The sequence below is a fragment of the Muntiacus reevesi genome, chromosome X (assembly GCF_963930625.1).
Source record: "Muntiacus reevesi chromosome X, mMunRee1.1, whole genome shotgun sequence".
NCBI lineage: Eukaryota > Metazoa > Chordata > Mammalia > Artiodactyla > Cervidae > Muntiacus > Muntiacus reevesi.
In genome coordinates this window covers 98881561-98950986 of record NC_089271.1, presented here as the reverse complement: position 1 = coordinate 98950986, position 69426 = coordinate 98881561, and the positions used below count along the sequence as shown (strand labels likewise).

Below are 69426 nucleotides of genomic sequence, written 5' to 3'. Positions count from 1 at the left end.
CTGAAATTGCCCAATGGGAGCATATTATTTTCATAATCAGAACTGAGAAAAATATGTACAATTCCTGGGCTTGATGGTAGGAAACGAGATGAGAAAGGCAGGAAGGAGCTGAGGCTACAGAGAGGATCTGGTTGGGGAGGCAGACAGACCACCAGGAAACATGAATGAATCAGCAAAATGGCACATCGGTCAATGCTCTGAAGGCAAGAAACCAGGGATTGGGAAGGAACTCAGAGTGGGGAGAGGTGGCCTCATCCAAACTCACTTTCTCCCACACCTCCACACTGAGGTCCTGTCACTCCCTCGTGGCCCTAGTTCCGTGAGGATCAGGCAGCCAGCACAGAAATGGAATGCTCTGTTTGGAGGAGTCAGTTCCATACCACAGCCAAGCAGTTGTATAGCTTGAAGCTCGGCCCTAAGGTGGAGAGGGGAGGTAGGTGGGGAGTGGGACAGTGGAAGATTCTAATCCTTCACCAGAACCAGGAAAGTAGATGACAGACTCCTTTAACTTCTAGGAACCAATGGCGATGGGGACCAGGTGGGGAGATGGTGCCCAGGCAGTAAATCAAATATGATCAGTGGCATGAACTACATTCCCTGAGCAGCAGTCCAAACTGGCCAACCTCTGGGAGTTGCAAAGCCTGCTTTAGGGTCTGCAGGCTTTAGAAAAAATTTTATTGGAGTTTAGTTGCTTTACACTTTTGTGTCAGTTTCTGCCATACAGAAACGTAAGTCAGCGATAAGTACACATGTGCGTGTGTGCTAAGTCACTTTAGTTGTGTCCAACTCTTTGTGGTCCCATGGACTGGAGCCTGCCAGGCTCCTCTGTCTATGGGATTTCCCCCCAACAATACTGGAGTGGGTTGCCTTGCCCTCCTCCAGGGGATCTTCCCTACCCAAGGATCGAATCCATGTCTCTTGCATCTCCTGCATTGGCAGGCAGATTCTTTACCACTAGTGCCACCTGGGAAGCCCTATATGCATACATCTCTCCCCCCTTTTTTGAATTTCCTTCCCATTCAGGTCACTACTACACTGAGTAGAGTTCCTTGTGCTACAGAGTTGGTTCTTATAGTCACCTATTTTATACATAGTAGTGTATTTGTGTCTATCCCAAATTCCCAATGCATCCCACTTTCCCCCCTCTGGAACCAGTACATTTGTTCTCTACATCTGTGTCTCTATTTCTGCTTTGCAAATAAGATCACCTAAACTTTTTTTTTTTTCTAAATTCCACATGTATAAGTCAATATACGATATTTCTTTTTTTCTTTCCAACTTCACTCTCCATGACAGTCTCTAGGTCTATCCACATCTCTGCAAATGACACAATTTTGTTCATTTTTATGGCTGAGGAATATTCTATTGTAAGTATGCGTTACATGTTTGGACTTCCCTGGTAGCTCATTTGGTTAAGAATCTGCCTGCAATGCAAGAGACCAAAGGTTGATCCCGGGGTGGGGGAAGATCCCCTGCAGAAGCAAATGGCAGCCCACTCCAGTATTCTTGCCTGGAGAATCCCATGGACCGAGGAGCCTGGCAGGCTACAGTCCATGGGGTCACCAAGTGTCGGCCACGACTTAGTGACTAAACCACCACCACCACATCTTTATCCATTTCTGTGTTGATGAACACTTAGGTTATGTCCATGTCCTGGCTATTGCAAATAGTGCTTCAATGAGCATTGAGATGCATATATCTTTTTGAATTATGATTTTCTCTGAGAGTATTCCTAGGAGTGGGATTGCTGGGTCATATATTAGTTCTATTTTTATATTTTTAAGGAACATCTATACTGTTTTCTGTAGAGGTTGTATCAATTTACATTCCCACCAACAGTGTAAGAGGGTTCCCTTTTCTCCACATCCTCTCCAGCATTTAGTGCTTGTACATTTTTGTTTTTTTGATGATGGCCATTCCAACCAGTGTGAGGTGATACCTCATTGTAGTTTCAATTTGCATTTCTCTAATAATTAGTGATGTTGACCATCGTTTCATGTTGTTGGCCATCTGTATGTCTTCTTTGGACAAATGTCTATTAGGTCTTCTGCCTATTTTTTAGGTGAGTTTTTTTAAAAAATATTGAGCTGCATGAGCTGTTTGTATATTTTGATTAATCTTTTGTCAGTTGCTTCATTTGCAAATATTTTCTCCCCTTCTGAGGGTTATCTTTTTGTCTTGTTTATGGTTCCCTTTGTTGTGTAAAAGCTTTTGAGTTTCATTAGGTCCTATCTGTTTATTTTTGTTATTATTTTCATTACTCTAAGCAGTGGATCAAAGAGGATCTTGCTGTGATTTATGTCTTAAGATAAATGTCTTCTGCCTATGTTTTCCTCTAAGAATTTAGAGTGTCTAGCCTTACATTGAGGTCTCTAATCCATTTTGAGTTAATTTTTGTGTATGGTGTTAGGAAGAGTTCTAATTTCATTCTTTTACATGTAGCTGCCCAGTTTCACTGGAGAAGGCAATGGCAACACACTCCAGTACTCTTGCCTGGAAAATCCCATGGATGGAGGAGTCTGGTAGGCTGCAGTCCATGGGGTCGCTAAGAGTCAGACACGACTGAAGCGACTTAGCAGTAGCAGCAGCCCAGTTTCACCAGCACCACTTATTGAAGAGGTTTTCCCTTTTTTTCTTGCTGAGTCTGGCTAAAGGTTTATCAATTTAGTTTATCTTCTCAAAGAATCAGCTTTTAGTTTCATTGATCTTTGCTATTCTTTTCTTCATTTCTGTTTAATTTTTTCTGCTCTGATTTTTATGATTTCTCTCAATCTACTAACTTTGGGTTTTTTTGTTCTTCTATCTCTAGTTACTGTAGGTGTAAGGTTATGTTCTTTATTTGAGATTTTTCTTGTTTCTTGAGGCATGATTGTATTGCTATAGACTTCCCTCTTAGAACTATTCCCTGGTGGCTCAGATGGTAAAGAGTCTGCCTGCAATGCAAGAGACCCAGGTTCGATCCCTGGGTTGGGAAGATCTCCTGGAGAAGGAAATGGCAACCACTGCAGTATTCTTGCCTGGAAAATCCCATAGGTGGAGGAGCGTGAATAGTCAGACATGACTGAAGCAACTTCATTTCATTTCATTTCCCTCTTAGAACTGCTTTTGCTGCATCCCATAGGTTTTGCGTTGTCAAGGTTTTGTTGCCATATTTTCATAGTATTTTGATTTCCTCAGTGATCTATTATTTCGTAGCATACTGTTTAGCCACCATGTGTTTGTGCTTTTTACAGTTATTTTCCTGTAGTTTATTTCTAATCTCATGGTGCTGTGGTTGGAAGAGATACTTGAAATGATTTCACTTTTCTTAAATTTACTGAGGCTTGATTTGTGACCCAAGATGTGATCTATCCTGTAGACTATTCCATGTGCACTTGAGAAGAAAGTGCATTCTTCTGCTTTCAGATGGAATGTCCTACAAATATAAACTAAGTCTATTTGGTCTAATATGTCATTTAAGGCTTGGGTTTCCTTATTAATTTTCTGTCTGGATGATCTGTCCACTGGTGTAAGCAGGGTGTTAAGGTCTCCCACTATTATTTTGTTACTGTAAATTTCCCCTTTTTATAACTATTAGCATTTGCCTTCTGTATTGAGGTGCTCCTATGTTTGGTGCAGAAATATTTACAATTGTTATATCGTCTTCTTGAATTGATCCCTTGATCATTATGTAGTGTCTTTTCTTGTCTCTTGCAGTAGTCTTTAAAGTCTGTTTTGTCTAATAGGAGTATTGCTAGTCTAGCTTTCTTTTGATTTCATTTTGCATGGAATACACTTTTCTATTCCCTCACTTTCAGTCTGTATGTGTCGCTAGAGCTGAAGTGAGTGTCTTGTAGACAGCATATACATAGGTCTTATTTTTATATCCATTCCGCCAGTTTGTGTTTTCTGGTGGAAGCATTTAATCCATTTACATTTAAGGTAATTGTTAGTATGTATGTCCCTATTACCATTTTCTTAATTGTTTTGAGTTTGTGTTTGTAGATCTTCTCCTTCTCGTATGTTTTCCGCCTAAAGAAGTGCCTTTAGTATTTATTGTAAAGCTGGCTTGGTGGTGCTGAATTCTCTTACCTACTTGGTTGCAGGGGGATTGATCTTATCCTCTCAGGTGTCCAAAGTCTTCTGCTAATGTTGAGCAGGTGCTCTGTGAAGACTATTTCATTTGTAGATGTATTCTTAATGTACTTGCGAGGACAGACGAATTCCACATCATCCTATTCCACCATCTTGACTCCTCCCTCCTTGCAGGTTTTTTAAAAAAATCATTATTTAAAGAAAGGCCCCATCCCCAACATGCCTGAAGCCTCAGATGCTGTGTGGGAAAACAGTGCCATCCACAAGTATCAGTCAAAAAGTCATTCAGGAGAGTTGACCTTGGAATCAAATTTACTTTAATTTTACTTATATTTTTCTTTTTCTATAAATGCCTGAAAGACCTGTGAGAAAAATCATCATCTGATGAAGTCTAATAGAGCTTTTTCAATAAGTACAAAATAAAAATTGCATGTGCTAAGAAAGTATTATATATCATATATTAATTGGAGGTATGGCTTAATTTCTAGGTAATGCAATCAATGTCATCTTAGATTTAATATGTCTACTGAAGACCAGAGGCTGGTGGCAAGTGACACCTCTGATGCTTGGTGAGCATTCCTGTAAAGGTAGTGGCTCCAGGAGGCTCAATCCTTTCTGAAAGCATGATTCTAGTGCCTCACCTCCAATCATCAGAATCAGAGGCAAGGAATGTATTTGGACTTGAATTTGGAGCCCTCAAGCATGGTTGTCACAACTTGAATGATCATGGTATCCAGAAAGGAAAGAAGTGTGCTTTCCAAGGTTCACAGTGGCAGGTACCCTGACCACAATGTCCAGGAGAGGGAAGCAGGGAAAATGAAGGGCAATAGGGCTAAGGTCTCTGGGAGCTTACTGCTTTAGCACCTTCCTGGCTTAGGCTGTATGTATGTTGTTATTGTTGTTGTTCAGTGTCTGACTCTTTGTGACTCCATGAACTGCAGCACGCCAGGCTTCCCTGTTCTTCACTATCTCCTGGAGTTTGCTCAAACTCATGTCCATTGAGTCGATAATGCCATCCAACCATTTCATCCTCTGTCACCCTCTTCTCCAAAGTATTGGAGCTTCAGCTTCAGCATCAGTCCTTCCAATGAATATTCAGGGTTGATTTCCTTTAAGATTGACTGATCTGATCTCCTTCCTGTCCAAGGTTGGGACAAAAAGGATGTGTGGATATGATGAGTCATATAATGGCCATCCAACCTTGGCTTTGGTTCCTCAGCCCTGAACAACCTGGTCAACCCAGGTTAGCCTGTTCAGACCTCTCAGGACCCCTGGCCCAGGTCTTGAGATGCTTTTTCTGGCTCCTAGGGTTTCTGAAGGCTCCTAGGGTTTCTGAAGGCTCCTAGGGTTTCACATGTGCTTGCTTATTTCACATGCCAAATCTGAGGTTAGGCTGCTTCCTCTTACAGTCCATCCTCTGGGAGTCATCTGCTGGGGGTGGGGGTGTGAAAGGGAGAGGCAGGGGACACTTCTCAAATATATAGGCAAGATCAGAGCTGTGTTTCTGAAAGTGTGGCTCACCCAGGGGCCCACATCCACATCATAGAGCAACGAATACACTGGATACTGGGTAAGCATGCAGACTTTGGGCTCACCATCAGGCCTACTGCTTCTGTATGGGATACAAAGCAAGACATGAGAACTTCCATGATCAAAAAGCATACTAGAGGATTCTTGTGCATCATAGTCTTTGAGAAATCCTGGTCTGGGGTTCTTCTACCCTTAGCTGGGAAAGAAGACCAAAGGGAAAATGACTGCTCAACGAAAGGGAGGAAATTCCACTTCCAGGGTAGGGGTGCTGGGGACCTTTCAGTCACTGAGGGATCTTGTTCTTCCTCTCACAAAAGGACCAACGTCTAATTCCAGGTAGTTCCTCAGCTGCCCTCAACCTCTCAGTACTCTGGACCATCAGACCCTGGATTCCCCAAGGACCACTCTGGGTCACATGGAGGAAGATTCTCAGAGGTAGCCAGAGAGGCACAAGCTGCTCTGACAGCCCGAGACCTGCAAGTTCAGGATCAGTAGGCTCTCTTCTCTTCACTTCCCCTTCCAGAGTTTGACAAAAGGACATCAGAGCTTGCCGGGAATGTTCCAAAGTCCAGGGTGAGGGCGGTGCTGGTAAGGGTAGAACTTTCCTTGTGATGGTTTGCATATTTCCAGGCTGGATGAAAGAAATCAACCCAGAAGCACCCCCTGTGCCACACCATTTGCCCCAGACTAGTGTAATTTTTTAGTTGGTGTTGATTGAGACCCTGTTGAACCTGGCTCTGTGCTAAGCTCTTGGCTTGCATTGTCTCAGTCAGTTTTGACAAGGATTTTTAAAACTGAGATTATCATTCCCATTATTTATATGAGAGACCTGAGGCCTGGAAAGGTAAAGTCACTTGCCTAAGGCACCCAGTTAGCAAGTAGAAAGGCTGACTTTGAACCTAGATGGTCTGACTCCAAAGCAGGATGAAGTGAGGAGCAGGCAGAGATGCTGAGGAGGATGTAAGTGGTCAGGAATAGGAGCTAGAGGAGAAGCTTGGTGAGGAGGAGGGAGGAGACAGGAGATGGAGTGCAGTCTGAGCGAGGTGATGGGTGGTATTGGGGTGGGACTCAGGAATAGATCATGGACCAGCTGAGGGTTGAAGAATATGATGGATGTCATCAGAGGCTGTTCTGAGGTCAAGGCAAGGAAGAAGGTGAAGGCCAGAGCTGGGGTTGGAATGGGGAGAATCTCGGGGAGTGATTGGAGCTCTCTAGTGTCACCATGAGCTGGCCTGGAGTGAGAACCCCACCAGGCCAGGGTTAGAATCAGGATGAGGTAACAGTCAGCATTGCAGTCCCCCTTCCCAGCTTTGCACCTCTACCAACTGCCTTGTTAGGTCTTTTCCATGTTTGCTAGTTTATTGTCTCTCTTCTCCAACTAGAAGGGAATCAGGGCACAGACTTAGTCTGTTTGATTCACCTTTATGTCATCAGTATGAAGCAGAATTCATGGAACATAATAAGTGCTCAATAAATGCTCAAGGGCAAGGCTCAGGGGAGTGATGATGGATCAGAACATGGGGTGGGGCTTTCACTAGAGTGTAGGCTCAGGTGGGGTGATCTCCAGAACAAATGAGCTTGAAGGAGGGGTGAGGCCCTGGGAAGAGCTGAAGGGCACAGTGGGGTGTCCCTCAGGTTCACAAAGAGTCCAAGGAATAGAGTGAGGTATTGGGGAGGAGGTAAGGCTTCAAAGGCTATGGTACAAAAGCTCCTTAAATATGTGCCTTCTTGCTGATTTCAGTGTCCATGTAGATGATTCAGCTCCTTGGCTTCTCAGTCCATTGACTCTTTCTCTTCTCTCTACTTATCACAGCCACTTACTTCTCTGGTTATATCCTAATGCCCTGCCTTATTTGTCACCATCACCCTTCCATAATTGCCATTATATCCTGCTGTCCCAAAGCCAGCTCATTCCTTTTAGTTCTACAAGAACTGCAATGATCCTCCAACTCCAGCCACCACCGGAGACCCTTCAGACAGCCATACTTTTTTTCCTACTGCCTTTTACCAGACCCTGACTCTATCCTTCCCTTCCCTTCTTACCCAGTCTACAATCTAAGATCAGTCATCAAAATCTCTCTTGAATCCACTCAAAACTCCTATGTCCCACTGCCATTTCTTTGTAATCAACTAGCTAAACTCAGCCCTGATAAAATCCAACTTTCCACCTACTCTGTGAAGTTCAACATGACTGGATAAAACCATGCAGACATGCTGAGTAATTTCACTTTAAATGAATGGTCATTAAATCTCAAGTGAGCCCTTAACGCCGCCCAGCAATCATGTTATATTTCCATAGAACATCCAGCTCTCCATCAACTGCTGACACCCGTCTCCCACCCTTACTCCCAGCTGGTGGCCTGGTTTCCTGTTTCAATGAGAAAATAGGATGCATCATAAGAGAGCTGCTCTGAGCTCCAGCATCCCCTCTCCCACCTACGTGCATCTTGGCATGTCTCTCTGGCATCATCAATTGTTCCCTCTTTACTGGCTCATTAGCACACATATGTTGCTATGCTATAATTTCTCCCATATTAAAAAAAAAACAAACAAACACTTTCTTGTGGTCCCCATGTACCCCTACAATTACCAGTTTACCACTTCTCTGCTCTCCTTTACAACACAACTCCTCAAAAGAGCTGCCAGTTGCTACTCGCTGACATTTCTCTTTTTCCACTGTTGATTGAAAGCATTCTCAGCTGCCTTGTTTCCCCATGTCTCTCTGGAAATTGCTCTTAAAGGTCACTACTGATCTCCATGTTGCTGCAATTCTTTGTCCTTCTCTTATTTGTACGGTCAACAGGACTTGAGGAATGTATGGGTCCCTCCTTCCTGATACACCTTCTGCAGTTGTCTCCACCTTCTCCTGGTTTCCCCCACTACCTCATTGATCATTCATTTATTTGCTGGTTTCTTCTCAGCTATTGCCCCTCTAGATATTTGCCTGCCCAGGGCTTGGTTCTTGGGTTGCTTTTCTTTTTCTACACTCACTCTTTTGTTGATCTCATCCAGTCTCATGACTTTTAATATAGATTAGATGATGATTATTCTCCTATTATATCTCCAGCCTTGATGTCACCCTTGAACTCCGGGCTTCTCTATCTTAACACCATTGCCGTCTTCCCTAATTCAGTTCATGTACTTCCATCCTTGTTATTTCTCTGAATAAAATCCTGAGAGCTGTCCTTGATTTCTGTCTTTTTGTCATAGTCCAATACCAATCTGTCATCAAATTCTAGTATTCTATCATCAAAATGGACCCAGAATCTGCTTACCTCCCAACACCTCCACTGCATCACCTAAAGTGGGAGCCACCATGACCTCACCTGGATTATTTCACTTAATCTAGTATGCCCCTAAATAGTCTGCTTCTGCCCTTGTCTCTTTATATCACTCTAGCAGTCAAAGTCCTTACAGTGGCTTTCAAGGCCCTGCATGATTGCTTGCCACCCCCATCATGTCATGTTTGATGGCATCCCCTACCATCTTCCTCTCTCACTTGCTCTACTTCAGCACACCGACCTCTTGGTTGACCCTAGGACATGTGAACACTGTGGCTTCAGGACAGAGGGTGTTTACATACAGTGGTTGGAGAAGATCTCACTGAGAAGATGGCACTTGAACCAAGACTCTTCTCTGCTTCATTTTTCTCAACCCCCAATATCCTGTATATTTGACATGTTTGGAGTTTTTTGTTTTTTTTTTTTTTTTCTCTCAGTTCCATGAGGGTAGGAGTTAATGTTTATTTTGCTGGCTCCTGTAATCCTGCATTCTAGAACAGTCCTCAGTACATATCAGCACCGGGTGAATACCTGACATCTTAGTGTGCAGAGTGCCACAGACTGGGTGGTGTAAACAAGAGATATTTGCTTTCTCACGGATTTGAAGGCCAGAGGTCTGAGATCAAGATGTCATCAGAGTTGATTTATTCAGTGGTCCCTCTTCTTGGTTTGTTAGCAGCTGCCTTCTTCCTGTGTTCTCATATGGTCTCTCTCTGTGTGTGGCTGTGTCCTGATCATCTTTTTTATTAAAAAAAAAAACTTTTGATTGATTTATTTATTTACTTATTTTTGACTGCACTGGATCTTCATTGCTTTGTTCAGGCTTTCTTTAGTTGTGCAGAGTGGGGGACTACTCTTCACTGCAGTGCTCTGGTTTCTTATTGGGGTGGCTTCTCTTGTTGCAGAGCACAGGCTCTAGGCGCATGGGCCCAGTAGTTGTGGTGCACAGGTTTAGTTGCTTCACAGCATGTGGGATCTTCCCAGACCAGGGATCAAACCCATGTCCCCTACATTGGCAGGCAGATTCTTACTCACTGAGCCATCTGGGAAGTCTGACTATTTCTTCTTATAAGGACAACAGTCAGATAGGAGTTGACTCCACACTAAAGACCTCACTTTACCTTAACTGCCTCTGCAAAGACCTTGTCTCCAAATATGGTCATATTCTGAGGGGATTCCCTTGTGGCTTAGTTGGTAAAGAATCCACTTGCAATGCGGGAGACTTGGGTTCAATCCCTTGGTTGGAAAGTTCCCCTGGAGAAGGGAAAGGCTACCCACTCCAGTATTCTGGCCTAGAGAATCCCATGGACTGTATAGTCCATGGGTTCTCAAAGAGTCAGATACGACTGAGTGACTTTCACTTCACTTCACTTCTGAGGGGATTAGAACTTCAACATATGAATTTGAGAGGGGGAGTAATTCAGTGCATAATACTAGATTAATTTATTGATCAGTGTACAGAGATGGATTGAAACACTGATGGAGTAAGGATAAGTGTTAGGCTCAGGAACACAGCAAGGCGTGGTGAGGACATAAGAGATTGGCAGGCAACAGAGCTCATAGGAGGGCTCAATTCTGGGCTGGATGACAATGGGGTAGAGAGTCATGTGCCAGGGTTGAATGAGACTGGAAGCGAGTACTTTTCTCAGCCAAAGGGAGAGGCCACAGCGAGGAAGATGATGGAGTTGATGAAGTTGAGGGGTGAGGAAAGGAGAGACCGGCCAATGCGGGCAGAAGGGAGGAGGGAAAGAGTCAAAGACTGGTTGGGTGGTTGAGACCCTGGGATGGGACCCTCAGGGATGTTGGGAATGTCCTTGATGAGCAGGGTCATCCATATTCTTTGATGGGCCCAGTGAAAAACTTAGATGTCTTACTCAAAAAGTATTAATAATTTTAAATGGTGACAGCAGAGTCTTGAACCAAACACAGGGAACCCTTCTAGACATTGAAACCTGTCCAACTCCATTGGTTCAACATCCATGGACCTAGTCCTGCCACATGGGCTCTGGATCAGAAATGGAGACAGTTTAGAGGTTTGGATCAGGTTGGGGTGGAATATCTAGCCTCTTGCATTGTACTGGGCATTTTTATATGATCTACCTTTTGCCATCTCTGTGTCTTGTTAGCAACTGTACTGTACACTTTTTTTGAAGCTGGGTCATCCCACAATGTACCCTACACATGTGATTTCCATGTGTACCAAGGTGTGTTTGTTGAGATCACCAACCTACTAAGGGAGGTTGCTCATTGAATTCGATGGAGATGGAGGAGAAGTGAACGTGCACAAGAAGACCAGAGCAGGTCTAGAATTCAGACAATGAAGATCTGAACTGTACAAGTAGTCTGGGGGAGGTTATAAAGGAATTGTGATTTGATTGGATAAAGAAAACCCCTCGAAGTGCATCTAGCTGCCCAGTGCCTGGCCAAGGCAGAGAAACCAGTATCCAAGTCCTTGCCATCCTGGTGCAAAGGGGGCTGTTCAGACCATGATTTACAAATAGGGCCAGAGGGAAGATTGCAGCCCTCCCCAGCCAGTCCTTGGGAGAGCCTGGAACCATCCTGAGGGGTGATGGAAAGTCTTCTGAGGGAGACAAAATCTGGAAGAAGCCAGGACACAGGCTCCCACGGGGAGGATGCAGGATCTGGGGCTGCTGGTGCTCTTGGGGCAATATCTTGATGGTAAGTTGAAGGCTGACCCCCACTCCAGGTCCTCACTGTACCCCAGCCTCTCCTGCCTCATCTCTGCAAGAATCTACTGAGCCTGCTGTGGATGTTGCTCTCTGTTGGATGCTAGGGACACATGAATAGACAAGGTCCCTGGCCTCAAGATAGAAGAGGCAAGTGTGCAATGCCAGTGAGCAACCAAAGAACACAGCACAGCTGGATGTGGGCAAAAACTAGCATGTGTCAAACTCATACAACAGGCACACTTGCTAGGATTATCCCAATTTGCCCTCTTCCCCACCATTGGAAGGCTCCCCAGGTAGCTCAAATGGTAAAGAATCTGCCTGCAACGTGGGAGACCTGGGTTCGATTCCTGGGTCAGGAAGATTCCCTGGAGAAGGGCATGGCAACCCACTCCAGTAGTCTTGCCTGGTGTAGTCCATGGGCTCGCAGAGTCGGACACAACTGAGCAACTAACACAACCACCATTTGAGGCAAGTACCATTATCATCAGTCTCATTTGACAGATGAGGAAACTGAGATGCAGACAGATAAAGACACTTGCTGAGAACTGATCTGTGGTACTGCCAAGAGACGACCCAGGCAGCATGCTGCAGACTCCCTGCTCTTATTCCTTCTTGCCCTTGGCACTCACAGAAGGCCCCACATTTATAGTTTCTGCAGACAGAGAGCTGGAATGGAACAATCAACACAAGGCGGGAGTGGAGAATCCCTAAGACCTCAAGAGTAGAGATGTCATCTGAGCTCCTTAGGAAGAATGAATACAAGTGCACAGAGGCTGACGGTGGAAGGAAAGGACTTCTGGGCAGAGAGGGGATTAGAAGTAGTCTGGCTTTGCTGCATCCGGAAGCTTAGCTGGGGCTGCTGAAAGACGCTGAAAGCCATTGACCGTCACCTCATCCTGAAAGCTTGTAAAGTCACCTGTGAAGATCAGGATGGGGGACACAGTGGAGGACCAGGGGACACAGGAAGTGTGGTCCTGAAGAGCACCAGACCACTTCCCCACGAACTAGGGCCCAGGATCTCGAACTCAGGGTGCCTTGAAAACATACTTAGCCCTCTGGGCCCTAAAGGAGCTCCATTCGCAATCCTAGGTGATCTTGATTTTTTCCGTGGAAGTCCACTCAACAGGCCAGGGAGCCGGCCTTGCTGCCTTCCTTGGGGAGGGTTCAGATGGTCTGTGCTGAGCAAAGAAGGCTCTTGCAGCCTTGGAAGAGCAAGCCAGCCAGGGGAGGACTCTGCAAACAGGAGGCAGGGATGGAAAGGAAAGCACCACTGGGGTGGGGGAAGGGGAGGAAGAGGGGACCGAGGCCCTGACCAAGGCTGCTTTCTGCCATTCCCCGCCCCCGGGGCAGAACCGGAAGCAGCTGAGCGGTGGAAGCTTTCCAGCCAGGGCAGGTAGGTATTTCTCTGCCTGGAATGGGGGGCGAGGGTAGTTCCGGGGGCCGTCTTCCAGGCTCATTATGCCCCCCAAACACCAAATTAGGGGGATGCGTCAACTCCCTTGTGGGGCTGGGCTCCATAGGTGCAGAGAACAAAGACAGCCCCCCAGAATCCAGCAGGCCTCATGGGCCTCTCCTGGGAGGCTTTGGCTGCCTGGGCCCCAGAACTGGCCTGCCGAACTGGCCTGCCGTCTGTTAGCCACCCACCTCTCCTGGGTTCTCCCCCACTTGTATCAACCCTCTGCCACCAGCGTCCAGTCGGTCGGTCTTACTGAACCTCCCACAGGGAGGCCTCCTGAGGGCCCCCACCCCCACCCGGCGCTCCCCTGGAAGACCCAGAAGATTCCATCCTCGCCCATTTCTGTGCCCCAAGAGTCCCCAAGCCCATCTCTTCCTTTATTTCGCGGCAGTCCCCAGAGAGGGCGGCGGGATTCTTCCCATTTCCCAGACTTGACCAGAAAGAAGGCTGCCATCCCGGGGCAGGGGTGGGGGGTGGGAGTAAGTGACGAAGCCAAGGTCGCCCAGTTATGGGCGGCGGAACGTGGCCTCAACCCGGCCCTTCTTCTGCAGGCCGGCTGGCACCCGGCCGAGGCAGGTCGGGGCGGCCGGCTCGCGCCTCGCTTGGCTCCGCGGGCAGTCGGAGCGGGCCGGCTGGAATGACAGGTGAGCCGGGACGGTGGGCACTTAGGGGGTTGGGCTGCGCGGGGCCACCTGGCGCGCCGGCTTTGGGTGCGGCCGCCCGAGCCTGAGGCGGCGCGGGGCTTCCGAAGGCCGGAGCCCGGGGGTAACGCCGGGGCCGGCGCCTCCGGCCGAGGGTCGAGGGTGCGCCCCGGGCCAGCGGACCAGGCCCCGCCCCCTGGCGGAACGGGCGGGGGCAGGGGCGGCGCCGGCGGAGTGGGGCGCGGGCGCGCGGTACTCTGTGCGCGCCGCCGCCCCTCCGGCCCAGCTCGCCCGCCCGCCCTACCCCCTCAGCCCGCTCGCGTTGCCCCCCACCCCTTCTCCTCTCCTCGGCCTGGCGGCCCCGCGCGCGGTGCGACGCGACGATCGCGGCCTGGCGCTCGGGGCGCGGGGTTCGTGGCGCTCGAGAGTGGCGCGCCAGGCGCGGGGCGCGAGGCCAGACCTGGCGCGGCAGGGAGTGGGGCGGGAGGGGTGGGGCGGGCAGCAGCGGAGCCCCCAGAGGAGAGCAGGGCCAGGGGGGTACAGAGGTAATGGGTAGGGCCTGGGAATCCGGCTGCGAGGGGCGGGGAGCTCCAGGCGCACTTCGGCCCGGGCGGGCTGAGCCCCACAGGGGCGCCCGGGGGTAGCGGGGCGGGGAGGGAGGGTGGGAGGAGACGGCGGGGCCGGGCCGGGGGGCTTGGCCGACGGGGAGCAGGTGGGCGGGGACAGGGGCCCTGCTGGAAGAGGCGCCGCAGCGAGGTGGCGGGCTGCGTGCACAAACAGGGCGGCCGCCTCCTGGGCCCGGAGAACGGTGAGGCCGCTGGGGTTGGGCGCCCCGGCCCCGAGGGCACAGTTCCGTGTCCAGGACCCCTGAGCCGGGCGCTGGGCACTGTGGGGGGAGGATCTGGAGGCCTGGCCGGGCCACGGCGCCAGGGATTCTGCAGCCGACCCAGCTGCTGGGCCAGAGGCTGGAGTTCTTGGGCAGTGCGCCGGTGGCGGGCACTGGTGGCGGGCGATGGTGGGCGAGGACAGGCACCTTCAGGGCTGGCATGAGTGGAAAGGGGACGAGGAGGGCCCAGAGTTTGAGTTGGAGGGTCATTTGGGAGTTCCGTGTCGCCGGGTGGGTTGATGAGTCATGAGATTTGGGGATCACGGAGGGCTTTCCTGGTGATCAGTTCTGAGTGAGGGTAATGAAGAGGGCTGGGATTTGGAGAAGCGTTTTTGAGGCCACCTTTGGGACACAGGGTGCTCCGGTGGCTGCCGGTCCCCATGCGAAGGACTTTAGAGCCGACGTCCCAGAGTGCTGGGATGGGGCAGCTGCGGTCCGGGGAGGGGTTAAGGAAGGTCTTTGTGGTGGCGGGTCCCAGCCTTCCTTCCTTTCCAGGCCATCAGGATTCAGCTGAGTTCCTGTGGGGAGTGGGTTAAAAATTCCTCCGGCCTACAGTCAGCCTTAGAGTATCCACCAGGGGCAGGAGGGACATATACGTGCGTGACTGCTGCAGCATTCTCTGTCGTGGAGCCCTCGCGCTTCCTCACTGTTGCCATAGTAACGGCTTATTGATGGTGTATTTATAGGGAAGAAGCAGGCGCTAAATTTTGGGGAAGGAGGGGGAGGAGGCCTCAGGCAGCAGCAGTGAGGGCGGTCACGGAATTGTTAATGGAGTGGGCCATGCCCCAGAGCTGTTTGGGAGAGTTACTGGCTTGTCTGAAGCTTAAAAATGAACTAATGATTTACGCAGGTGTCAGGCTAACCTAGTCGGCCTGTGATACCTGTGGGTGTGTGTCCACCACGGTCGGGTATGTTTGGGATAAGGCATAGCTATCTAGAAGCTGTTACATAATTTCTGCACAGAAGAAAAATGTAAAAAACAACACTGCAGTTCTCATTGATAAGCAATGAGATGTATTTTTCTGTCGTCACTTATTAGTAAGGCTTTACTCATTCTTTTCAATTCCTGACACAACAGCTCCATTTTTCTTCAATCAAAAACCTTGCTGTTAGGCACGCCACACCCACACCCTAGACACATGACTGGCACTGGCCTGAGGGGAACCTCAGAGATCCAGAATGGAAGCAGGATTTTGAGATAATATTCCATCTTCTCTCTTCTAAACAACAAGGGTCAACTTTTCTCACCATGGCAGACCTGTCTGTGGACAAATTCCCATGTTAAGAGTTTTGGGTGGGATTGTTGTCGGGCGCACAAGAGAAAGGCTCCCTCAACATGGTGTTTCCATAGACGGATATTAGCTTTGCTCTTTTCCCTTCAGTTTTCATTTCATTTATGATTCACATTCTACCTGTTTGCCAAAAGGATTAGAGGATATATTTTAAATATACATAAGATTGAAAACATAAGCAGAAAAGTGAATACCATGTCACAGGGGAGAAAGCATATGTGTTTAATAGCTAGGCTTCCAGGGAGCCTGTGCTTTATGGTTAATGTTAACACTGAACTTCCTGGCAGCCTAGGCAAAAAGGGTAGCCCCATGGGTGACACCGTTGTGTTTAACATCCAGTTAGTCATAAAACCAGAGCTTCTGCTTGGGGAGGGGAGCCATGGGGTGATTGCTCCCAGATGTGGACAGCTTGGCCAGTGCTCTGAAATATGTGCATGAGTGGGAGTGTATGCTGTGGGTGGGGACAGTGTGCTGCCATCATGGTTTACATACTGGCTGGATAATTCCTGAGCTTTCGGCTGATAGCTCCAATTAGAAGGAACCGTGTCATCTAGCCAGCGGCTCAGTTTTGAACGTGTCCATCCATGTCTAGGTCCTCTGCTGCTGTGTTGTTTAATGCACAGAGAGGAGAGATGACTCTGTTTCAGGAGATCCTTGCCAGCCTGTCTGGTGAAGAGGAACACAGCAGGTCCTCTGGGCTTGGGCTGTGACTTTGGAGATGGTTGTTGTGGCTGTGGGAAGCGTTGCCAGTGCCCACTTCTTAAATACGCGTTGCCTGGTTTCAGGGACCGTGCTTGTCTTTAGAGGTATGTGCAACTTGCCATTGTGAGCAAGCTTTGTTCCCCAAACAGGTCCTGTCTCTGTCACTGTTGACTTGCTGGACCTTCCCTAAGTGCCCCTCTTTACTCTGGGGTCTTTTCCAAGTCAGAAGTGCACACGATCGTCGAGTCAAGTGAGGAAGGCAGAACCTCAGGCTGTAGGAGTTTTTCTTTTTTATTTAAAAAAAAGAGAAAAGGTCAAGCCTTAGGTCTAGACTCTCAGACTGTGTTCTTGGGGGAAATAGCTGGAAGGTTTGCTGTGGGCTCTGCTGCGCCTCGGGGAGCTCCAGAGGAGAACTTGGACAAGGATGAGAGTGACAGGACTGGGAGAGGCTGCACAGAGGGTGTTGTGCGCCATGAGGGGCTGCTGTGACCTTTGATCAGGCTAGTGTGGTTGGGGTCACATCCCAGGGCCGAGAGGGTACCCTGTAGTTTTGGAGGTGTGATTTCACCATGACTCTGCTTTCCTCCTTTGCCAGGCGAGTGACATACTGGATCTGACAGAGAGCCATGGCAGGTGAGTTTGTCTGGGCCCTGGCCGAGCGGGGAAGGGCCGTGCCTAGGGCTCATAGAAAAGTGCTATCCTACCTTTCAAGGCCTTCCCAGCTTTCATCGTACTGAGGGTGTTCCCATGGCTCCTGTCCAATTGTCTGGATCTCATCTTTCCACTCTCAACTCTTTGGCACCCTTCTGGAGCACAGACTCCCCTGGAGAGGTGTGCCTACCCAGGCTACTCGGAGAGAAGCTAACATGGCCGGCCATGGGGGTTTAGGGAGGGGTGCCTGCCTGGGACCAAGAGGCCTGCCTGACATGAGGACTAAGAAACTCCAACTCTAGGGGCACACTAGGAGCAGATGTCACCTCTTCTTTCATCTTCCAAAGTCTCAGCTCAGGCTTCTGGGGGTGCCAGTCAGCTCAGCTGGAACTGGGGATTCCCCTTGGGAATAAGAGGATATGGCTCCCACTCCATGACATTTTGGCTGAAGGCCATCTGTGCCCAGTTTCCAAAGGCCTAGACTCTCCATCTCGAGCCTGCTGCCCCTCTTCCCAGAGGTCCTCTCAGATTCATGTGTGTCCAGTCTCCCGATCTCCTGCACCAGGGTTTGTACTAGACCGTCTAGGGTAGGACTCTTGATACCAGGCCATCCGACAGCCCAGGTGGCCATTCAGGTGGGGGATGCCAACATCAGCCTCACAGGGAAATGCATCCTTATGATAAAGGCTCTGATTTTCTCTTTTGGAGGTGAGGTAGAAGATAGTGGGGACGTATTCACTGGTGACTATAACATTCAAGATGTGTCATGTGCAAGGTTCTCATGCAACACACACTTCCCTCTTACGAGGGCCCCATTGTCCTCCAGAGTCTTGTCGGCAGATACAGCATGGTATCAGAGAAAGTCAGCCCTCCCATCTGTTGTACATGTGCAGAAGGGTGTCCTGCCTGCTAGCTCTGCCTTGCTTCCTTCCATCCTTGAGCCTCTGTACCCAGGCTGTGTCTGGTCGGCAGGTGCCTCTGGGCCCCTCCACCCTCCAGGCCTCAGCACAACTTTCTCCTCAGTGTTTCTGGAGGCCAAGAATGCCCATTCGGTTCTGAAACGCTTCCCTCGTGCCAATGAGTTCCTGGAGGAGCTGCGCCAGGGCACCATCGAGCGGGAGTGCATGGAAGAGGTCTGCAGCTACGAGGAGGTCAAGGAGGTTTTCGAGGACAAGGAGAAAACGGCACGTACCGCCCTCGGGCTGGGTGCTGGGAGGACAGCTAGCCTCGGGAATAAGCCACACCTGCCCTGAGATCTCAGATGGATCAGAAGCAATGAAGGGAAGCCATCTGAGTCCAGGGCAGGGTCACTGGGGCCCTATAAGAACAGCTCACCTGTCCTTAGAGCCCCGTCTGCCAGACTCATGGCCATGTTGTCCTCAGTCCTCAGGGCATTCCACAGCCTTGTCAGTAGCTCTCAGAGGCCAGTCAGGGTGGGGGCAGGCGCAGACCCTGCGGAACTTGATCCCTACCTGCCGAAGTCAGAAGTGCTTACATGTGAGAGTCAGCCGCCCTTTGTCCTTCTTTTGCAGATGGAGTTCTGGAAGGGGTACCCGAATGCGGTCTACTCAGTCCGAGACCCTGCACAGAGCTCAGATGCCATGTACGTGGTGGTGCCCCTTCTGGGGGTGGCGCTGCTGATCGTCATCGCCTTGTTCATCATCTGGAGGTGCCAGCTGCAGAAGGCCACCCGTCATCACCCCTCATATGCTCAGAACCGGTACCTAGCGAGTCGCGCAGGGCACAGCCTTCCCCGGGTCATGGTGTACCGGGGCACGGTGCACAGCCAGGGAGAGGCCTCTGGGCATCGGGAGACAGGGAGCCACCCACAGGTGGTGCTGGGGCCCAGTCGGGGGTGCAGAACCACCGTCCGGCTCGAGAGCACCCTCTACCTTCCCGAGCTGTCTCTCTCCAGACTGTCCAGCGCCACCCCTCCCCCGTCCTATGAGGAGGTGACAGCTCCCCAGGAGAGCAGCAGTGAGGAGGCAAGCGTGTCTTACAGTGACCCACCCCCGAAGTATGAGGAGATCGTGGCGGCCAACCCTGGCTCAGACAAGTAGTGGGACGTGTGTCCTGTCCCATGTAAATGCCTCATTCAGGGGCCTCCTTTTTGCTTTTTAACTTTTTAAAGACTGTGCCACCACAAAACAGCCTTAGCCTCCTCGTTGCCAAATAATTTCCTTACCGTGGATCTGTAGGAAGTCAGTTGTCAGAGACAGGTGGAGGCGGGTAGGGATCATGCATGCATGGAAACCCCCTGGCGAGAGCCGTGGGCCAGAGAGCCCAGCTCTTCCAGAAGCTCCCACACCCCTGCCATCTGGCCCTCCTGTCAGGGACTGGCTTCTCTTATGCCAAAGGAATCACCCCATGCAGTTGACTGTGGCCCCAGGCTCGAGCCCTGGGACCCCGCAGCTGGCCGGAGACCTGTTTGTCTGAAGCCTCACCGCAGAGTTGAGGGAGAGAAGCCAGCCCTCAGTGCCCTTTTCCCTCACTAGCCCTGTGCTCTCTGTCCTCACTCACATTGGACAAGGACAAAGACAGAACAAAAACAACAGTAATAACATAATGAACACAATACAACAAAATGATACCACCTGGGACACTGATAGGGGTTCAAGGGAGATCATTCACACAGATGGGTGACATCCCCCCATACCCACCCCACACTCCCAACCAGGTTCAAAGGAATGTCTGGAGCCACCTGAGAGGAGGACAGGCCATGTGAAGGATGAGGGCCAGGAGCTGGCTGGCCAAGCTACCCCCTCCACACTGGGGACGAGGTCATTTGGAGGGGAGCTCTGGTCCTACTGTGCTTGGCCTCCCTCAGACCTTGGCTCTCCAGGCTCTCTTTCAGCTGGGCTAAAAGCCACTACCCATTGGCCTGAGCCATATCATGGCCTCGGGAAAACAGATAAGGCTAACCCTGCCTGTGGAGCCCGTGGCCTTTGAACGGTTGGGCCACAGGCTGCTGTAGAAGGCTGAAGTTTTCTCCTTGTGAGGTTGGCCCGTAGGATGATTAAACCCATGAACTTGGTTTCCTCAGCATTGTGCTCTCTGACCTTCAACTTTTAGGCAACTGCCCTTTTTTTGTGAGTAGGTGTGTTGAGATGACCTTGAATTTTAGACGACTGATTTCTTCTTAATGATGGTGCCCACTTGGGGAGAAGACCTGAAAGTGTAGGGACACTTTTAGAAATTTTAGAAATTTCTTTGTGGGGGAGATGGGGAAGCCCATGACCTGGGTTTGAGGGACTGTCTGGGATATGCTGTGTCATTGCCAGGTGGTGGTCCGTTTTTAGCAACCCCTTTCTGTGGCCCAGGAACTGTCCACCTCTCCATTTCAGTGAGGCTTTGGACAGCAGTGGGGCAGAGGTGACCCGCCCTTTAAGTGTCAGTGACATGCAAAAGACACTGTCAACACTGCCTCCCCACCCCTCCATATTCATCCTCCTGGCCTCAGCACCAAACCAGTTTTTCCTCTGTGGTGCTTTAAAAAATGTAGCAAATTTTTGTGGGGCCCAAAAGAGTGCACAGCCAGGGTCTATTGGCAACCACAGCAGTTTAAAACCCACTGAGAAGATAAGCTTCTCTCTGTCTAAACAGCTCTCCAAGGCAGGCCTTGTGCCTCATTCTTTGAATGTGGCCCTGCCTAGAGGCCACAGACAACTTCTGGAGGCCCCTCCGTTCCTGGGCACTCACCCAGAGACATGCTTCAAGCAAGGAGGCTTGTGTTCTTACCCCAGCGAGGCCGCCAGCTTGGGCAAATCAACCCTGTGGCCTGGGTTTTCCATCCTTCCCCTACCTCACAGGCCTGCTGGAGGGTGATTGAGCTAATGCCTGTGTAGTGCTTGAGACACCAGGAAGCCCTGTGCAGTTTGCCCTTAGGAAGAATCTTCTAGAAATATGTAGATCACGAGGCACCCATTTTAGCAGAGGTCTTTGTAGGGCTGTGAAGTCAAGTCTCAACCTGAGGAGTCAGTCTCCTGCCAGTTGGACCGTTCCTCCCTTCTCTCTCCTCACCCATTCCACCTCGAGAGCTCCCTGATGCCAGAGGTGCTGACCAGGTGGCATCCCACCTTTCCTTCCTCCCTCTTTTCCTCCTTCTGGACCTCCAGCACCTCACCCCTGCCCTTCCTCCCAAAGGCATTTTGGGTGTCCACTGCCTCTGCTTTGTTCATGAGGGATGCTGGGACCCATCCTCTTCAGCCATGTTGGAAGACCCAGGGCACCCTGAGGATCCGGGGCCTGTCCCTGCAGTCCCCACGTTTTCTCGGGGCCCGTGCCTGTGTGTAAGCCAGAAGCATGGGAGAGGACACTTAGCCCTCTGTGTCTCCTCCCCACTGGGCAGAGAGCCTGGAGTGGGCCCCACAGACCCGAGCCAGAGGGAGGACGCTGGGGAGTGCCTGCTCCCATTGGCCCCTGTCAAGCCCTTTCCTGCCGAGCTGCTCACTGTTTGCAGCCAGTTTGAGGTGGGAGCCGGAGGGATGCCCAGGAGCCCAGCCTGGGGTGGAGACCAGCCTGTGTCCTGCGGGTGCCAGCTCTCCTGTTCTGGGGCTTCACAGCATTCTTCCACATGGGGTTCCGTGGTCCCTGGGACGTTTCTCACAGTTTATCTTAGACAAAAAGGTTGTACAGTACACCATGGTCATAACTCCCTTGCGGTGCACATTTGGCTTTAAGAACGCCCTGTACATATCTTTTCCAACTCTGTCTTTGTATGGATGTTGATTTGATACAATGTTCAATCTGCGATAGCCACATTTTTGTTGCTTTTGGACTTCGGGTGTGTGTGTGTGTGTGTGTGTGTACACGTGTGCACGTTGCCTTTTCTCACATGCTTATCTGAAACAATAGCCGGCGTGTGGCTATATTTGTACCAGGAGGGTTCCGGTCTGAGGGGAGGAATGTCACCTCCCAGGGCTAGGCAGCCTGAGGACAGGACCCTGAGTCAGGAAAGCTGAGATGAGCTGCTGGAGCAAGCCCTCCAGAGTTGCCACCTTTTGCCCTCCTTCACTAAAGCTTTTGGAAGAGGATGAAGCAGCTCTATCCTGTGGGCCTCCCTCCTATGGGACCCCCGACTCACACACTCTTTTGGAGCAGTGCCCCCAACCTCCGGCTCCTGTTCTGTGGGTGTCAACAATGGAAGGAAATCTGAGCACTCCTGGGCCTTTTAGGTTTTTCTTTTTCTTTTTGGTGGAAAGATGTGTGACTGTTGATTTTGGGGTATGGCGGGCTGGTTATTTAGATATTTTTCATTTAAAAACAAAACGGCTTTAACAAATTCCATGGAATGTGACTTTCACGTGTTTTCAACCAAAATTTTTTTAAGACTTTTTGAAGCGAGCATCACTATCTTGTCCCTCCCCTGCTACTCCCCATCACCTGGGGTTTTTCAAAATGAAAGCACAAGCGGAGGTGTGTGCGGCCCCAGGACAGCTGCCTTGTGCCCTGGCTGACGGACATGCGACACTGTGCCGTCTTACCCAGAGGCCAGGGGCCTCCTCTTCAACTTGCGAATCCCACTGCCGTTAGTGTGAATTCTTTTGGGTGCTTCGGGAAATAGGAACCTGCCCAATCTGTTGGACTGTGTCTTTCTGCTAGCCTGAAGATGACCAATCTGGGATACAAAAGCATCTTTCTGCTAAGGAGTTGGAGCCAGATGGTTCCTCTCTGGCTGGTGGTTGATGTTTTCACAACCAAATGGCATCACACAAGAACTAAGAACAACACTGCCTCTAGATTGTTCCTTTGTCCAAGAGAGGGAGAGAGAGAGAGATTACTAAGAGAAATTCTCTTACTCACCTATGCTCTGTCTTTCTAGGAGTGTGCATGTGTGTGTTATGTGTCATGTGTGTGCCCTCACGTTCAAGGCCAAGATGGAGAGCTGGGTAGCCAAGCTGCTGTCTAGGCTGCTTGTCAGCATGACAAGGAACGCAGCTCCATCTCAGGATTGCACCAATTCAGAAACAAGCACATCCTCCCCACTGAACTCTAGTCATACTAATCAGTATAATTAGCTAATTTAAAAGTACTGTAATCAAACTGCCTGCAACTGTGGTAAAAGCCCATTAATTCAAAGCCCACTAGTTCAAAATATAGGAAAAAAAATCACTTTTTTTTCACCAAACTCTAGATAATGCATGGTATCTGCGATTCTTCCTCTGTAGAAATATTCCCAATATTCTTCCCTTGAGTCAATTTTCAGGTTCATATGTGTAAGAGGGATCTAGTTTAAAACGAGTCCCTTTTCCCAGTAAAAGGCTCACGATATGATGGATCCCTTCACTGTGCCTTCAGCAGTTCTCGTATGTCAGGCTCTTCGTGTACACGATGACCTCTGTTCTGTCTCTACTATGTGCGTGCTGGGTATGGCAGCGTTTCATTCTCCTCCCTTATTTGCTCTGTGAATAAAATAGTTTGTGAGCTAAATTGCAATTTAAAGTGATATAACTGTGCATCATGATAAATAGTCTGTAAAGCAGATATTTCACCATCAGTCCGGCCACTCCCATCATTCACCCTCAAATATTCAAACTTAGCAAGCTTTCCCTTTCCCAGGCTATGGGTGGTGAGGCTCATCTGAGCAAAAATTTCCCTGACAAAGAGATCCAAACAGCCAGCCCACCCGCTCAGGCTCAGTGCCTCCACAGTTGTCCCACTGTCCTGAGCTCTGACCGGCGCCCAGTGCCTGACCCCCGCCCACCCCCAGCCCGAGCATTAACACAGATATTCAAGATGGGGACAAGTCCCACAGCTTTTTATGCCTCCCCATCTGTCTCCCTGTATGGATGCCACTTTCCCAGGCTTGAACACACCTGTTCTTTCACTCTGTGATTGTGACTCTGTGACAGTGGAAACCCTGATATGTGCAACTGAGCTAGACGTGATTACTATGAAATGGATTCATTTTGGTATCACTTTAAACTGCTCGTAATTCATGCGTTGACCCATGTCGGCTGGCAAATCTGTACATTCACTCATATGTCAGGATTTCACTGAAGCCTGGGGTAACAAACAATTGTACTTCTGCTTTCTCTCTCTCTCTGTAATTGTTAAGTTTAGCTGTTAAGTTTTGTCTCTTTCTGTACCAGAAGATAATGAATAATAATAAAGAGCAAATGGCATTCACTTGTGTTCTCTCTTCACCCATCTTGGATTGCTGCTGACTCTAACTTCCTTGGGATATGGAAGGTTGTGGGCCAAACTTGTTTTTCCAAGAGTCAGACTGTAGATAAGGAAACAGCCCGAACCAGTTTAGAAGCAGGAAGCAGAGAGATCCTGGGTCCTAGAGCTTGTCCTGTATGTGTAAGATGATCTGCCGACCCGACCCATCCCCCTGGGAGGGGGTTAGTAAGGTTTGCCACAAATCATGTTAACAACTTCCCTGTTGCCTGATACCTGGTTACTCATCGAGATGGCCTTTACTAGAAAAGATGTTCTGCTTCGTTTCAGAACTGGGGGAGGGGCGGGAGGGAGAAATTTTTTGGAACTCTACATAGATGGGACATAATCCTCAGCTTTTGCCCTGGCTCAGCGTCCTGAATTCTGAAGGTGGCAGGAGTGTGAGACTATTCAGTGGGCACTGACAGTTTAGTCTCCCCTTGGAGGAAGCGTGGTCTTAGCTTGAAACACCGCCAGCTGTTTGTCTGGAGTGAGATGGGGCCAAGGGTTGTTATTGGTGAAAGTTGTGCCTGTCCCCCATAAGGAAAGTAATCCATCCTTTAATAGGAAAAGCCATGGCAGTGATGAGACAATGGCAGTGACATTCACAGCCTCCTTCGAGGATTGAATATGGAGGCTCAATGCCAAGAATGACAGCCAGAGGCCTTAGGTTCTTTTCTTATCCCAAGCTGGCTTATTGAGTGATGCCAACCTTCTGAAAATGCTGGGCAGGCAAATGAAGACTCCTCAGGCAGACTCCAGCACACAGATGGGGTCATGTTCTAGACATAGGTTTGGAACGTTAGGCTCTTTCTGTTAGAAACTAGCACTCTAGGCAGCCACTGAGGGTCCCAGCCTAGCCCACACAAGGGAACTAACACACGAGAGCTTCCCCCTTTCCCCAGCCCCCTCTTGTACCACGGCCACACCCTTAGAGCAGCTGGCTTGAGATCTCACAAAATGAAGGCACTGAAGGACAGTGGAGAGGGGCCACAAACTGGGCTTGGAAATTATCATAACCAGCCCTTATTGAACACTTAGTATATGCCAGGCCCTGTAGAAGCATTAACTGAGATGATCCTCCCAACAAACCTGTGAAGTCTGAGAGGAGCAAGGACCAAGAGGATGCCATTTGACCAAGGCCTCCAAGAGAAGTGCTGACCTCATCGTGTGAACCCAGGTCTGTCCAGATTGTCCCACCCCCAGCCAATTGTACTGCACTGCTGGTCTCCTCTGGTGATCACTTTGCTTTTGTGTTCTTGTTAACTTTTCATCCTCCCAGCACCCACCCCTCCACCTCTTTCTACCTAACTGCTAATTCCACAAGGGCAGGGATCATGTATAACTTTTGTTCTCTTCACTTCTTCGCCAGGACTCAGCTCAGTGCTTAGCTCACACTCAGTGTTCAATTTTTAAAAATGTGTTGAGTGATTTTATTCTGCGGTCATAACTCAGGCTCCCTGTACTAGTTTGCTCAGGATGCTGTAACAAAGTCCCATAGACTTGATAGCTTAAATAACAGAAATTTACCGTCTCCCAGTTCTAGAGGCTGGAAGTCTGAGATGAAAGGTTTGGCAAAGTCGGTTGCTCCTGAGGCCTCTTGCCTTGGCCTGTAGACGGCCATCTTCTTCCCATGTCTTCACATGATCTTCCCTCTGTTCATGTCTGTATCTTAATCTCTTCTTCTTGTAAGGTCACCAGTCATATTCGATCAGGGACCACCCTATTGACCTCATTTAACATTAATGACCTCTTTAAAGACCCTTCCTTTCAGTACAGTCACATTCTGAGGTACCGGAGGTCAGGATTTCAACATAGGAACTTGAAGAGGGGATATAGTTCATCCCATAATACTCTATTCATGGCAGACAGGAGTCTTTGTTGCCCCTTCTCCCAGCCCTGAGTGCATCATACACACTCTGGAAAAGCTTGGGGGTGGACATCATGACTTCGCTGAGATTCTGGCAAATACAAAGGGCACCTTGCCATTCTCAAAACACACCCCAGAGCAGATGCTCCCCTGCCACAGATAGCTGTCAAAGGTCCCCACAGGGCAGGCGGACTTGGGAGAGGCAACATGGGCTTCAGAATGGTTTTCCCAGGGTCCCTCTGTGGAGAGTGATGGGCAGACCGAAAGCCTGAAGAATAGACAAAAATATTTGTGCCCTTTTAGATTTTTTTAAATAGACAAAAGCTGTTTTCATGAATAAGAAGCCTAGCATCTCCAGTAACAGTGGCTTTCAACAATTTCTCTGAAGAGCTCAAACTGCGTGATGGATTCAGTTTCACTGGGCTTTATGTGCTGTAAAAATAGAGGCCCTAGAGGCTGGGTAACATTCGTATCATGATGGTTACACTTAATCACAGGAGCGCAGTGGGTGGGCTGGTGGATGCCAGCACCCCAGAGTCCTGGGACTCACTGGGCATAGAGGGAGGGGCGCTGGTGGAGTGCAATGTTTGCCAACCTGGGAGTGTCACTGCTTCCACTCTGGCCATGGGACTTAAGAAGGGCCCTACCTGTTTGGAACTTTGGGCCTAGCTTGGTGGGGGAGGCATGAGACAAGCGATAGCAGAGCATGCAGAACTTTCTGCTACAGGACAACCATGGGTCTGGAGGTGGAAGATGCCAGAGTAAACCTTCCTGAAGAAGCCACATCCAACCTCAAGCTTACAGGATGAGTATAAATCAGTAAGGCAAAGAACATGAAAGACAACAAAACCAGGTAGAGGGACCTCATGTGAAGAGGCCTGAAGGCCAACAAGGCCATCATGTTTTTAAGAAAACAGGAAGCCAGGACAGCAGAAAGGGAAAGACTTGTGCAAGACTGGAAAGATAGAGGGAAGCCAGTCCACACAGGGCCCCTAGGCCATACTCAGCATTGTAGTCTTTACTCCCTGGATGACAGCCATAGCCTCCTACCTTATCTCTTTGATCCTGTTGAGCCTCTTCTTCATACAGCAGGCAGAGAGATTGTTTCAAATAGGCTTGCTCATGGCCTCTTGCTCCCACTATTGCCAGAGTACATCCCACATGGCAGTGGGCTTCGCTAGGTTGGTGAGACAGGAGACAGACAGAAATAAACCACTCGGACGATTTTTGCTCAAACACTGAATTATATATTTAAGAAGTTGTATTAGGGCTCTCCAGATACAGAATGCATAGGAAATAAAGTTCTACAAATATAAATATATCTATCTATACATATAGAGATATAGAAAGATACTAATTTATCCTAAGGAATCACCTCATGCAATTTCAATTATGGAGTCTGGGAAGTCCCCCACAATATGCCCTCTGGAGTCCTGGGAAAGCCAGTGGTGTGAGTTCTAGTTCAAAGGCAGGGGACGACCAATGTACCAGCTCAAGTCCTCAGGCAGAGAGAGAGGGAAAGGGAAAGAGGGGTGTGTGTGTGTGTGTGTGTGTGTGTGTGTGTATGCCAAACAAGTTTCTCCTTCTTCTGCCTTTTGTTTCTATGTAGGCCCTTCATGGATTATATGATGCCCACTTACATTGGGGAGGGCCATGTGTGTTACTTGGTTCACCAATTCACATGTTGATCTCATCTGGACACAGCTTCACAGACACATCCAGAATTCATGTTTAGCTAAATATCTGGACACCCTGTAGTCCGGTCAAGTTGACACACAAAATTAACCATCATAGAGGGAACAGAACCATGTACAGTGACAGACTGGGTTGTGAGAAGGTTGGGAGGACCCTCACATGTGAGTCTGGGGGCTCAGACAGTAGGATAGATGGTGAGCCATTCTCCTAGAAGGTTGAATAGGTTCACTTCCACTGGAGAAAAGTACGTTGTGGTACGTTGAGTGTGTGGTGTGGAGTGTCTTAGGGGAATGAAAGAGGGAGGTCTAGGCTGAAACAGCAGATACTGGAGTCACTTGAGGTACCACGAAGATGCTAAATGAAGTCTGGGTATGGGCTTGATAGGCCAGGCAGGCACGAGATAACCATGGGAGTATAAAGTCCTGGGAAAGCAAGGGAGGAGAGTGATTTTAGTAGAAGAGAGAGGACGGTGATACAAAATGCTTCAAGGAAGTTGAGTAAGATGAGTAAGATGGATTGAGCTGTCAGGAGGACGCTGGTGACCTTGGCCTGGGGCACTTTTAGTTGAGTGGTGGGCCAGAGTCAGGTAAGGAGAGGAACGTCTGGGAGGTAAAAGGGTGGAGACAGAGTTGGGGCAACGCTTTCCAGGAGTTAGGTTTCCCTGGTGGCTCAGGAGGTAAAGTGTCTGCCTGCAATGAGGGAGACCCGGGCAATGATCCCTGGGTCAGGAAGATCCCCTGGAGAAGGAAATGGCAACCCACTCTGGTATTCTTGCCTGGAAAAATCCCATGGACGCAGAAGCCTTGTAGGCTCGAGCCCATGGGGTCACAAAGAGCCAGACACAACTAAGCGACTTCACTTTTCCAGGAGTTGAGAAATGATAGCAGCGCCAGTCAGACAAAATACCATGGTAAGAGAGTTGGGTTCCTTAATATTTGTTTGTTTACCATTCAGGTCATTTTTATTCAATAATTATGAGTTTCTACCACGAGAGACACAGTGCAGTAAGTGCAGGGGAGACAGAGAGAGGCGAGCAAAGCCCACAAGGTCTCTGCCCTCACAGGACTGCTATCAAACGCTGAAAAGGATGTGGTGATATTTTTGTGCTGGAGAGTGATCCTGGAGAAGGGAGTAGCCAAACGCCCAGGAAGCTGCAGAGATAAGTCCCTGATAGAGCTGAAGCTGGGCACAAACACAAGGGCCACCAGGTCTGCCAAGGACTGCCTGCGGGCAGTGGGCAAATCCCATAGTGCCAGCCTCCAGTGAGAACTCTGCTAGAAGCTAAGTGCTTCGCAGTCCATGTCCTCTTCCCTGCCATTTTCCTGTGGGATCACCAAGGTACATTGCCTAGGATCACACAGCCACTCTTGAGGAGCCATGGCAGGAGGGACAGAGCAGCGGGATCGCAGAGCCTGGACTCTGACCCACCCCATCCTCCTTGGTGTGTCCTACTTGTGTTATGACTTGTCTGCTGGCCCTGTCTTGCCAGAGTAAAGGGCAGGGCAGAGTGGGTCAGGGGCAAGAGGATATTTCCTGAAACTCTCATGAGTCATTTCCTCCCTTGGACCTCCTCCTGTTCGGTCCCTAGGTCCTTGAGTTAAAGGCAGGGACATAGCCCCATGGATCTGCATCTAAGCCCTGTCTATGAATTGCTATGTGAACTCACATATGTGACTCACACCCTGGTCCGTCAAGGGCCCCAGATTGTCTGTCTGTAAAATGGAGGACCCTGGGAAGAGGATCAGCTTTGTGGATCTTTAGAGACCTTGTCATTAGTTTGCCAGGCCTCTCTTTCACTCACAAGGAGTTATCCTCTCTGTGTCTTCCTCCAGGTCAGAGGGGCTGCCACTGGATATGTTTTTGAGCCTTCAGTGTTTGCATCTTTACAGCACTTTTTCCACCTCTCCATTATTGTGGGCCATGTTCCTTTGGCCCCTGACTGTCTTGAATTCTACAGACACATCACATTTCTCTTACTGGATATGGAAACAATGGAAAGCAGGTGCAGTGCTGTGAGGAGTTACCTGGCAGGCAAGGCCAAGGACTCTGTGTGGTCACCTGGTCCAACCTCATCCCTGGGGAATCAGGAGACAAGTCCTTCCCCACCCATGACAAGGATTCCGTGCACCCAGGGGACTGATAGACAGTTGTCTATGCCCTCCGGGTTTTGGAATCTATTGCCATCTTCCAGTGGAAGGGATTTGTGGGCCAATGGGGAGATGGAAAGGAAGAAGGAACTGCGGGGTGAGCAGCTGCTATGCTGGACCAGGGTGGGGGAAGGGGGTAGAGGGTGGGCTTCCTGTCATCACACTTGCTCTTGGTCCTGCTTCTGTTCCACCTGCAGGGCAGTCCGGAGTTACGCTTTGGGCCATTAGCCAGCAGTTATCACCCTAAACTAGGTGGTTGCAGCTCCCCCTGACTTGTCCAGGCAGCCACCCCTCACAGGAGGAGCTGAAGGGACCCAGAGCATCTCAGTGGTCCCCTTCTGCAGGTAGGCTCATCAACCAGGTCTGGGCCTGTGTCAGTGTCTTTAACTCACTTCTGCTGGAGCTGCTTCCCCCACACTCCCAGGGAAGCAGAATGTGGTAGTATTAAGGGCAGGACCAACACAAAACAATGCCCTGCTCCTGTCCCCATAGAGCCGTGGACTTCCAGCCCATCGGTTTCTATCTGCCCTCGAGAGCAGGATGCCCATGAGGATGGGGACCTGGCCCCTAGTCCCAGCGCCTGACACGTAGGGAGGCTTTTTTAAGACAGTCCTTCTGGATGAGAGGAGCCCACACATGAAAACCAAGGAGCCCCCTGTCACTTCTTGTTGATGACTGTGTCCCCTGCCATTTATTTCCCTCTCTCTGCTCATGAAGTGGACCTCCTTCCCTGGGCCAGCTACCATCCCTGAAGTTTGCTTTCTGTCCTTCCTGTCTTTTTTTAAGGAATGGAGGGACATCTGCCAGGCTCTGGCTTGGGGAGGGCCCTGGGGCTCCAGGCATGACCTCAGTACCAGCTGTTTCCAGAAGCAGGAAGCAGAATTGTTTACAGGTTCCTAAGTGTCATTAGCAAGTAGAGAGGAAGCTCCCAGATGCCTGGAAGAACTGGGTTTGCAGCCAATATCAGGCTCACTTGCTGGGGCTTGATGTGGAGTTACCTGAGACTCTGCTGTCCATGGAGCGGTGGGCAGCAGACCGTCACGCCCACTGGGTCTGAATGGCCTCTTCCATAGAATCCCAACATAAGAAAGGGCTTAAAGAGCACTGCTCTGGGTGAAGAGAGGCTGGAAGAACCCCACCACACTTCCCTGAAACCATGAAACTGGGAAGCTGGATTTCAGCTCCATCTTCCATGTGCAATGGGAAATTAAGGCTCAGCACAGAGGAAGCAATTTGCCTAAGAAGCTCCAGCGTCAGAGGTAGGAGACACTTCCAGGTGTACTAACCCCAGGCCTCAGTTCTCACCACCTCCCACTTCTGCTTGCAAGGGAGGTGGGAGCAAGTAGCAGCCGTGGCTATCAGACCTCAAGCCATTCAGGAATCTCTCCATAGAGTGCGGGGCTGACTGAACAGCTGGGAGAGGCCAGTGGTTGGAAGCTATTGGTGGGGGCAGGTGGTTGAGCAGGCGGAAAAATAGACAGACACAAGACGGGGGCAGACAGGCAGACATGCAGGAAACAGCCTGAGGTGAACACTTGCTCTGTGGGGAGGGTGGGATTGGATGCTGTCTAGATTTCAACATGAACTTGTATGCAATTAACTGGCTTTGTTTGCTCCCCAGTGGAGGCTCTACGCTCAGGATCTCCTTTAGGGAAAAAGATGATATGTTTTCTTTGGAGATGCTTAGCTTGAAGGGAGGGAGAGCTTTCACTCCCAACCCTTTCTGTTAATAAAATAGCTCTTATTTTAATAACGATTCAAGCCCTCCAGCAGTCAGTTCACAAGAAAGAAATACAGAAGATCAATGAACATATGAAAAATGCTCAGCTTTATTCATAATTAAAGCAATATAGATTCAAACAACAATGAGGTAGAGAGAATTTTTCACCCATCATAATGATGCCTTATGGAAAGTTTCACTGACAAGGCTGTGAGGAAGCCAGCACTTTCTTCCCCTTGCTGAGGTCCCACTTGGTCCAGCCTCTTCAGAGGGAACAGTGTCAACAACATTCAAAACTGTCAGCACGTGCACCCCAGAACCCCGCAATTCCACTCCTAGGCTCCAGCTCTACGAAAACACGTTTGCAAAGAGGCATGTCCAGGAATGTTCCTTGCTCCATTGTTTATAAGAAAGAAAGGCTTTAGACACCCCAACTGCCTGCAAGTACGTCAATAAACAGGACTGGAAAGAGTCAGAGGGATTGGGTAGAGAGGGAGGTGTGAGGGGGGATTGGGATGGGGAATACATGTAAATCCATGGCTGATTCATGTCAATGTATGACAAAACCTACTACAATATTGCAAAGTAATTAGCCTCCAACTAATAAAAATAAATGAAAAAAAAAAATAAACAGGAGTGCAGCAAAATACTGTATTGTGTTCAAATGATGTGAGGCAGATTTGTTCTGACATGGGAGATCCCCAAGGCCCTCTGTTCACTTCAAAAAGTAAGTTTCAGAACAGCATGTACCGCAAATGTATGATCTCATTTGTGTAAAGCACTGCAAACACACACACACACATCTAAGCCAGATGTTCTCTGCACCCCTCCTCCCTGCTCCCAGGTCATCAGTCTAACCTACAGCTGGGGGAGATATTTGGGTTCCCTGGCTCTGTTGTCTGGAAGACTTCCACTAGGGTTGAGGTCTTCTACAGGCCACCACTCACACTCGGCCCTGGGCCATGTTCCTGGCTCCCCTTAGATTTAGAATATCACTCTGTACCTGGGGTGCCCTCACTCTCTGGGCCCCTAAGATTGTCCAGCAAGACAGTGGGGCTTCTGAAAAGTTTGGAATGAGAGTTTGGGGCAATTTCAGAAGGAAACTGTGGTGTTGGTGCTCAACCCAAGAGAGGCAGACACGTTAAGGTGGTGAAATGCCAAGGTTTCTGGGTGGCACTGGGGGCATAGGGATTGGGAACAAAGTCTCCCCACCCTCTTTGATTGGATTTAGGTGATAGGGTACTTTGCCACCAGGGGACAGTTCTGCATGCACCTGGACCTAGTGACCCAGTGCCCAGGAGTGACCTGGGCACTCAGGGCCTAGGAGCCACCCGGGGGCTAGCATCAAGGCCAGTTGGTAGTCAGAGAGGAATCTGATCTGAGGTCAATAGTGCAAAGTCATACCCATACCTAGTGCTTCCCAGGTGGCACTAGAGGTAAAGAACCCACCTGCCAGTTCAGGAGACATAAGAGATGTGGTTCAATCTCTGGGTCAGGAAGATTCCCCAGAGAAGGAAATGGCAACCCACTCCAGTATTCATGCCTGGAGAATTCCATGGACAGAGGAGCCTAATGGGCTACTGTCCAGGGGTTGCAAAGAGTTGGACACAGCCAAACAACTTAGCTCGCACACATGTCCATCCATACTTATTCAGCTCTGCTGACTTGACTGCTCTCAAGATCAGCCACCCTGTAGGGAGGAGACTATTAGTTCCATTTTCCAGTGGGGAGACTGAAGTCCAAATAATTCAGTTCATGTGGAGGATAGGCAGGGCATATAGCTACCACGTAAAATACAGGGTACCCAATTAAATGGGATACTTTTTTAGTGGACATACTTCCCAAATGTCACGTGTGTGAGTGTGAGTGTGAGTGTGAAGGAAAGGGACTGAACCTGGGTCTCCTGCATTGCAGGTGGATTCTTTACCATCTGAGCCTCCAGGGAAGCCCACACGTTGCTTACTTATGTTAAAAAAGGGGGAAAAAAAACATTGTTTATTTGAAATTCAAAGCCAGTGGGCATCCTATATTTTTCTCTATTCAATCTGGCAACGCTGGCCTGCCAGAAACCCATGGCTGGTTCCTGCTTCGCAGGCTCCTAAGTCCCACAGAGCACACTTCTTTCTCCTAAGGTGACCCTTCGGAAAGCTCAGATTTCATCACAGCTGCTCCACCAGAGCTGGAAAGGGCTTCTCCTGGGCCCTCAGGAATGCAGGCAGGGCCTTTGTAAGCTCTGTTTTAGAGAGCTTGTTCCTAGCACTGAACAGGTGGGACCAGGGAGGGGGTTAGGCAACCCAGATCAGCCGCCCTCTCTAAGGGAGCTGGCCCCCGCTTTCCTCTCCCTCACTGTTTCCTTCCTCCCTTCCTCTCCAGCCCCCCTGCCCCCGTCCTTCTCTCCCTCCCACCTGGCCCCAGTTGTGCTTGCTTTCTTTACAAATAGCCTCCTCTTCCTCAGGAGCTCTGAGGCTATTCCCAAGAGCTGAGGGTTCACCTTTGGTGTCTGTATGAGTCAGAACTCTCCAGAGAAATGGAACCAACAGGATGGATGTATGTGTATGTAGATGTGTTGTTGCACTGACTCATTGAGTCCTATTTGACTCTTTGTGACCCCATGGACTGTAGCCCACCAGGCTCCTCTGGCCTTGGGATTTCCCAGGCAAGAATACTGGAGTGGGTTGCCATTCCCTTCTCCAAGGGATCTTCCTGACCCAGGGATCAAACCTGAGTCTCCTGAACTGGCAGGTGGATTTTTTTTTTTTTTTTACCGCTGACCCACTATGCATATATGTGTGTGTAAAGAAAATTTTATTTAAAGAAATTGGCTCATGCCATCATAGAGCTAGCAAGGCCAAAATTTGCAGGACAAGTCAGCAGGCTGGAATGTTAGGGAGGGGTTGAGGTGTAGTCTTGAGCAGAATTTCTTCTCTGGGAAACCTCAGTCTTTGTTCTTAAGGCCTACAACTGATTGAATGAGGATACACAATGTCCTTTACTTAAAGTTCACTGATTATAGACATCAACAGCTACAAAAAAAAAAAAAATGCCTTGATAGCAACATCTAGACCAGCACTTGATGGAATAACTGGAGACCTTAGGCTAGCCACGTGGACCATAAACATGACCACTGAGGTCTATTCAGTAGGGAGCTAAGGGAAAATTTGACTTAGAATAGGGGGTGCAGGGCTGGGGACACTGGGGGCTCCAGTAAGCAGGCCACTCTTCTCCTGCACATCCCTCCTTCGGTTCTCATGGTTCCTGTCCAGGGCATCAAAAACCATGTCCCTTGCCTGGGAACTCTGGATGGGGGAATGCAGGATGCACTCTGTAGAGGATGCTTTCTGAAGGGGGCTGTGGCCTGGCTGCTAGCCAGAGCTGGCCTTGCAGAAACCACGATGGGATCTAAACCTGCTTTGGCCACTGACTGACTCTGGAGTCCTGTGCCAGCCCCTGCCTCTGTCTAGAAATGAGGTCAAATTGGATGAGCTGAGAGCCAGGGCAGTTTTCCCAGGCAAAGATTCGGAGCCTATCACTTCTCCTAAGTTGCTTACAGAGTAACAGAGAAGAAGATCTTGAACCCAGTCAGCGAGATACAGCAGGAACAGGAGGTGCTGGGTCCAAGGCTTGAACTCAAAGTGGGAGTCTGGCTCCACTCCCGTGTCCAGATATATCTTCGTCAGAGAGCTGATTTCCCAAGCCTCCTCTGAGCCTTGGTCCCTGTGCATTCTTGGTCATTGCTTACAAGTGGTGGTGATGGCAGGAGGAGCAGTCCTTAACCTCAAGGAAAAGATGCAAGTGCCAAAGGATGAAGACCTGCTTCTTGGAAGCTTTAGGGATAACCAAGAGCACTCAGTGGCAGCAGGTGAGGATCCCCTGTAATGTTTCTTCCCTTGGGTGTTTGCACCTGTGCATGTATGTTAGAAAATGCACAGGTATGGCTAGGCAGAAGCACGCATGTGTGTTTGCATGTATTTGTGGGTACCTGTGTGTGGGGTAATGGGATTGATAAAGTGAGCCTTTTGTTGCGTGTGAGGGGGAAGGTGGGATGAACACCCCCCCCATTGCAAGCAACCAGTGGGTCTTATTGCAAAACACTCAGTGGGCTCAATTTATAAGATCATTCAATGCAATTCTCTCTCCTAACCTTCCAGTACCTTCTTCTGCTCTTTAGAGTAAAGCTCATTACCCTGATCTACAAGATCTACATAAGGTCACCTCCTCAATATACTTCCTGCTGTGGCATGCTGACCCAGTCCACAGTGCCTTTAAGCCTCTCCTATAACATCCCAAGACTCTTTCTTCTTCACAGCCTTTGCACTAGGTGTTCCCTCTTTCCCCAGATTTTCTATGGCTGGACTGATTCTCTTTTAGGTCTCTGCCTCAATGTTGTTTCTGAAGTAGCCCCTTCCTTCTGCCTTGTTATCCTGTTTTTATTGTTTTGGGAGCATGCATCTCTTGATTTGCACTGATGGATTATTTCCTTTAACCCACCCCCCTCCTGCCACCACTTTCTCTGTACACACACAATCAATTTTTTATTGCTGTGATCTTATTTCTTGGCCATCGCTTGCTCTTTAAGAACCTAGCCCAGAGCTTGACACTCAGTAAACACTATATTTTGAGTGCATGAAGAAATTGAGACCTGAGATTAGTAGAGACCAGTAGATGTCAGAGAATGGGTGTTGAGTGCTTCCTAAGATGTTGGGGGACCCTATCTTTTTTTGTCGTGTGTTCTGTGCCCATAAAGCCTTGGGATAGCCTCTATGGGTGTTCCTTGGGCCTCTGTTCTTCTCCCTAGAAATGAAGGAGCATATATCTCAATTGCTGGGTGCTTCTCAGCGGCGACAGAAGGTGGATCCAAAGGCTACCAGCTCTGCTGTGGTTTGGAATATGGCTGCAAACCAGTCCAAGAAGGTGGTACTGTATGGCACTTGGTGGCTAGCTTGAGCTTGGGGGAGTTTGCTACAGTTGTAGCAGCTCTGGGATGGAGATGGTAGGTCAAGCAGGGCAGATGTTGACTTTGGGGGAGGGACAAAGCTCCTGTGTACTGGACAGGCAAATGAGGGCAACAAGGTCTGGTAAGAGATCATGGCCATTCTTTGTTAGTTCAACCTTGAGAGTCCAGAATGTCTGAAACACACATTGCTTGGGGAGTATGAATCTACTTTCTTTTATTAATAAGTGAGTAAATATATCTTTATTTGAATCTCTGTATGTATATCTGTGTATATCTATGTGTTATGTCTACTTCTCTCTCTATATATATATTTCTATATAGAAATATGCAAAAGTATAAAAACCATTATATATATATATATTGCTGCTGTTTAGTCTCTAAGTTGTGTCTGACTTTTTGAATCCCCATGGACTGCAGCATGCCAGGTTTCCCTGTCCCCCACTATCTCCCAGAATTTGCTCTAATTTGTGTCCATTGAGTCAGTGATGCTGTCTAACCATCTCATCCTCTGCTGCTCCCTTCTCCTTTTCCCTTTAATCTTTCCCAGTATTAGGGTCTTTTCCAGTGAGTTGGCTGTTTGCATCAGATGGCCAAAGTACTATAGATTCAGCAACAGTCCTTCCAATGAATATTCAGGGTTGTATATCTATATATCTATATATAGATATACATGTATCTATATCTATCTCAGGGCTGGGACTAGGGTAAGGCAAGTGAAATGCCTATGCTCTCCGGCTACTAGGAAATCCAGTCAATTGAATCTGAGCATTTTGTAGCCAATCCTTTAAGTTACATTCTACATAAGTGAGGGAATGTTCTAGAAAAAATGGTAGCTATATTGTTGCAAAGGATATTGGGGAAAGACAACCATTTTGGAGAAGAGGAAGTCCTGACTTTTCTCAGGAATCACATGAATCCCTGAGGGTCATCCTTCTGTAGCCAATCCTTTTAACTACATTCACCTTGGGTGACAGAAAGTTTTAGAAACATAGTTGTTATACCATTGCAACATTTATTGGGAAAAGGCAACACCTTAGGAGAGGAGGGAGACCTGAATGTTCCAGGAAATCATGTGAGTCTCATGTTTTGTAGCCCATCTGATAAGGAAGCTACTTTTGCTGCAGATGGGGGCAGTTTTAGAAACATGGTTGTTATACTGTTGTGAAGGTTATAGGAGGTGGAGGGAAGGCAAACTGACTGGGGAGGCAGGGAGACCTGATGTTACAGAAAATCAGCTGAGTTACATTTTGTTCCATTGTAACGAATTTTTAAAATTATACTAACCATTTGAGGGAATGTTGTAGAGAAAATGGTGGCCATGTTGTTGCATTCAGTTCAGTTCAGTTCAGTCGCTCAGTCGTGTCCGACTCTTTGCAACTCCATGAACCACAGCACGCCAGGCCTCCCTGTCCATCACCAACTCCTGGAGGTTACCCAAACTCATGTCCATTGAGTTGGTGATGCCATCCAGCCACCTCATCTTCTATTGTCCCCTTCTCCTCCTGCCTTCAATCTTTCCCAACATCAGGGTCTTTTCAGATGAGTCAACTCTTCGCATCAGGTGGCCAAAATATTGGCGTTTCAGCTCACTCTTGAAGTCTTGCCTGGAAAGCCCCAGGAGCCTGGTGGAGGTGGGGTGGTGGCAGGAAGCCAGCTTGTGTGACTCCCAGGCTCTCCTGATTCCAAAGGAGAATTCCAAAGGAGAATTCCAAAGGATCAGGCACCACGTGACTCCCAATGGGGTGCGCTGATGCTCCCAGACAAAGTATGGGCTCAAGCAGGATACTTTGACTGATGGTTCCTTTCCCTAGGGGCCGCAGCTGCGGGGAGTTGGAGTGGCGGGAGAACAAGGCCATGGCGGTGCCCGACCCCAGGAGAATCCTGGCGGCTCCCAGGGCATGAGGTCCCAGTATGAGCGGTAAGAAGGATCCCATGGACCCTGCAGGAGAGAAAGGCTGGGGCTTTTTGGGCAGGGACCCAGGGAGCTGGCAAGCAGACTAGCCAGGAGGGAGCAGTGAACAGTTGGCCATGCTTGGAGTATGGGGGCTCTGTTGCCTCCTCACCACAGCCATAGAGCCCCCTGGCCCCTTGCCCATTCAGGGCCTCCTAGCATCCCACAGCTGGGCCAGCTCCCAGCCCTCAGGCCTCAGGACCTGTGACCAGAGAAGGGGAGAGCTCCAGGCGGACAGACTCATGGTCCAGAGGAGTCCACAACCTTACCCATCTGCCTTTATGGCTCTCCTGGGACGACCAGAGGCTCTAACTCTCTGTGTTTCATCTCCCATCAGCCGACAGTTAAATACACTGGCTGAGATTGGTCTGGAAGAGCTCAATGAGCTGGAGATGGAGATCATGAGAAGACAGGTGAGTGTCTGATTGCCAGGGACCCACTTGAAGGTGGGAGGCAGAATCATGGTGTCTTGGGTGGGTGGGGCCACCCACCTTGAGGATACCCAGGCTCTCCAATCGTATTCACCTTCTAGCAGTGGAAGCGAAGTCAGGCTTGCTTCCCCTTCACCCAGGCTTTTTGTCTCCAGTGTCCTATCTTGAGGCCTAGACTCAACTCCATCTCTCTGCCTGACATGTGGGAAGGGAGAAGGGAGGAGAAGAGGAGGAAGAGGGGACATCAGAGGATAAGAGAAGTTTATTCATAGAGAGTGATGCCAAGAGTTCTGAGCCAGGGGTCATGTTCATTCAGGCCAAGTTCAGGTCTCCTTGGCTTGAGACCCCAGCAGGCATGGGCATGGGCAGGAGGGATGTCTTCCCTGGTGGCCCTCTCTGGCCTTGCATGTCACCCCATCCTGAAGCCCTCACTCTGGTGCTGCTGCCCCCATCCCCTTCCCTGGCTCCCACCAGCACAGCTGGGGTGGGCTGGCTTCTTCCAGACAATGGGAAGAACTGGTGATGGTGGGGGCAAGGTGGTGGGGACTGAGAACACAGACAGCCCAGTTTCTGGGTTCCACTGGGCCCACCCTCAGCCCCTGGTCAGCTGCTCTGCCTGCTTCTTGCCCAGAGGCCCTTTTCCTCCCAAAGTGCAGCAGAGGCCCTTCTTGGTCTAAAGTCATATTTTCCCCTCATTGGTGTGCTGTGGACTTCCCTAGAAGAACCTTGTTCACCAGCCAGCTCTGGTCTCTCTGCAGCTGTTCATGATCACTGAGCGTCTGCGCAACCTGGAGGACCAGAGTGCCACTTGGCGCCAACGGGAGGTGCTGTTATTCACCATGCTGCTGTCTTCCTGCGTCGCCAACGTCTGGCTGTGGATGCGCCAGTGATGCTTCCTGCCAGTCCGCCATGCAGCTGGAGCCCTTCAGTCCTCCCCTTCTTCCTTTCTTTTCCTCAGCCACCTCTGCCCATCCTCCTTCTAACTTTCAGCAGCCTTCAACAGCATCACGACCATTTTCCACCTCTGCCTGAGAGAAGCCCTAGCTGCTGGGAGGTGGAGAAAGTGTAGAATCGCGATGTTCAGAATGGGCTGAGATCCAGCCTCTTTGCAGGGAGAGAATGGTGGTTTCCGGTACCCACAGTAACAGCAGTGGTAGGTGCTTCCTCCTTCCCTGTCAGGGATCCATGGTGACCATCTTGGAGCTAGACCTTGTCTCTGGGCCCTCAGTGTCTCTTCTGTTCCACCTTTGGCAGGGGCTTGGCTGTGTCTTCCCTGTTTTCTTCAATGGTGTGCTCAGGGCTCTGCACATAGAATGTTCTCAATAAAAGTTCAGTTATAGCAGCAAACCCTGGTGACTGAGTTTCTTGCATCCAGGACTCGTGTGGGGTCAGCCCCTCTGGACAAAATCCTTGGTTCCTCCTTCCCAGGCTCCTCCTGCCTCTCCATTGCCAGCCCAAATGGGGGAGGCACTCCTTAGGGGCAGAGTTTGGTAAAGCCCTTCCTGTGGGACTCCTGCCGGCAAATGCTTATGGGGATATGGTTTTGCAGCAGTAGCTTGTGCTGGTTGGACATTACAGGGACTTAGAGAAATCTCCTGGATAGCACCACAAACTTTTCCATGTGCTCAGGAAGAAAGTGAAGCCCAAAGAAGGGAAACATGGCCCCGGGGTCATCCAGCAAGACCGAGACAGGGATGAGTCTAAGATGGGTTCTCCTGAACCCATCTAGGGTCTAGGGCTCGGTCTGCCTCCAACAGATGTCTCGGGGACCAGCCCCAACTCGGCTCTGGAGGCTGGATGCAAGATCACATAGAGGGACTTTGAACCCTTCTCCTCTGTGTCCACAGCTCTGAAACGTTTACATACAGGACAGGGTGCTGAGTAGGGTACTGGGACTTGGCCTAAGAGGGCAGGAGTGTCACTGCTTTGGGCTTGGCCTCAGGGCCAACGTGCTGTGGGCCAGGAGGCCATCAAAAGAACTGCTGCCCTTTCTCTGGGACCAAGGGTTAAATACACATTTCCCTGTGGTCAAGGACCTGGATCATTACATTGTTATTGGTTTTTGTGGCTCAACAGAGCTTATCTCAGCCCCTAAGTCGGTCAAGGCTTCTCCATCTCGAAAGGTGAGAGAGTGTGCTAGTCACTAGATATAAAATAAACATCACGGCATGTGTGCGTGTGTGTGTGAGAGAGAGAGTGCATGTAAGTGAGGAGGGAGGGTGATGGGAAGAAAATTGAGTCCTGGAGCCTGCTCTGACTCCACCCCACCCCCTCTATGGCCCCCATTGTCCCTATACAGTGAGGGGGGGTCCTCCTCTTCTGAGACTTAGGTGCTTTTGGTACCTCTGAGAGTAGTGTGGGTCTCCTATTAGTACCATGCCATCCCATGCACATGACCACTGGAGCTTGGGCTCTGCTGAGAGCAGAGATAAGAGCATTTGGCAAAGAAACCGTTGGAAGATCCCCTCTCTGGTCCCAGAGCAGAGGGTGGGACTGGGGTGCCCGAGGAAAAGCCCTGCAGAATAGGGACGAGGCAGTGCCCGGCCACAAGGCCCAGGGAGGACCAGGAGGGCACCCCCCCCCCCACACCTCCCCAGCCCTCCTGAAGGTGCTCCTTGCTTCTGCTCCAATCAGGCCATGGCCATGCTCAGAGGCAGGTAGGTGCTGCAGGGCAGGGCCGGGCCTGTCCTCTGGGACACGGTGTGCATGTGTGCAAGCGGACACAGACACGTTTGCAGAAAAAGTCTGGTTGAAAATATGTTGTGAAACAAAGGTTCACCCTTGGGAGCAATTTGGCAAACAAACAGTGCAGCAGCCCCTGGAGAAACACCTCCCGGGCCAGGTGGCCACCCCTCCAGCCTTCGCAGTGACTGCTCGCTGATCTGGGCCCTGCCTGCCTGCGCCGTGTCCACTCCAGGCTGGCCTCCTCTGCAGGACTCCACGGGGGTCCTATTGTGGGGGCTGGCATGGTCTGCCTGGCCCTCTGGCCCTAGTCCACCTGGAACATCTGCCCCCTTGCTGATATTTCCCTGTCAAGCTGCCCTGGCCTCGCCAAAGTTCTCCAGCAGGTGCCCAGCCCATCTGCAACTTGAACTTCCCCACGGACAAGCTGGGCCAGTGCAGAGGAGATGGACTCGTTGGAGCTGCTGGAGGGGCGGGGCAACCTTCCATTGTCTTCCTCACCTGGCACCCAGCAGAAGTGAAGGGCTGGTGGGGTGGTCTCTCACAAGGGTTTCCAGGGAATAATTCTGGCCAAATGGCCTCCCGAAGGGAGGGCTGGCCTCACCTTGCTCATAGGCGCCTGCCCTTCTGTGGAGAACCCGCAGGACAGTCAGTCCATTCGGACCTTTGCTAACCCAAGCACTCCCACTTCGAGCCAGCACACTGTGTTTTTAAGATATTAGATCACATGAATCCTGCTTCACTACGTCCTCCAGAAACAGGCAAAAAGCATGGCATGTGCAGCTAACAAAGCCCCTTGTCCTCCCGCACAGCCTCTGCCCCGTCAAGTGCCTGCATGGAGGTAAGTCCCATGATTGGCTTAGTGTGCACCCCAGCAGACTCTGAGTGTCATGTGCAGACATGTGTCCCCGTGCATGCCCTGTGCTCTGTGCAGAGGAGCCATGCAAGCCTTCCCAGGCAGCCCTTAGAGAGGGGCTGGGTCCCCCAGCTATGCATCCCTTTCCTGCGTACTCAGTGGTATCCAACTCTTTGAGACTCCATGGACTGGAGCCTGCCAGGCTCTTCTGTCCATGGATCTCTCCAGGCCAGAATACTGGAGTGGGTTGCCATTTCCTTCTCCAGGGAATTGCCCCAACCCAGAGATAGAACCCGCCTCTCCTATGTCTCTTGTATTCATGGGTGGATTGTTTACTGCGTATGTGCAGGTGGGGAAAGCTATTAACCTGCTCCATTGGGCTGGCCCTCAAACCCCCTCCAGCCCTTCTAGAAGCTGGAACTCAACATATCCCAGGTCCTTTGTCTCAGCAGCTGGGAGAGGCGGGCATGTGGGATGGGGGATGGGAGGGGGTGTGGAGGGGGTCTGAGTACCTGGCAGCAGCCAGAAATCCAGGCCTCTTAAGTGGCCACCCAAGGGCTCTCATTCATTTTCGTTTCCCCAACCTCGGCCCTTCTTGGACACCAAGTCCAGGGAGCCCTGGAGGTGAAGGAATGGATTTCCCCCCAACCCTATCCCACCCCAAGTACCTTTTGTCTCTCCCAAGTTTCCACCTGTCTTGCCCTCTGGCCAGGTAGATGGGCTGAGACTGTGAACAAGGCCAGGAGGCAGGTGCATGGGGGTGGTGAGCTGGTGACTCTGGGTCCCCAGACACAGAGCCCTGAGCGGTGTGAGTTCCATGTAAGGGAGGGCTCCTCAGGGAGCTTGGGAGGGGCTGGCTCCTGGGTCTCAGCAGACGAGCAGCTTCCACCGCCGGGCAACCTAGTATTCAGCCCTCACCTGCTGGCAGCCTGGGGTGTGCAGGTCCCACAGTGAGAGGGTCAGGCATCCAGCCAGTGGGCAGAACTGTTTCTCCAGTGGGCAAGTGCTGCCCTGGGCCGAGGCCTTGACCTCGCCTCAGTTCTGGGCATGGGCTCCTCTGGGCCACTGCCGGCCTCCCCTGCTGGCCTCAGGCAGGGCAGGCAGCTCTTTGGCTGAGAAGCTGTCTGGGGGTTTGGGGATCCCCTTGGTCTGGGGACAGTAGCTTTGGGAGGTCTCTACTGTCCCTTGGTGCTGCTGAGCCCCCGAGAACTCGTCTCTGACTGGAAGCTTCTTGGACAGACCTGTAGACGCTGACTGTGGCCAAGGGACACCCTGCCTCGGAAGCCGTCTGACTGGTGAGGAAAGGTCGGTGGCCTCCTTAGGGTCAGGACTGGAGCCCTGTGTGTGTCAGTTCTGGAGCTGGACTTGACACGGGCCCTTGTGTGCCCGGTCTGTCCTGGGATTTGAGAGAAAGTGGCTGTGTGGGGGGACTTTGTTCCTTGTCCAAGTGCATGAATGAAACCCTGGGGGCTTTAGGGGTATTGAGGCACTGACTGTGTGTGAGGCTAGGCCTTCTCCAAGGCTGTGCTCTAACCACCCTCCCTGCCACCTCCTCCTGCTGCTGCTGCTGCTAAGTCGCTTCAGTTGTGTCTGACTCTGTGCGACCCCATAGATGGCAGCCCACCAGGCTCCATGGGTTTTCCAGGCAAGAACACTGGAGTGGGTTGCCATTGCCTTCTCCGCTGCCACATCCTAGGGGACAACATAGGGGCCAAGAGTGCGCCTGGTCAGGAGGAGTGGGGTGGGAGAAAGGGCGGAGCCTGTGGGCCTCACCTGTTGCATCGACTTCCACTGCCAGCCTGCCCAGGGCATTGATGGGCATCTGAGGTCAGAGCACGGGGACTACACCCCTGGGAATTCCCTGGCTCCCTGCATGTGAGGAGTAATGGATGTAGGGCACGGCCATGTACATGTGGCGCTTCTCCCATAAACTCTAGTGGGACTGCAGCCTTTGCTTTCAGCTCTTTGAGTTGCACCCCACCCTCCTCACGAGATCCTTGAAGGAGGGCACCTGTTGTGGGTCTCTCAGGTTTTGAGAGCCAGGCCCACTGCCATTTTGGCAGACATTTCTACAGTGAAGCCCATTACAGCTTCTGCCTGAGGGAAGATTCCAGAACTAGCCTGCAGGCCTGGGGCAGGGATAGGCTCTCCATTTTGGCCCTCCAGCTGAGCTTGCCCTGCATGTCCCCTTGAGCTCAGACCAGCCAGTGTCTGCTCCATCTCTGTCAGACTGTGGTCATAGGAGGCAGCTAGTGTGGGCAGCCAACTCGGTCTATCTCTTGTCAGTGTCTGGGTCCTGCTGCTGGTGGAGCATGCACAGAACTTTTAGTATCACTTGTCAAATGGTGGCTGACTTCTCCAGAGGGAGGGTCCCTGAGTGCTAGTGCTTTGCACATGCGCATGGAATTGAGTCCCAGCTGTGGCTGACATGTTGTGTGCCTGGTGGGCCCTTGGCCTCAGAACTGCCAGTACTTGCCCTGGTCACCTCCCCCTACCAACAGGCACCAACATGAGATGGTTTCACAGGAGATGAAGCTTCAGAGATGGCTCTGGTCAGATCAGGAAAGGGTTTTAATGTCCAAATACAGAGTTTGTATTTTTTATGTAGATGATCTTTCAATCCATTCAATGAGTACCTGACACTCTCCTTGGCCCTGGGACCCGGCAGGGAATAAGGCACTCCTGGTCACTACTCACATGGATGTGATCATCTCACCAGGGACAGAAAAGAAGCACGGAAATCATGATCAGGACATGATAAGTCTATGATGCAAATTAAGTGGGGAAAAGTGAACACAAAACAAGGCATGGATTGGGAATGTGCAGAGCAAGTTTAAGGAATTCATTCATTCATTCACACATCCAGAATATGTATGTGCTTGCCATGGGGCTAGGCTCTGAGACTTAGTTATGAAACAAAACAGACAAGTCCCTGCCCTGATGAAGTTTATTTCTTTGATGAGGGCATCTGTCCATGGGTTTTAGAAGCAGGAGTGACACATAGATCTGGGTATGGACTTACTGAACTCACCCTGGTGGTATGGAAGGTAGAGAACAGACTGGAAATATGAAGGTAAAAAAGCAATGAGTCAGAAGACTATGACAGGGTTGAGGCCAGGCCTAGGGCAGCAGCAGGCAGGATAGACACAGAAGAAGGTACTGGAGAGAAATTTCAGCAGTAGAACCAATAGGATTTGAGGATGGGGAGGAAATGTCAAGAATGACTACTACCTAGGTTTGTAGATTGAGCATAGATAGGGAGAGATGTGCTGTTCTTAAGATAAGGCACTGGGGCTGGGGCTGAGATCAGACAGTCATGTCAGTCTGGGACACGTTGAGTCTAGGGGCCCAGTGACTGCCTCTAGGAGATAGAGCTGGCCTGTGGGCATCTGGACGTGTAGAGCTCAGGAAGGGCTTCTTAGTGAGGGCAGCAGGGGCTAGGGGCATGGGCTGCTATCTCTAGGGTTCAGTTAATCCTGCGGGGTGGGGGCTGACTATGACTGGTGTCAGATACACTGTCCCAGTCCCATATTGATCTATAAAGAAATAAAGCCTCAGGTGACAAAAGCAGTCCAAGTTTGGAAAGTTTCTGATGTGATGGCGTCTACACTAGAGGCTCCAGTCCCTTGTCGAAGGAGTGACCCAGCATGGTGTTCTGCCAGACCTGTTGGGCAGAGCCCTGTTTTCCGTGTGTCCCACTGGAGATTTCATTCATTCAACAGATAGTTGTCAAGCATCTTTTCCATGGAGGTGCTGGCCTGGAGCCTGACCGTAGGGTGGCTGCTGATAGCGAGAGGCAAATTGGCAGCGAGGACACATGCTTGCCTAATGAGTGCCAAGCCCTTGCTCTTCCCCCAGCTTGGGGCTGCTGATCCACAGTTGAACCCCTTCTAACTGTCCCTCCAGACCTGGGGCACAAGGGTCACTGCTGTGCCTGCTGCAGCGCTGAACAAGTCTCCTCCTAGTACTCAGGCCCAAGTCCCTTCCAGGCTGTCCCTGTAGTTAAGTGTGCTTTTGGAGCCATGCTGCTGAGGTGTGAATCTGTAAAATGGAGATAGTAATAACATTAGCTTTGCCAGATTGCTGTGAGAATTAAAGAAGTCAACTTAGGTCAAGTGCTAGTAGCCCATGATAGCTGCCTCCTGAACAAGAAGTTGTTCCCTACACCCCACCCCTCTTCTAGCTTCCTCTTGTTTCTCCTTGTCTATGTGTGCCTGCCTGCCCACCGCCCAGCCACCCGTGATGCACATGACCCTCCCCTTGGCACTGTTCTCTGCCTGTTGTTCAGATTTTTTTCTACTGCACTGGCTAGAATTGTCTATCTGGGGCACTAGTTTCTGGCTGGGACTTATTGTCTACTTCTCTGGGCTGTCTGTCATGGAAGAGTTCCCTTCTCAGTCACAGTGGGCACAGTTTGGCTGGTATTATCTTGAATCTGAGGCCGGGATGGACTGAATTATAAAATAAGCTGAGAAACCTGGTCACCTGGAGGGTTTTGTCAGCCTTTTGGGAAGAGCCACTGAAGCCAGTGTCACCCACCAGCAGTTAGTTCCCTCTTCTGAGCTCTGTTTTCTAAGATTCCTCAGAACTGTACCAAGATTTAGCCTGTATACCTCCCTCCCCAACTCCCTGCCCACCTTCCTGTCTTCCCTCCACTGGTATGTATGGAGTGTTTCCCAGGAGCCCCAGTGCTGTGTAGGGATGCAGAACATCACAAGCAGACCCTGATGCCTGTCCTCAGGCAGTGCTCGTACCTCTCCAGTACTGGCAAGAGGGGTGGCATAGTCTGGACTCGGGCTTCATCCCAGGACTTGGAGAGCTTGGCGAAGTGGTGCATGGGGACAATGAGCATGGACATACTCTTCGGGGAGACGTTTGAGTGCCAAGCCGCACTGAAGGCCAGAAGCTGAAGGCATGAAGGCTCAGTCAGTCACAAATATTTAAAGGCCGACAGTGGCGATGCACTGGGTGTGATTTGAGACAAATTAAGCTGTCCTTGTCCAAGGGCATCCAGAGACTACTGTCCAACTGGGAGTTGGGAGGAAAGCTTGAAGCTCTTCAAAGAGGTTCTGCTGTTATCCTTATCTTTAGTACTGGGCAATGGATGCCATCCTTACTTTTGTGACTGTGAATAATGTGTTTTATTTCCCTGGCTGCTTTTCAGATTTACCCATTATCAGTAGATTTGGGCAATTTGATTACAATGTGCCTTGGTGTAGCTTTCTTCATGCTTCTTGCTCTAGGATATCATTGAGCTTCTTATATCTGTGGATTTGCAGTTTTTTTAAAAAATCAGATTTGGAAAAATTTTGGCCATTATGTCTTTAAATACATTTCCTACCGCTCCCTCCTTTGTGAACTTCAACTCCACCTCTATTAAAGGCACTTGAAATTTTCCCACAATTTGCTGATGCTTTGCTCTTTCTTTTTCTGATTCTTTTTTCCCCCTTTGTGCTTCCCTTTGAATAGTTTTATTGTGTTGTCTGCAAGTTCACTGATATCTTCTTGTGAAATAGCTGATCTCTTGTTGATCTCATCTAGAATATTTTTTATCTCATAGTTTATAGTTTTCATATTTAGAAGTTTGATTTGGGTCTTTTCATATGTTCTATACCCTTATGTAACTTTTTGAACATATGGAATACAATTATATTAACTGTTTTAATACCCCTGTCTAGTAATTTTGTATTTGTGTCAGTTCTGGGTTTATTTTGGTTGGTAGTTTCATCTTTATTTTGGAGAAATTATTTGTATACTTGGTAAACTTTAAGTGGTTGCAACACATTATGAATTTAATTCTGGGGGTATATCTGACCCCTGTTACTCCATCTTCTTCAGAAGCAGAACTGTCATATACTCCTTTAAAATCAACAAATTGATATAGCAGAGGTCTAATCTGAGTAATAGAAGTAGAGAGATGGAGTAATGGACAGGGAAAGTACAAATATTCATTGAGCATCTACCATATGCCAGGCACCAAGAAAAGATGGTAGCTTGGACTAAAGTGTTAATGGTAGAGACAGTGAGAAGTGGTCAGATACAGGGTATGTTTGGAAGGTAGAGACAACGTGAATTGCATATAACCAGATGAATTGCATAGGTGTGAGGGTGTGAAGGGGCTTCCCAGGTGGTGCTAGTGGTAAAGAATCCGTCTGCCAATGCAGGAGATGCCAGTTCAATCCCTGGGTCTGGAAGATTCCCTGGAGGAGGGCATGGCAACCCACTCCAGCATTGTTCCCTGGGAAATCCCATGGGCAGAGGAGCCTGATGGACTATAGTCCATGGGGTCACAAAGCATCAGACATGACTGAATAACTTAGCAGCAACAGCAACAGAAGGTATGAAAGAAAGGGAGGAGTGAAGGATGACTCTAAGGTATTTTAAAACATTTTTATTGGAGTATAGTTGATTTACAATGTGTTAGTTTCAGGTATATAGCAATACCAGTGATACATATAACATATATTCATTCTTTTTCAGATGCTTTTCTAATATAGGATATAAGAGTATTGACTAGAGTTCCCTGTGCTATCCTTGTCAGTTTTTGACTTGGGAGAACAGCATCACCTTTATTGAGATGCAGATGAGTATTGGAGGATAAGGTTTTGAGGGGGAAGATCAACTATTCCGTTTGGGACATATTCAGCCTGTGATGTCTATTCACATGGTAATGTCAGGGAGATAAACTGGAGCCCAGGAGAGAGGCTGGACAGTTGTTGAAATTTGCAAGTCATCAGTATACAGACGTGTTTAAAGCCAGAAGACTAGATGAAGAAATGATGAAGAAAAAAAAGATAAGGCATATACTCAAACACTGAGTTCAGGACACTCCAAAGTTTAGACCTAAGAAAAAGGAGGAGGCTTCATCAGAGGGCACTAAGAAGTGGCCAGTGAAAGGTATTTTTACAGAAAAAAGTGATGAAGGTTTACAGAAAATATAAAATTTCAATTCAGGTTCTCCAGTGACTCTGGTACACTTCTGGCAAAAAAACTTGCCACATTAAGGATGTTTTATTTTATCTCCAATTATCTCCAATAAAAATCCTTAATAGGAAATATATATATATATGTGGCCAGTGAGGCAGGAGGAGAATCAGGAGCATGGAACCCATTATTTCAAGGTGAGAGTGTCTAAACTGTGCCGAATGCTGCTGAGAAACACAGTAGATGTGGACAGAAAAGTGACCCTGAGGATGAACTGTGTTCATGGATTTCCCTTTTATTCTGGGAGAAATACTGAGGTCAGAGATTCTGCAGACTCATCTTTCTCACCAAGCCCCTTGGAGGCCTAGTGCACAGCAGGTGTCTTGGCCATATGCATGGGATGGATGAATGAATAAAAGGGCACTGAGCAGCAATGAGATTTGAATGAGCTACAGACTAGAAGGTAGTAGCTCTGGCTTCCAGCCTTGGCTGTATTTCTAACTTGTTTCTTCTGTTCCTGGTCTTAACATCTCTGAAGGAATCAGCCTCAGAATGCTTTCAGCCAGGGTGTGAGAGACTCTTGGGACCAGGCTGGTGTTTCTGTAAAAGTCTTGGGCTGGATGTTCAACTTGTGAATGAGGAGAAAAGAGGCCCAGAAGTGCACCAGGATTGATGTTGTTTTTTTTGTGGAAATAGGGTTCCTTACTCTTGATTTGGGGCTTCCCAGGTGGTGCTAGTCGTAAAGAGACTGCAGGAGACATAAAGAGACAGGGGTTCAATCCCTGGGCTGGAAAGATCCCCTGGAGAAGGAAATGGCAACCCATTCCAGTATCCTTGCCTGGAGAATCCCATGGACAGAGGAGTCTGGTGGGTTACAGTCCATAGAGTCTCAAAGACTCGGACACAACTGAGTGACTTAACATGCACGCACGCATTCTTGGTTTGAAGGCCTCCCTCCTATCTACGTTCGCTGTCCATCTCTTGTCTTTAACAACTATATTTGCTGTCTTCCTCATGCAGCTTAGCCCTGCGTGGACACTTGCTTGGTTTCCCCAGTGCATTTACTGCAGCCTGATGCCTCTGAAGATGAAACCCTTCCCGTTTCGCTGAGAATGCTGGGGGTTGGCATGAGTGAGCCTCTTCACCTGTCTCTCACTCTTCCCTAGCTGCATCTAACATGTTTGCTTGTCACCTCCTCCCCTTTCTGACCTGTTCACCCAGCCTCTCTGCTCCGTGTTCTTTGTAAGTCACCTCTCACATCCTCTATTCCCTGGACCCACCCATTCTATCCATCTTTCATGAGCTCCAGCCCTAACTGTGGTTATATGTGTGCTAAGTCACTCAATCATGTCTGATTCTTTGCGACCCCATGGACTGTAGCCCTCTAGGCTCCTCAGCTCATGGGATTCTCCAGGCAAGAATACTGAGTGGGTTGCCATGTCCTCCTCCAGGGGATCTTCCTGACCCAGGGATAGAACCCTCCTCTCTTCATCTCCAGCCCTGGCAGGCAGGTTCTTTCCCAGTAGCACCAACTGGGGTTATAAGCACAGATATTTTCACTGTCTATTGAATCCCTCCTCAAACTTTGCTTCCCTATGTCCTTTCTGTACAATGGTAACAATAATAGCAACACAAAAAGCTTACAAATTTACATCTTCCGGTTCCTACTCTCTCCCTCAAACTTCTAGAAAGAGTTAGCTACATTCCCCATCTACTGTTCCTCACCTCCTACCGTTCAATCAGAAACCCTGCAAACATGCCCTCTCTGCTTTTGACGAGGTGGCCAGCGAGGACCCTAGCATTTGACACACGGCCGCTCCAGCTCTCAACTCAGGCTCCTCCCTTCCTGAGACTCCCTTTCCTGGGGCCTGTCCTCCATAATCTCCTCAGAACTCTCCCCTCAGCCTCCTCCTCTGCTTTTATGCTACGAGAGTGCTCACTGCCTCTGAGAGCTTGAACTGCCAGCAACCCTATGGTGTCCACGTCTCCCCTCCTAGTCCAGACCCCATTGAGCACAGGGCTGGTCAGAGACTGCTGCCCCAGGCCTGGAGGGTGACTGGAAAGGCGGAGACTAAGCCAAGGCCTTGGGGACAGAGGGCAGTGAATGGAAAGATTTTTTGACACTTTGTAGAGGGGATAATCAACCGAGAAGGAAACTGCTTGGAGGTGGTGACTGAAGTTTTCTGGCTTGGGTGACTGGGTAGAGGGTAGGCCATGTTCTGAGGTGGGGAAATTGGAGCAGAAGCCAATTTGTAGGTGAAGGTGTCAAGCTGAGTTTTAACTAGGTTGAGTTTGAGGCACCTCAAAAAAGAAGATGCCCGGCAGATACTGGAGAGATGAGTGGGCACCTTGGAAGAGATGCCTGGGTGTGGACGTGGTGGTAACTGAAGCCTGGAACTAGATGAACTTTCTGGAGCGAGCATGTAGACCAGAAGCACTGGCCTAGCTAGCTACCTGTGGGCCACGGATAGCTGACTGCCCAGGTGCTCCCTGTGAGCGGCCGGCCAGAGGGGCAGTTCTCCTGAAGGGCAGTGTGGGTGGCAGCCAGACGGAAGGAAGAGCCTGTTTCTGGCAGAGAAGAAGCAGGGATCATGGGAGAGGAATCTGTCTTGGTGCCAGAAACTCAGAGAGGGCATATGACTTGTCATGTGCCCCCAGGTCTGCCCCCCTTGTAGGCTCAGGGTCACTGCTATCGCAGATGACCAGGAAGGATGGGAGGGGTCTGAGTGCTGGCAAACAGGGCTGATGCTGGCTCTCTATCAGCAAGAAGCTATCCCGAGTCCTCGGCCTGGAGTTTGCAGCCTCCCTGGGCTGGCCTTGGCCTCCTCTGCCTTCTTCCTATAAGCAGAGCTCACTCTGTACTCCGGGTCCCGCCTCCCACACCAGTGTCCTCTACACCCGTGCCATGGGTGGGACCATTACTTGCACTGTTCCACCCCAGCCATTCAGCCACTGAACAGGTCTCTACAGAGTACCACTTTTGAGCCTGTGTTCCAGCCCCTCTTCGGCTTCAGGCTTCCAGGAGGCCAGCCCTGAAAGCCTGCTTAGTGCAGGTGGCCCCAGCTTTGTTTGCATTGCTTGGAACTTTCTGTCACCATGGTTGGCCACCTCTCGGGTCCAAGTGAGGACACAGGGATGCCAGTTCCTATCCCTAAGGTGCCCTCATTAGCATCCCGGTGACGCATTCCCACAGGGAGCAGCAGGTGAGAGGCTCTGAGGCTGCTTGTTATTACCACTCACTGCAGAGCTTGACGTGCCTGCTGTCGCCATGGGGACCACTTCCGAAGCTGAAGAAGGCTGGGCTCCAGTAGGAGCTCCAGCAGTTGGGGCCACCGGTCATCCGTGGGGTATGCTCATCCTTTCTGAGCAAATCTGGCAGGGCAGCCTCAGTGGGGAAGGGCTGTCCCACTTCCCTGACCCCGTGCAAGACACACATGGAACACCAGGTCTCTCTTCTGGACTTTTCCTTCTCAGGATGCTCCTTCTTGGTCTGTTTTGTGGCTGTCTCCTCCTCTGCTCAATTCTTAAATGTTGGGGTTCTCCACAGCTCTTCCTGTGTGACCTTGCCCACTTGTTCTCCCTCAATCCCCACCCTCCAATGGCTTCTTCCTTCTCTTGGGCTTTATCTGTACCATCTTCTCCAGACTTCTCCACTGCACATCCCTCCACCTCTCTGCTCTCTCCAGACCAGACTCCACTTAGCAGTCAGAAGGCTCTTTATCTAATATAACACCGTCCTTGTTATGATCCTGCTTAGCCCTTGCAAAGCTCTCCATAGCCCAAAGGAGAAAGTATTCACTTGCACCACTTCTTATAGAGCCAGTGGGTGCTCTCCCTTCTCTCATCTCACCCTCAGCTCCACCCACTGTTCATTCCTCAGCTTCAGGGTGCTTGAAAGAATGTGACTGAAGCTTAAAGGAAGGGCCCCCAGAGTCCACGCCCCTGGTGAAGAAGTCAATGAGAGGCAGGACTGTCACCTGAGGACAACCAGAGAGCTGAGCAGGTAGGTGGCAGCTTCTTTGGGCCAAGGAGGTACATCTCCTCTCATGGGGCAGGAATTTGGGGGCAGTGACTGGTTTGGAGGTGCTCAGCAGCTTCAGTCTCTGCCAGAGGGCTGTAAACAGGGTCGCCGGTAGATGGCTGAAACAAGTTTTTGTTTGTTTTGTTTTAGCTTTGTTAGTTCACATGTCAGATAATTCATTCTGGTAAAAGAAAAAGAAACACACATTGCAGTTTAGCACAGTTTGCCTTTTAAATAACCTGTCAGGGCGGGGAGAGCACCAGCATCTTGCCCTGTACCATCATAGCAATACTGTGGGGAGCTGGGGTTTGCTGACTGGGTTTTCTGACTGGTGCTGTTCTCAGTGCTCACTTGAGGTTCTTATGTGGGTACTGGGGTCTTCTGTGAACTTTCTTTGGGCTTCTCCCTGGCAGGTGAGGGTCCTGGTTGTACATGGAGGATGACAGAAAAAACCAATGGTGTGAAGAGCTCCCCAGCCAATAACCACCGTGCCCCTCCTGCCATCAAGGCCAATGGCAAAGATGACCACAGGGCCAGCAGCCGGTGAGTTTGTTGAGGCTGGAACATTTCAAAGATGGCCTTGAGCCTGCTACTTCCTCCCAGCTCTGCCTCATTGTCATAGAGTAAACAATCCTTGGCTCAAGTGCAGACTCTAAAAGGACCATGGGATTTCTAGGTATCTTCTAGGAAGGGAGAGGGCTAATAGGAGATGAAGTATGCACAGAAACAAACTAACAAACAAAAAAAAAGCCTTCAGTCAATTCTGCTCCTTCCTCTGCAGGCCACAGTCTGCGGCCGATGATGACACCTCCTCAGAGCTACAGCGACTGGCAGAGATGGACGCCCCCCAGCAGAGGAGAGGTGGCTTCCGCAGGTGGGTCTCACAACTGCCCTGCTACCATCCCCTCCTTCCCATGGGGCCTGTCAGATCATGGCGTCCTCTCAGTCCCAGGGGCCTTTCTAACAAGACCTCTAGGAAACCCTGTTAGCCCTGCCCTAGCTCAACTTTTCTCTCTAGAGGAGGCTGTCAGCAAGTTTGGAGGGGCCGGTGAAGGTTTCTCTTCAGACTTGTTTGTGGCAGTGTCAGGAGGAGATTGTCTTCCCAGCAGAGGGGCTCAGATGGAGGGCTCCATGCAGAAATCAGAAAGCCTGAAGCAATCTTTCTCCTGACTTGTCCTCCCTAAGCACCATCTCCATTTTGCCCCAGAGACCCCATGTTTGTTCTTCAGAATCGACAGAAATGGCACCTCCTACAGGAAGTCTTCCCAGAGTAACCTCTTCAGGCTGCTGGGCTGAGTCATGCCCCAGCCCCATCCCCTGTCCTGGGCGCGGGTCCTCTCGCCAAAGCGCAGGTCTTCTATGCCTCACGCTCCCTCTCTCTGCTCTAGGATTGCCCGCCTGGTGGGAGTCCTCAGAGAGTGGGCTAACAGGAACTTCCGTGAGGAGGAGCCTAGACCTGACTCGTTCCTTGAGCGTTTCCGGGGGCCTGAGCTCCACACCGTGACGACACAGCAAGGGGACGGCAAAGGCGACAAGGACGGCGAGGGCAGCAAGTACAGCAGTCGAGCCTGAGGGACCAGAAGGGCCCCAAGCTGGCATTGGGAGGGCTCGGTGGGGCTCCTCAGACCACAACCAGGGAGGCCTGCTGTGCTTTCCACTCTAGAATGTTCCTTGGTCTGTGCCCAAAGGCTTTCTAATGGCCAGTGGCTCACCGGCCGTGGGATCCCCTGCTGGCTCCTCTCACCTTCGCCACCGATTCACAGAGCTCCTCCTGTTGCTCAGGAAGCAAGGGGCAAGGGCATGCAGATGTGGGTGGGAAGAGGCCTCAGCCAAGGGTGCAGAGGAGGGTGCAACTAGAGAGCACTGTGGAGCCCATGTCAACCCCAGCGCCCATGTGAGTGCAGAGTGGGAGTGTGAAGAGGCCATGCTGGGGGTTGCCTGGCTGGTGGTGGGGGAGAGGAGGTCCTGAAACAAGTAAGCACGACAGAGTGAGTGGGGAGGCCAGAGAAGGCAGGTCTGGAGGGCCTCTTCTTTGAGGAAGGAGTAGGCGACAGGGGATGTCTGGCCAGGCCGACATTCCCCACCTCCGGCCAGTAGAGGAAAAGCACTCCCGCCAAGGCAGGGCCCGGCATCTGGAAAAGTGATCTGGGAGCTGGAGGCCAGACCAAACAGCGGGGCTGGGCAGGAAGCACACTCACTCAGAGCCCCTCTCTCTTCCCAGGAGGGATGCGGGGACCTGCCCTGAGCCCTCATCACCATGCTGTATAAGACCCTCCCTGGGGCCCAAGGACTGCCTCAGCGACAGCACTCTCCCTCATGCACCCTCTCGGCAAGAGGCCTCCAGAGGGCACAAGAGTCAACAGGCCCATGTAGGGTCAAAATCAGAAGAAGGCTGTTTCTCACCCACCAAGTTCTAGTTAGATGCCCAGTGCCAGGCTGTGGCTTCCTCATAAATGAGGCTTTAAGAAAACCCATGCGTCACCCTGGGCATCCCGCAAGGCACTGCATTTTCAGGGTCCTCTGGCCTCTGGGAGCCAGGGTGCTGCCACATCGGCGAGCTGGTTCCCAAGCCTGGCCTCTGTGTGTCTCCTCAGGAAGAAGTTTGAACTCTTTGTCTTGGACCCAGCCGGGGACTGGTACTACCGCTGGCTGTTTCTCATTGCCTTGGCTGTCCTCTACAACTGGTGCCTACTGGTGGCCAGGTGAGCAGAAAGTGGTCTGGGAGGGAGTGGCCTGAGCAACCAGGTCCAGCTCTGGACACAGAGCTCACACTACCTCAGTCATTCATTCACCACAGATTTAACTGAGCACCTTAATGGGTGCCAATCTCAGTGCTCAGGGCTGGGGATTATCTGTGAACAAGGTATGCATGGTCTCTGCACTCCTGGAGCTTGCAGGCTCGTGGGGACACTGACAGTGAACCTGAATATATCAGTGCCCAAGCCAACTTCAGAGACTGGAGGCAGGGAGCTACTGATACTAGAGAAAAGGCAGTCAGGGTGGACCTTTCTGAGAAGGTGGTGCCTTAGCTAAGACCTGAGTGATGAGAGAGGGTCTGGAGGACTGCAGGTAGTGTTGGAGATGCAGGTGCAGGCCGGCGCTGCAGGCTTTGTGCACCAGGGAGGGGGCTGGGTTTCATTCGAAGTGTAACCAAGTAGTCAGAGTTAACTGCTCCTACCTTTGACTTGTATACTCACTGAGTCATCTTGGGTTCTGTCCTTTCCTCTGCCCTCTCCTGTGGCCCCTACCCACCCAGGCAGCAAGACTCAATTCCTCCTAACACTCTCCTGCAGCCTCCAACCTCTCTTCATTCCCACTGCCTCGAGTCTAAGATCAGCTATCACTCTCTCTTGGGTGGGTTGGCCAGTGCTCCATGTTGGGTTCTCAGTAGGTATGTGTTGAAGAGCCAAACATGGAGGCTAGTCAGCTGTGTATTATGGGCATTCTTCCAATGACTCATTTTTCATTCAACTCACTTCTGTTGAGCACTTGAATCCTGGGCTAGGATGTACTCTGGGTTAGGACATGGGGGACCAGGTATGTTGTAATGACTAAGAGGTGGTCTTTGTCTCCGTGGAGCTCACAGTCCAGTGGGTCAGATAGACAAGTAACGTTCAGCAAAGTCTATGTATAAAAAGGGTTGGAGTAGGAGTTGCTTGTGAATCCATGTCTTCTGGACAGCAGACTGACTGTGACTCATCAGTGCCCCTGGTGGCCTTCCCAAGCCCTGCTTGTGGTGGGCAATCAGTTTGGGGACTTCAGGAGTCGTTGGATGGCTTCGAGGGTGAAGCCAGCACTGTCTTCCTGCAGAGCCTGCTTCAGTGACCTGCAGAAAGGTTACTACATAGTGTGGCTGGTGCTGGATTACGTCTCAGATGTGATCTACATTGCAGACCTCTTCATCCGACTGCGCACAGGTAAGTGATAACTGGGATGCACAGGCAGGAGCATGACCCCTGAGTCCAAAGACTTGAATCCAAATTCTCAGGAAATCCCCTTGGCATGGTGTTAGCCTCAGCTATCTGGCTGGGACACAGGCTGATGCCTTTCCCTCTTTGAATCTCAACTTCCCTACATGCTCAGTGAGTTTTGGATCTAGGGGTAATCTCTTAAGATACTTATGGCCAGCTATACTGTGTGAGCCTCCTATACCCTCCTTGGGAAGGAGGGTTCACTGATCATATGCTCATTCCTGAGCATTAGTCTATTAGGAGGGACAGGTACAAAGTCAGAGGTGATATACATTGGCTTATGTCTCCACTAGGTTTCTTGGAGCAGGGGCTACTGGTGAGAGACACAAAGAAGTTGCGGGACAACTACATCCATACCATGCAGTTCAAGCTGGATGTGGCCTCCATCATCCCTACAGACCTGATCTATTTTGCTGTGGGGATCCACAACCCTGAGGTGCGCTTCAACCGCCTGCTACACTTTGCCCGCATGTTTGAGTTCTTTGACCGCACTGAGACACGCACTAGCTACCCCAACATCTTCCGAATCAGCAACCTGGTCCTCTACATCTTGGTCATCATCCACTGGAATGCCTGCATCTACTATGCCATCTCCAAGTCCATCGGCTTTGGGGTCGACACTTGGGTTTACCCCAACATCACTGACCCTGAGTATGGCTACCTGTCTAGGGAGTACATCTATTGCCTTTACTGGTCTACACTGACCCTCACCACCATTGGGGAGACACCACCCCCTGTAAAGGATGAGGAGTACCTGTTTGTCATCTTTGACTTCCTAATTGGTGTCCTCATCTTTGCCACCATCGTGGGAAATGTGGGCTCCATGATCTCCAACATGAATGCCACCCGGGCTGAGTTCCAGGCCAAGATTGATGCCGTCAAACATTATATGCAGTTCCGAAAGGTCAGCAAGGAGATGGAAGCCAAGGTCATTAGGTGGTTTGACTACTTGTGGACCAATAAGAAGAGTGTGGATGAGCGGGAAGTCCTCAAAAACCTGCCAGCCAAACTTAGGGCTGAGATAGCCATCAACGTCCACCTGTCCACACTCAAGAAAGTGCGCATCTTTCAGGACTGTGAGGCTGGCCTGCTGGTGGAACTGGTGTTAAAGCTCCGGCCTCAGGTCTTCAGCCCTGGGGACTACATTTGCCGCAAGGGGGATATTGGGAAGGAAATGTACATAATCAAGGAGGGAAAATTGGCAGTGGTGGCTGATGATGGTGTCACTCAGTATGCTCTGCTCTCTGCTGGGAGTTGCTTTGGAGAGATCAGTATCCTTAATATTAAGGGCAGCAAAATGGGCAATCGGCGCACAGCCAACATCCGTAGTCTTGGCTACTCTGATCTGTTCTGCTTGTCCAAGGATGATCTTATGGAAGCTGTGACTGAGTACCCTGATGCCAAAAGGGTTTTGGAGGAGAGAGGCCGGGAGATTCTGATGAAGGAGGGCTTGTTGGATGAGAATGAGGTGGCAGCCAGCATGGAGGTAGATGTGCAGGAGAAGCTAGAACAGCTGGAGACCAACATGGACACCTTGTACACTCGTTTTGCCCGCCTGCTGGCTGAGTACACAGGAGCCCAGCAGAAGCTCAAGCAGCGCATCACAGTTTTGGAAACCAAGATGAAGCAGAATAATGAGGACGACTACCTGTCAGATGGGATGAACAGCCCGGAGCCACCTGCCGAGAAGCCATAATGGCTTGGCCCAATTGCCCCTCCAGCCTTGGCCTTGACCCCAGGGCTGGAAGAGCTGTGTAAGTCCCCACATATATATATGCATTACCACATCCCCTTGAATTCTCCCAGAAGCCTCTCTGCTGGAAGGTTTAGTGCTCAATCCTCCAGAAGCCCTCCTCCAAGTCTGATTAACAGCTAATCTTGTGCAGGGCACAGACTGTGCTTAGCTCGGCTTCCAGAAACGTCAGCCTGTCTAAGTTTGAGGAAGGAAGAGAAGAGGAGCATCTCTCCAGGCTCTTTTGTGTCTAGTTACCTCCCACTTGGCTCTTTTCTAATATGTGTTCTGAATATTTCCATTTCCCTGCAGCAGTATGTAGTTCGAACACTAGCTGCAGACACCTAGCACGGGTCCCAGTATCTTTTTCCCAAGGCAGGCAAAAGGTGTGGAGGGGGGCAGGTAGGAGATGCTCACTTCAATTCCTACTCCGCTGATTCCTCTGTCTGCCTGCCAACCCAGAGTGGGAACCCTGTGGTCTTCTCTGGACCAGGGGGAGGAGGTTGCTCCTGGTCTCCAATCCACCCCAGGGCATGGAGTGAGCAACTAGCAGTTGGCCAACAGGCAAGGCACCTGGAGAAGGTGGTGGGCAGGAGTCTGGCCATCATCCCTCTATGCAGAGTGTTTCTTAGAAGGCGCTGAGGCTGATGGTGCGTGGATGACTCTTCAAGTTAACATCTGCAGTAGAGACATTTACAAGTTAATAAATTCCTCTGAACTCTTTGTGGTGATTGCTCCACTCTGCTATTAAGATTCTCTCCCTTCCTTCCTCCCAACCCATCTCTTCCCCCTTATTTCTCTCTTTCCCTTACCCAAGACTCTGCCTGGAATCACCTCTTGCTGTTTTTTGCTGCCTGCCTAAGCCCTACTAGGACTTCCCTCATAGCTCAGTTGGTAAAGAATCTGCCTGCAGTGCAGGAGACCCTGGTTTGATTCCTGGGTCAGGAAGATCCCCTGGAGAAGGGATAGGCTACCCACTCCAGTATTCTTGGGCTTCCCTTGTGGCTCAGCTGGTGAAAGAACCCAACTGCAATGAGGGAGACCTGGGTTCGACCCCTGGGTTGGGAAGATCCCCTGGAGAAGGGAAAGGCTACCCACTCCAGTATTCTGGCCTGGAGAATTCCATGGACTGTATAGTCCCTGGGATCACAAAGAGTCGGACACGACTGAGCGACTTTCACTTTCACTTTAAGCCCTACTGGTCCTTCTATACTCAGCTCAGGTACCATATTTTGGGAGAAGGTTCCCTTGTCTGAATCAGCTCCCACACTAGGCAATCATGAGTCTAGGCTCTAAGCTGCTCGTGAGTCTCAGTCCTGGCTCTTTATCACACGGTGGGGTCTGTTTTGATGCATCTGGCTTCCACTGTGGGCTCTCTGCGGGCAAGGCCGAGACAACCTCTCTCACTGTTCTGCTGGCAGCATTGGAGACATGCCTGGCACAGAGGAGGCATTTGGAGAAGTTTATTCACTGGGGTGATAAGCGAGCACATCCAAACTCCTATGCTTGCATTTGCCAGCAACCATGTCTTTACAGTCATGCAGGCTATGTCTGGGGATTTGGGAAGTCTTTCCTGAAGGCATAGATACTTGAGTGGGTACCACCAGGTGATCCAGAGCCTGAAGGACAGTGCTAACTAGTGCAAAGGATCTAACTGCAGACTCGGGTGTCTCTGTGCATACCAGTTATCTCTCTCTATCTCTATTAACAGTGGTTCAGTACACACACAATTTATCCATAATTTTAACATTTGTCTTTGTTTTTAAAGTGTACAATTTGGTACTGTTAAGTATATTTACATTGCTGTGCAACCAGTCTCCAGAACTCAGTTCAAACTGTGAAACTGAAACTCGGTCTCCAGTAAGCAGCCTCTCCTCATTCTCCCTCCCTCCAGCTCTGGCAATCACGATCCTGCTTTTTGCCTCTGTGAATTTGACTGCTCTAGATACGTAACATAATGGAATCATATAACGTAGGTCCTTTTGTGACTGATTTATCTCACTTAGCATAATGTTCTCAAAGTTCATCGTGTTGTAAAAGGCGTCAGAATTTTCTTCTTTTTTTTTCCATTTATTTTTATTAGTTGGAGGCTAATTACTTTACAATATTGTAGTGGTTTTTGCCATGCATTGACATGAATCAGCCATGGATGGCTGAATAACATTCCATTGTATGGATAGACTGCATTTTATTTATCTACTTATCCATCAATGAATACTTGCATTATTTTCATCATTTGATTACTATGGATAATGCTACTATGCACATGAGTCTACAATTAATTGTCTGTTCCAGTTCCTGCTGTCACTTTTTGGAGTGTATACCTAGAAGTAGAATTGCTGCATCATGGAGCAATTTCAATGTTTAATTTTGAACAATATGAAACGACATACCGTTTTCCACAATGACTACACCATTTGACATTCCCACTAACAGTGAACAAGGGTTCTAGTTCTCCATATCCTCACCAACACTTGTTACTTTCTGCTTTTTTCTTTTCACAGTAGCCATCTTAATAAGTGTGAGTTGGTATCTCTTGTAGTTTTGAGATTCACTTCCCTGATGTAATTATTGATGTTGAGCATCCCTTTGTATGCAGCTGACTGGACCATTTGTATGTCTTTTGTAGAGAAATGTCTATTTAGTTCTTTGCTCAATTTTTAATTGGATTATTTCTTTTGTTGTTGTTGAGTTGTAGCAGTACTTTATATATTATGGAAATTAGTCCAAACCAGTTATATTATTTGCAAATTTCCTCTATTCCACAGGTTGCCTTTTCACTCTGTTGATCACGTCCTTTGATGCACAGAAAATTCTAGTTTTGATGTAACCCAGTTTATTTTTTCTTTTGTTGCCTGAATTTTGTTGTCACCATTTTCATTGGAATTAATTCTTTTAGCAAGACTTCTTTTAAAATTTAATGTAATTTCTTGACCTCTTCTGTAGCTTACAGTGGTAAATCGTAATCAGGGGAAAACTTACTTGCAGATATCTGAAACATGTTCTATGCCTAGGCCCTGGTCCCTAAGAGGGTGGCAGGGTGGCAGCATTTGTGATGGGCCAGTGTTCTCTGAATGCCCTCCCTTAGGGTATAGGACTGAAAGAAAAGGCTCTCCCCTTCACTTCCAGAGAAGTTAGGCCACTAGGAGTTGGAATCCCCAGAGACCCAGCCAGATGCTTGCCCAGACTCGCATGGCTAAGGCTGTGCTAAGGCCATCAGTTTCCACAATCTGCTAGGACTGGAAGTAGACGTTAATTTTGTAGCCCTAGGATGACACTGGGCCCAGAGGCAAGGAGATGACTGCACTGAAGAATATGGCCTTGGTTTCTGCAAGACATCTGCAGCATTTCACCCTCAGTCCAGCACCAATGGGTACCTGATTTCCAGTCCACATCAACCAGGTGAACATTGCATTTTGGATCTGGTTTTCCCCCGGGAACAGCAAGTGACATATCTGGGTCACAAGGGGAGCCCACCAGTTTGAGATGCAGACTTCAGGGCTCTCAGCTCTCACTTGCTTCCCCACTTCCCTTTCCCCAGACCTCTTCAATTTTAATCACCCATTTTTTTTTTTTTTTTTTGTGATGCCTTGAATGCCTATGTTCTCTTAGGTGTCTAGGATTTTTCTCATGCTGTTCCCTCTTCCTGGATCAGTCTTTTCTGCCTTTTCTTCTAAGACTCAGCTCCTCCTTCTCTGAGCCTTCACAGACTCAGAACCTTCAAGGCGAGACCCCCTTGCACCCAGACTGCCAGTGACTGTTTGGCAGTTGGTCTTTTCTCATCTAAACACAGTTTAAAGTGAAAGTGCCTCAGTCGTGTCAGACTCTTTGCAACCTCCTGGACTATACAGTCCATGGAACTCTCCAGGCCAGAATACTGGAGTGGGTAGCCTTTCCCTTCTCCAGGGGATCTTCCTCACCCAAGGATCAAACTCAGGTCTCCTGCATTGCAGGATGATTCTTTACCAGCTGAGCCATCAAAGAAGCCCAAGAACACTGGAGTGGGTAGCCTACCCCCTCTCCAGTGGATCTTCCCGACCCAGGAATCGAACTGGGGTCTCCTGCATTACAGACGGATTCTTTATCAACTGTTCATTGAGAAGAGGATGCAGAAGCAACAGCAGGAATATCTGTGCAGCTTGGGGGCGTGTGAGCGTGTGAATGTGTGTATATGGGCACCTATGTTAAGCCCCATGTGGACGCTGCTGTGAGCACCTGGGTGTGGACACTAGGCAGTGTTCCTCTCTGCGAGCTCCGTCAGCCTGCCCAGCCCCCTCCTCAGTTGCTCTCTGCAACAACGTGACTGTCTCCTGCTTGTCTCTGGCCGCCACCCCCGCTTCTCTCCCATAACTGGCTGTAATATAAGAACTGAAGTACATTTTCCATTATGTGTCGTTTTTATTCAGCACAGTCTGAAATTCCCTGCTCTTAAAAAATGTTTAAATTGGAATGTTTTTCTTTTCCTCTGAACATACCCACGAAGGTAAATTGCCCTCTTGGTATATGGTCATGAGTTTGCTTTTCTCTGCGTTGATGACCTATAGAAAACAGAAGCCCTTTCTCCTGCCCACCACTTTCCCTCCCCTTTCCGTCTGACCCTCAGTGGCTCCTGCCTGGCTTGCAGACTGCCGCCCCCACATTGGCCCAGCCCAAGTCTCAGACTCAGCACTATCTGTCCCTCAGTCTGGAGCCTAAAGCTAGTGCGATCTCTTGCTTTCTTCTCGGGGCCGGGAGAGGTGTTGGGGGGCGGTGGGCAAGGTAGAAGCTTCCCCTCTTCTGGAAACGTTGAGCCAGGAAGCCCCCGGTTCACAGAGATAAGGAACCTGGCCACCAGAGGGCGCATGGACCTCAGGAAAGGGTGGTGGGGTCTTCTCTGTGAACCCCTAACCAAGCAGAGGGCTGAGGGGTGCCCACGGAGGTAGCTAGGTGGCTCCTCACAGAGCCTCTCTGAGTTGTAGGACCACGTCGGTCTCCCTGAATGCCCCGCTGTGACCCCTTTAGATGCCCTCAGATGGTCCTGGGTTTCAAAGCCGATGGTTCTGTCCAAGTCTGTGTGCCAGGTGCCCAGACCCAGCTAGAAGCTGTGTATAGAAGGAATATCAGGGTTGAACTGCAAGGGGGCCTGACTGTTACTATTTTAATGTGTATTCAGAAAAAATACTACTAACCCACAAAACACTCGTTGTTATGGATATTATTCCTTAGCATGGACCTAAAAAAAGAGAGCTGATTTAAGACTGATTTAAAGGATTACATTAATAACTCTTCCAATGACCCATGAAGGTGAAGCATGGATGATGGTGTTTCAAGATGAAGACGGTCATAACTCAACTCTTAATTACTTTTCTCCAAGCCAGCTTTCTCCCACCCTTCCCACATCAGTCATGAAATGTACACCGTTTCAGTTGCTCAGGCCTAAGCATTGGAGCTATCCTGAACTCCCCTCTTTGTTTCATCCACCATATCTGATCAGCCTGGAAATACTCTCTACTTTACTCTCAAAATAAAATCAGAATCCATGCACTTCTCCCACCTCCACCAGCCCCACCTGAGTCTGGGAAGCCGCCAGCTCTCTCCTGGATGGCCAGTCACCTCCACACTGGTATCCTTGTTGCCACCCTGAAATCCACTCAGCTAAACAGGGAGTGCATGTAAGCAGGCATGGGGTGCCATCTGGTCCCACCGTGAGCAATGGCTTGCCATACTGGCTGTGGGTTCAGTTGCAGGTCACCTCCCCCTGGCATGGACAGAGCTGCCAAGGACTAAATGATTTTGCTTCTTAGTCTGCTTCGAGGCAGACATCTCCCTAGAAAGACAAGCTGATTTAGGGCCTGACACCAGCTAGCCTTGATCAGAAGGTGATGAAAATGCATCTCTAGCTAAAAGGTTTGCTAAGCACAAGTCCAAACAGGCTCAGTTCTCTGGTTGGAACTAGGGCCGTGCCTGTGGAGGGCCTGATAGTGGCCCTGGCCTGGGAGCCCAGGAACATGCTGGGGACCTGAAAATATCTACCTTTGGAAAGCTGGAGTATAACACAGCGGGGAAGTTGAGGAAGAAGATACTGTCTTTGTTTCCAATCAAATCATCCTTTCTTGGCTTGGTGAGGCTCTGTCCTTTTCCAAAACCTTCCACTTAGTTGTACACACGTGACTCAAACTGGGCAGTGCTCTAAGCGGGTATGAGCAAGTTGCTGTTTTGTCCTCCATGGACAGATTTGTCCTGGACCTGAAATTTGCCTAGGGTCTTGAAGGATGCAGAGGAGCTGTCTGGGCCAGCGAGGTGACATGCCAGGTCCAGGTTCAAGGTGCTAATGGGGGAAGGATGCTGAAGAGCAAGGCACGAGTCCCAGTCTGTTGCTGGAGTGGTGCATGAACCCAGTGAATTGGGCTCCACAGACCCTAGAATTAACTTGGCCTCACTGGTTGAACTTGGACAAGTTTCTTCCCGTTTCGGGCTCAGTTTTCTTTTCTTTTTTTTTTGAGGGGGGGGGGCTCAGTTTTCAGCTTATTTTAAGGAATGCATTTCTTAGGGCCCCCTGCAGCCCTTCTGGGGGTGGGAGGAGAATGGGTTTGTCTTATTTCCACTCATACCCTTGCATCACTCAAATTTGTCAAACAGCTAACATCCAGGCAGACTTTCAGAGTTGCCAGTTTCTACAGGTCAATGTATTTAATTAGATGGGTTTTCTTTTTTCTCTTTTATTGAATTGAGTAAGCAAATAAAATTTGGGCAATTTGTTATTAGGTCATTTAAATGCCAACTCAGTTTCATAATCTGGACTTGTGCCACATCCAAGTCCTTCCAATTTCTTTCTGGAGCGGCGGACTCTGAAGCCAGCTGGAAGAGTGGGTATTACTGGGTTCTGTAGTACTCCTGAGGGCCTGAGTACCTGCAGTCTAGCCGGACTCTCTGTTGATCTAAGAGTGCAAGCTGGGTAGTTAGAGAGTTTAGGGCTAGTGTTGGGTGGGAGCAGTGGTGACATGGTAATAATCAGATGTTCTTGGCGTTCTCCATGAACAAAGGCTTGCCTTGAATCTGCAACCTCTGTTTCCTTATCTGTATCACCAGTAAGTTCTCTGCAACACTCTAGTTCTGGGGAGGTAGAACTGTCCCAGCCCCACCAAGGTATAGCTGGTCCCTCCAGCGCTGGGAGGAGACAGCCCCTGGGACCCAGGTCTTGGAGGCCCAGCGAGGAGCGGTGGGCAGGAGGCTGGGATCGGGACGGCAGCCGCCTGGGCTCTGCCTGAGAGGTGCCGGGTCTGAGAGGTGCTCGCTGGCCAGGCTGCATTAGGCGCAGGACCGCTCGCCCTGCTGCTGTTCCACCTCCGGCCACAAGGCAGGGTGGGGGCGCTCTCGCTCCGCCGATGGAGCGCGCCGCGGCGCTTTCCAAGCCCTTGGCCACCCTCCACGTCGCGGGAACAATTTTGCTGGTCCTGGACTCCCGGGAGCACGGGCACCTCAAGGCCCCCGGGTGAGAAGGGGTTTGGGTGCTGAGAGATGGGCAGCCGTAGGCATCGAACATGGCAGGAGGAAGGCCTCCCTGGGCACCCGCCCTAGGTCTCCACATTCCCATCCCCTCTTTGAGCCTCGCCCCTCGCCCCTTCTCTCCCTCCCTGTCGACACCCCCTTCCTGCCGAGGAGAGGCAGGAGGGAGGTAACCGTGGGTCATTCCCCTGTGGGATCTGCTCTGAGAGGGTGAGGCTGGGGTCACTAAGCCGCCTTCCTGGCTCCTGCGGCCCAAAGAGTGAGCAGGCAAGTCTGTAGACAGGCTGCCCAGACCTGTTGAACTCAGAGAGGCTGTGACAAGGCGTGACAGGCGTCCCAGAGGCAATGGTTGGAGGGCTCTTGTAGGGGCCCGGGGACAGGCATTTGGGGCATCAGGCTTGGTAAATAACATTAGCAAGGCGACAACCCCGAGCAGGCAAATTGGGAATGCAGACAGGGCTTGGTGACCATGCTGGCTGTCTGCCTGTGAGTCACCTCTGCCAATCAATTCATCGCACAGCGCTTGGATGGGCAATGTGATTAGAAAGAGAGGCTGAGTGGAGCCCTCCCTGCAGACCATGGCGCTCTCTGGGGTGCACCATGGTGGCCGGGAATGCGGCCTCCTCCTGCTGGGCACAGAAGCCACTCAGGGCCCTTGTCATTTCCCTACTTGCCCTTCTTTTGCAAGGGCTGGTACGGGTTCCCCAGTTTTCAAGTTGAAACTGACCTTTCCTAAAGCTACCCTGAGTTGGGGGGCTCCAGGGATCCCCCAGCCCCGCTGAAACAAGTCCCTTCTTGGGGCTCCATCTCCTTGTCTCTGTCGAGTGCTTGGTGCAGAGTAGACGCCAATGAATATTGGTTGTCAGAATGAAGAAGCCACTGTATTTCTCTGTTTTTGATTGTAACAAACAGCATAATTTATTTATTTATTTATTAAAAAAATTTTTTTTTTTAAGTTTTATTTTTTTTGTTTGTTTTTGACCGTGCTTGGCTTTATGTTTCCTTCTAAACCTAGGAAATTAATGGATGGCCCTTTAGGAAACAAGTGGGTGTCCAGTGTATACATAGCACAGAGTGGTTTCAGGAGATAAACCAGTTTTGCGCAGATGTGGGGTGGGGGCAAGGGCTGGTGGGGTGGCAAACTCTGGGAAAGAGGAAATTTGTCTACAGAGAGTCCCGGGAACACAGCTTATTTCACAGGCTCTTCCTTCCTGCGCTTCCTTTTCAGTTCTGACCCTGTGAAACAGAAAACAGCTTTCCTTGACCCAGAGACAAGGCAGGCTGTGACTGTGGTGTGCAGACGTGCTGAGAGCTAATTGTGCCCGCTACGGGACAGCTCCGGCACTCTCCACAGGAGATCCCTGTGGTGTGGGCAGGTCAGTGCCCTGGTTGCTGAGGGCATGTGACCTGGAAGCTGCTCCCGAGCCCCCTCCCACCTCTACCCCTAGTCACAGTGGCCCCCTAACCCAGGTTTCTGATGGGTTGTTTACCTAAGTGCGGAGATAACATCCGAGCCACATGGAGAAAGCACTAATGGGTGACATTTGAAGATTCTGAGCTGAATCTGCCTGGAATTTGATTTTTGCCTCTTTAAAAAAACAAAACAAAACAAAACTTTCCACTTTATATTTTCAAACCTTGCCGTGCATTGAGTCATTTCTTAATGGCACATAAATCCTATCCATTAGTTCATATTTGCCTGTTATTTCAAGAGGATATTTTTTTAGAGCCAGTGACCATAGCTAGTTTTGTGTCATGCCCGCCTCACATTTGGGGACATGTAGTCCTTTGGGTTCGTGGCCCTGCAAAGCCACAGCTTGGAGCTGGAGGGAGCTTTGCCCTGCTACGCAGAGGAGTGGGGGCTGCAGGGGGCGGCCAGCTGTGAAGCATACCCCACACAACTGGGTTCTGCCTAGCTTCCATTGTGAGGCTCACTGGGGCATGAAGGGAATTGCAGGAGAAGTCAGACTGTGGCCAGTTCTGAGTGGAGGAAGAAAGAAGTGGGGAAGGAGAGAGGGAAGGAAGGGAGAGGCAGGAGACTTCTGGTGACTCATGGCCCCGGTGATGACAGCTGGCACAACTTGACTTCTTCGGAAGCCAGGCAGCACCCAATACCCAGCGCTGAGTGCACAGCTCTGCAGGGTGGTGGGGCTCACCCCAAGGGGAGGGGTGGTGCCAGTGTCGCTCTGGAGTGGAGACAATCTTGGCAGCTCGTGAACGTATACTGGTTTTACTCTTGGGGAATGCCACGGTGTCTCCCGGGAGCCTGGCCAGCTGGCCATGGTCACATCCTTTTTGAAATGGGTCTTCACAGGCTTGACCGGTCATCCCTCACACCCAGGTCCCAGGTGCCACCTGAAGTGGTACTCCCCTGCCTTTAACCCTCTTTGCCTTTCTTTCCCCGGATCTCTCTCCTCTGCGTCTCCCTCCTCCCTTCCTTTTTCTGCCAGGTCCTTCTCTTCTGCCCGGGCCCTGCACCCCTTGCCCTCTTTCTCCCATTTCTCTTGCCCCTCCTCCCTCCTCTCCTCTTTCTCCCTCAATAGCTCTCTTGCTGTCCCTGTACCTTCTGGCCATTCCTCTGCCTCTGTCCTGCTCCTTTTTTCTCCTTCCTTCCTTCTTTCCC

General features: G+C 50.2%; 3 protein-coding genes across 5 annotated transcripts; all 3 read left to right on the top strand.

Annotated features, from left to right (window-relative positions):
* The first annotated feature begins 14026 nt into the window (after positions 1-14026).
* On the top strand, positions 14027-24321 carry PRRG3 (proline rich and Gla domain 3). Of its 3 annotated transcripts, none has more exons than XM_065916234.1 (5): positions 14027-14082; positions 16636-16656; positions 17148-17185; positions 18227-18336; positions 18736-24321. In XM_065916234.1, the coding sequence occupies exons 3-5, from the start codon at positions 17179-17181 to the stop codon at positions 19261-19263; spliced, it is 645 nt and encodes a 214-aa protein (XP_065772306.1). In that variant the 5' UTR covers positions 14027-14082; positions 16636-16656; positions 17148-17178; the 3' UTR covers positions 19264-24321. The 3 variants fall into 3 exon arrangements, with proteins under 3 accessions (XP_065772306.1, XP_065772303.1, XP_065772305.1); XM_065916231.1 differs by having other exon boundaries at positions 18227-18387; XM_065916233.1 differs by lacking the exons at positions 14027-14082; positions 16636-16656 and adding an exon at positions 14409-14480 and having other exon boundaries at positions 18227-18387.
* An 11225-nt stretch (positions 24322-35546) lies between these two features.
* Positions 35547-40022, top strand: FATE1 (fetal and adult testis expressed 1). Its single transcript, XM_065915472.1, has 5 exons — positions 35547-35655; positions 36592-36710; positions 38562-38668; positions 39039-39114; positions 39891-40022. The coding sequence occupies exons 1-5, from the start codon at positions 35547-35549 to the stop codon at positions 40020-40022; spliced, it is 543 nt and encodes a 180-aa protein (XP_065771544.1).
* Positions 40023-54054: 14032 nt separating this feature from the next.
* CNGA2 (cyclic nucleotide gated channel subunit alpha 2) lies at positions 54055-59282 on the top strand. Its single transcript, XM_065916230.1, has 6 exons — positions 54055-54158; positions 54397-54489; positions 55004-55168; positions 56210-56317; positions 57426-57532; positions 57880-59282. Exons 1-6 carry the CDS (start codon positions 54055-54057, stop codon positions 59280-59282), a joined length of 1980 nt encoding a protein of 659 aa, XP_065772302.1.
* Positions 59283-69426: the final 10144 nt, after the last annotated feature.

What these genes read in the sequence shown, in the direction of transcription:
- PRRG3 (XM_065916231.1), top strand. An exon ending in TCGAGGACAAGGAGAAAACG is followed by an intron (nt 18,388 to 18,735) that starts GCACGTACCGCC and finishes CTTCTTTTGCAG; the next exon opens with ATGGAGTTCTGGAAGGGGTA.
- FATE1 (XM_065915472.1), top strand. Translation starts at nt 35,547, where the DNA reads ATGGCAGGAGGAGCAGTCCTTAACCTCAAGGAAAAGATGCAAGTGCCA. An exon ending in AGAGCACTCAGTGGCAGCAG is followed by an intron (nt 35,656 to 36,591) that starts GTGAGGATCCCC and finishes TCTTCTCCCTAG; the next exon opens with AAATGAAGGAGCATATATCT. An exon ending in ATGAGGTCCCAGTATGAGCG is followed by an intron (nt 38,669 to 39,038) that starts GTAAGAAGGATC and finishes ATCTCCCATCAG; the next exon opens with CCGACAGTTAAATACACTGG.
- CNGA2 (XM_065916230.1), top strand. Translation starts at nt 54,055, where the DNA reads ATGACAGAAAAAACCAATGGTGTGAAGAGCTCCCCAGCCAATAACCAC. An exon ending in AGGAGAGGTGGCTTCCGCAG is followed by an intron (nt 54,490 to 55,003) that starts GTGGGTCTCACA and finishes TCTCTGCTCTAG; the next exon opens with GATTGCCCGCCTGGTGGGAG. An exon ending in CTTCATCCGACTGCGCACAG is followed by an intron (nt 57,533 to 57,879) that starts GTAAGTGATAAC and finishes TGTCTCCACTAG; the next exon opens with GTTTCTTGGAGCAGGGGCTA.